The sequence below is a fragment of the Oncorhynchus clarkii genome, chromosome 17 (assembly GCF_045791955.1).
Source record: "Oncorhynchus clarkii lewisi isolate Uvic-CL-2024 chromosome 17, UVic_Ocla_1.0, whole genome shotgun sequence".
In the NCBI taxonomy this organism is placed as follows: domain Eukaryota; kingdom Metazoa; phylum Chordata; class Actinopteri; order Salmoniformes; family Salmonidae; genus Oncorhynchus; species Oncorhynchus clarkii.
In genome coordinates, this window is record NC_092163.1 from 62892037 (window position 1) to 62964125 (window position 72089).

Genomic DNA, 72089 nt, shown 5'->3' on the forward strand with positions numbered 1-72089 from the left:
TAACGATTCTCCGTCTTACATTTTATCGTTTATTTACATATTAGGGTACCTGAGGTTTGATTATAAACGTTGTTTGACTTGTTTGGAGAAGTTTATTGATAACGTTTGGGATTCATTTTGTATGCATTTTGAGGAGGGAAACCGGTGGATTATTGAATGAAGCGCGCCACCTAAACTGAGTTTTTGGGGTTATAAAGAAGGACTTTATTGAACAAAAACCTTTTGGAGTGCCATCAGAAGAAGATCTTCAAAGGTAACGCTTTTATTATATCGCTATTTCTGCTTGGTTGAAAAATGTTTTTCACGCTTTTGTATGCGGGGCGCTGTCCTCAGATAATCGCATGGTGTGCTTTCGCCGTAAAGCCTTTTTGAAATCTGACACAGCGGCTGGATTAACAAGAAGTTAAGCTTTATTTTGATGTATGACACTTCTATTTCTGTAATTTGAATTTCGCGCTCTGCAATTTCACCGGATGTTGTAGAGGTGGGTTGCTAGCGGAACGACTGCGCCAGAAAGGTTAAAGACATGATAGATCAGACGCATAGTATATAAAGGAGAGATCTGTAGAAAGACAGATTGGCTATGGAATGTGCTGGGTGGATGGGAGAGAGTCACGGGAGTGCGATAGGTGATACGAGAGGACATCTGTGGATTAGGCAAAGGAGGGGTTGAGGTCAGGAGGTCAGGTCAGATCCCATGAAGGGAGAAATAATGGTTATACAGTATTATCCTGTTACCCTCTTCCTGTGGAAACATAAGATGTAAGGATTGGAGAGAAGGAGGAGTGTCCAAAGTGGGGCATACAGTTGATGTTGGAAGTTTATATACACCTTAGACAAATACATTTAAACTCCTTTATTCACAATTCCTGACATTTAATCCTAGTAAAAAGTCTCTCTTTTTAGGTCAGTTAGGATCACCATCTTGTTTTAAGAATGTGAAATGTCAGAATAATAGTAGAGAGAATGATTTATTTCAGCTTTTATTTCTTTCATCACATTCCCAGTGGATCAGAAGTTTACATACACTCAATTATTATTTGGTGACATTGCCTTTAAATTGTTTAACTTGAGTCAAACATTTCAGGTAGCCTTCCACAAGCTTCCCACAATAAGTTGGGTGCATTTTGGCCCATTCCTCCTGACAGAGCTGGTGTAACTGAGTCAGGATTGTAGGCCTCCTTGCTCGCACACACTTTTTCAGTTCTGCCCACAAATTTTCTATAGGATTGAGGTCAGATCTTTGTCTTGGCCACTCCAATACCTTGACTTTGTTGTCCTTATTAAGCCATTTTGCCACAACTTTGGAAGTATGCTTGGGGTCATTGTCCATTTGGAAGACCCATTTGCGACCAAGCTTTAACTTCCTGACTGATGTCTCATCAGACCAGAGGACATTTCTCCAAAAAGTATGATCTTTGTCCCCATGTGCAGTTGCTTGCAAATCATAGTCTGACTTTTTTTGGTCGGTTTTGGAGCAGTGGCTTATTCCTTGATGAGTGGCCTTTCAGGTTATGTCGATATAGGACTCGTTTTTTTCTGTGGATATAGATACTTTTGTACCTCTTTCCTCCAGCATCTTCACAAGGTCCTTTGTTGTTGTTCTAGGATTGTTTTGTACTTTTTGCACCAAAGTACGTTGATCTCTAAGAGACAGAACGCGCCTCCTTCCTGAACGGTATGACGGCTGCATGGTCCCATGGTGTTTATACTTGCATACTATTGTTTGTACAGATGAACGTGGTCCCTTCAGGCGTTTGGAAATTGCTCCCAAGGATGAACCAGACTTATGGAGGTCTACAAAAATCTCTATATATATATGTGTATATATATTTGTATACCTTTATTGAACAATTGATAACAGGCTATATTTCCTCCATAAACATATTCTTTGATGAACATGATTGTTTTTGTACCATCATCTTAGGCGTTTTGTAGGCCATATTACCTCACAAACTGCACCACCTGCACACCATCCAGTACTTCCAGGAGTCCAAACAAATGTTTATTTGTAATTTGCTTATGCATCTATCTGAGTTAAGTACTGGTCTGTGCTGTGACTAAAAATTACTCTCAGAATTGCTGCTTTAATTTTCCAATTGACTTGGGATCAAGCATTAATCAACTAGATGGATGATCTCTAACAGGGACCTCTGTCTCGGGTCAATTTCCTCCCTGTGCCATAGTCCTGTTATCAGTCTTCTTGTTGGGAATGATGCAGGGTGATATTACTTATCCGTTAGTGCTTTATTGGTTACTGATGCTTGTAATTAATAAACGCCTCTGACGTCAATGCAGAAGAAATAAGCTGTACACAAAGAAATTAGGTTATATTATCTGATTTTATTTTCCAACCTTTCCTTAGTTTGTTACACATACAAATAAAAACAATAAACAGCTTCCAAATGGTTCCCTGCCTATTACTATTTTAGAAGATTATCTGCCCACAAATTATACATTTTTCCTACTGTAGCGGAGACAAAAGACCAGCTTCATCTTATATTTGATGTGACATTTAATTAGCACAATTTGTTAATTAACATTCTTTTTATATAACGTTTCTGTACAGGCAGACAGTGGATCTTTATGGCATAAAATGAGGTAAGAATTATGCAATAGAAATATAAAACAGGGCTAAACTAATTAAAGACTTCAAGATGTCTTTTCCTCTAATAACAACCCTTCCTTCCTATAACCTATCCATCCCTTAACCTGATTTTGAAGACCCACCCTGGTGAGTTGAGAATTGCCCCCCTTAGCCTTTGCCCATACGACCCCATCCCTTATTTCCTTTTCCCAATGCGTGCCATCAGCTCTGCATTGGCAGCAGCCTTGGCTCTCATGTCGTGGTTCTTGGCAAGGTCTATGAGGACACTGAGGATGCTGGTGGGGACATCCAGGGACAGGGTGAAGCGAGACCCTTGCTGGGCTCTCTTGGAGACCTGGGAGGCCGGACGTGGGGCTCTGGTCTGCCGGGGTGTTGGATGGAACTCTGGGGGGAGCAGAGGGCCCAGGATGCCACTGCGGTTTACGAGTTTGACAGCCAACAGGTCTCCCGTGTCTTCTTTTCCCAGCTTGGCACTGGCAGAGTCCGTTCTCTGGCACTGGTTGCACCATGGCAGCAGCAGAGCCAGACACAGACTTAGATGCATTCCTCGCATGGTAAGCACACTTGATCTGAGGGAGGAAAGGCAGAGAGCAAACTTTTTATAGTGAATTCTTTTTAACTTAATTTAACTAGGCAAGTCAATTAAGAACAAATTCTTATTTTCAATGACAGCCTAGGAGCAGTGGGTTAACTGCCTTGTTCAGGGGCAGAATGACAGATGTTTACCTTGTCAGCTCGGGTATTCAATCTTGGAACTTTTGGTTACTAGTCCAACGCTCTAACCACTAGGCTACCTGCCACCCCCAGATTCTTCAAATAGCCAACCTTTGCCTTGATGACAGCTTTGCACACTTTTGGCATTCTCTCAACCAGCTTCATGAGGTAGTCCCTTGGAATGCATTTCAATTAACTGAACAGGTGTGCCTTCTTAAAAGTACATTTGTGGAATTTTCTTTCCATCTTAATGCGTTTGAGCCAATCAGTTGTGTTGTGATAAGGGGGGGGGGGGGATACAGAAGATAGCCCTATTTGGTAAAAGACCAAGTCCATATTATGGCAAGAAGAGCTCAAATAAGCAAAGAGAAACAACAGTCCATCATTACTTTAAGACATGAAGGTCAGTCAATATGGAAAATTTCAAGAACTTTTAAAGTTTCTTCAAGTGCAGTCGCAAAAAAACATCAAGCGCTATGATGAAAATGGCTCTCATGAGGACCGCCGCAGGAATGGGAGACCCAGAGTTACCTCTGCTGCAGAGGAGAAGTTCATTAGAGTTATCAGCCTCAGAGATTTCAGCCCAAATAAAAGCTTCCCAGAGTTCAAGTAACAGACACATCTCAACTTCAACTGTTCAGAAGAGACTGTGAATCAGGCCTTCATGGTTGAATTGCTGCAAAGAAACCACTACTAAAGGACATCAATAAGAAGAAGAGGGCCAAGAAACAAGAGCAATGGACATTAGACCGGTGGAAATTTGAGTCCAAATTTGAGATTTTTGGTTCCAACCACCGTGTCTTTGTGAGACGCGGTGAGGGTGAACGGATGATCTCCGCATGTGTATTTCCCCCCATAGAGCATGGAGGAGGGGGTGTTATGGTGTGGGGGTGCTTTGCTGGTGACACTGTCTGTGATTTATTTCGAATTTAAGGCACACTTAACCAGCATGGCTACCACAGCATTCTGCAGCGATACGCCATCCCATCTGGTTTGCCCTTAGTCCCACTATAATTGTTTTTTCCAACAGGACAATGACCCAACACACCTCCAGGCGGTGTAAAGGCAATTTGACCAAGAGGGAGAGTGATGAAGTGCTGCATCAGATGACCTGGCCTCCACAATCCCCCGACCCCAACCAAATTGAGATGGTTTGGGATGGTTGGAACGCAGAGTGAAGGAAAAGCAGCCAACAAGTGCTCAGCATATGTGGGAACTCCTTCAAGACTGTTGGAAAGGCATTCCAGGTGAAGCTGGTTGAGAGAATGCCAAGCGTATGCAAAGCTGTCATCAAGGCAAAGGATGGGTATTTGAAGAATCTCAAATATAAAACATTTTTTTCATTACTACATGATTCCATTGTGTTATTTCATAGTTTTGACGTCTTCACTATTATTCTGCAATGTAAAAAATAGTAAAAACAAAGAAAACCCTTGAATGTGTTCTAAAACTTTTGACCGGTAGTGTATAAATGTTGCTTTGGTCTTTAAACTCTATTTCAGGCGTACATCTGACCATTCAACATTTGTCCAATTGATAATTAAAGACATTATGGTTCCTTAAAGTTTATTTCACAATCACATTTACTATGAAAGTTGTGGATCATACTTGGAAAGTATAAAACATGTAATCATCAGTAATAAGGCCTTACCCAATGTCACAACTTAGGAGTGGTAAGGTCCCCAAAAGACACTTGTCCTGTTCCTCTTAGATGCAGGGTGGTGGCAAAGTATTTTTCTTCTGGTTCTCTCTGTATCTCTCAGTCAGTCTTTGCCTAGCAAGTAGAGAAGTGACCACTGTAATGCAAGCACAGATGTTCAACTGGACTTCTCTCTCGTTCCTCAAGACTCTTATCGTCCTCCCTCTCTATCGTCCGAGTGTTACTGCACCGTCACATACAGCTCTCCCCTACTCTCTGTTTATCTTGTACATCTCTCCATCCCTTGCCCTCCCCTCTCATCTTGTCTCATTTCCCTTTCTGTCATTGTTTGCTATCACCCTCTTTGTCTAAAAATAACATGATGGTAAGTGCAATTTTGTCTCTGTCTAGATTGGATATTACCCCCATCTTCACTCACAAAGAGATACTAAATACATATTTTCCCATGCTTTAGACATGCTAGATTATTCACATGTATTTTGAGTTTTCTTGATCAGTATGAGAAAAACATAATGCAAAAAACATTAGGTCCACCTGTATCAAGTAACAACACTATGGTTGTGGTTGTAACATCTGGTTCAAATTGGTGTGCAGATCCCTATATCTGATTTTGAAGTTATCATGATTCCCTTTTTGCCTATGTGATTGTCTAATTTTCAGAGTATTTATCATTTATTATATTCAGATCAGATTGACTTCACATGAAGGGCCATTCACCTGTCACGGCACTTTGCCTGCCACTCATGATCATCATGTTGTTGAGTGCTGTGACCGCAAAGCCGTTCTATTGACAGATTCCGTCTGTCAGTCCTGCCAACAGTATACTGTAGGGTGTATGCAACTAGGGTTTCACTGTAGCTGAGTTAATCAATTTATCAATGAGATCAACTGATCAATTACCAATGTCTTCGGTGTGTGTTCAGGACGTGTTGATCCATTTATCATCCTTGTCTTGAACTGCACCAGTACCAATAACACGTGAAGAAGAAAGAGAAGAGAACCAAAAAGGCAGTGGCTGCAAATACGAAGTTTTCATATTGTATTGGAGCAAAAATAATCTGTTTTATGTGATGAGTTAGTCTCATTTTTGTAGTTGCTACCATAGTGTAGCCATTAGCCAGAGTTGCTGAAAAGAAACATTATTACTTTGACTGCCTGTCTGCCTCCTGCTTAGCCATTGTGACGACTAGAAAATAACATTACATGGCTAATTAGACTGTCTTTGTCTTGTTTGTGTGTGATATGCTGCATGTAACTCCCCACTTGAGGTTTGTAATTAGGGTACGAACAACATATAAAATAAAGGTAACTGCCAAAATAATGGAAACGCTTGAGTAAATGAGGGACAAAAACTGTATAGAAAGCAGGTGCTTCCACACTGGTGTGGTTCCTGAGTTAATGAATCAATTAGCATCTCCTCATGCTTAGGGTCATGTATAGAAATGCTGGGCAGGCCATTATTTTGGCTCCACAGCTAAGCCCCCATAGGATGACAATGCCCCCATCCACAGGGCAGGAGTGGTCACTGTATGTTTTGATGAGCATTAAAACAATGTAAAACATACACTATGGCTATCTCAGTCACCAGATCTCAACCCAATTGAAGACTTATGGGAGATTCTGGAGTGGCGCCTGAGACAGTATCTTCCAATAATTCCAGAAAGTCCAGAACCACTCCAAACAAAAAAATAGGGATAGAGAGAAGAGCCGCTGGAGAGAAAGTCCTCAGGAAGAGGGAAAAGGGAAATTAGCTGTCCACCTCGGAAGGAAGAGAGGAAGACAAGCCTCTCACGTTTCCTTTGTGACCTCTAGCCCATCAACCCATTATCCTCATCTGACTAATGATAACCATGGTCTTACTTACACAGCCTGAGCCAAGGGACTGGACCCTGAGGGCCATAGAGTCAGTGACCCCTGTATGGGGGTCATGTACGCATCATACACCGGAGTCAGATAAGTGGAGTCGATACATAAGCTAGCCCCTAGTCTCTGTACCTACAGAAAGGGACAGCCTGAAATAGAGACCACTTTAACCTAATTCTAACACCCAGAAAGAATATCTTGAGTTCCACCAGCAGACCTAGTCATAGATCAGCGGTTCCCCACCTAAATGTAGGCAATTTTATCAGTGACTATAACAGATTAAAGGTGTTCTATTATTATTATTAATATAAACTATAGTATTTGCATTGTAAAAAGGAAGGTCAAATTGCTTACACCGTTAATACTAATACTCCCAACTGTTATTGTTTGAAGAGACAAATTCTTCAAAATAAAACATTTCTAAAATAAATGATGGAGCACCTGTCGAACTGCGGTTGACCACAGATTGAAAACCATGGTCGTAGATAAGAGCATACTTTATGTCGCCCTCATAAGGATGTGAGATTATGTCACAATGTCCATATCATTCAGGAGCAGATTTGTGTGTCCTTACACAGCTCGGGGTTTGACAATGATGCTTTAAATGGGCTTTATTCATGGGTATGCCAAACAAGATAACCCCAATGAGCTGTTTGCCTGCAATTTGTCCACAACTCATCAGTAATGAATTTATTTCTCTGACTAACCATCCAGACATGTTCTGTTCCTGGAGATGACTGATTTGAAGAACATGCTCACAGATTACATGCTGATATTTTTTTGTTTTGTGCATGGAATGGTTAGGTTGCGTTAAAGGTTCATTAAGTCACATTCTTTTAAAGGTCCCCAAAGCACACACATCCCTGGGTCGCTCCTATTTTCAGTTTGCTGCAGCTAGCGACTGGAATGAGACTCAATCATGGACACTGTTACTGATAGTTGTGGCTGCTTTGTGTGATGTATTGTTGTCTCTACCTTCTTGCCCTTTGTGCTGTTGTCTGTGCCCAATAATGTTTGTACCATGTTTTGTGCTGCTACCATGCTATGCTGTCATGTGTTGCTGCCTTGCTATGTTGTTGTCTTAGGTCTCTCGTTACATAGTGTTGTGTTGTCTTTCTTGTTGTGATGTGTGTTTTGTCCTATATTTATATGGTATTTATTTTTCACCCCAATTTCGTGGTATCCAATTGGTAGTAGTTACAGTCTTGTCTCATCGCTGCAACTCCCGTAAGGACTCGGGAGAGGCGAAGGTCGAGAGCCATGTGTCCTCTGAAACACAACCCAACCAAGCCGTTCTGCTTCTTGATACAATGCCCATCCAACCCGGAAGCCAGCCGCACCAATGTGTCGGAGGAAACACCATACACCTGCTATGGTGTCAGCGTGCACTGCGCCCGACCCGCCACAGGAGTCGCTAGTACGCGATGAGACAAGGATATCCCTGCCGGCCAAACCCTCTCTAACCCGGAGGACGCTGGGCCATTTGTGGGCCATTTGTGCGCCGCCCCATGGGCCTCCCGGTCACGGCTGGCTGCGACAGAGCCTGTACTCGAACCCAGAATCTCTAGTGGCACAGCTAACACTGCGATGAAGTGCCTTAGAAAATAGGAGACCCCTATTTTTAATTTTTAATCCTAGGCCCCTGTACCTGCAGGAGGCCTTTTGCCTTTTGGTAGGCCATCATTGTAAATAAGAATTTGTTCTTAACTGACTTGCCTAGTTAAATAAAGGTTCAATTAAATTAAATAAAAATAAAAAGGGTTCAGGTTTGGTTTAGCCATACAGCCAGTCATGTCTGGACAGTGAGAACGGTAGATTTACTGTCTCAGGAGCAGGTAAATCATGGTCCAATAATGTTGACCTATACTATGTACAGTATAAGGAAAAAGGGGATAAGGGAGATACAGTTAGGGAGGGGGAGTTGAAGCACACATAAAGGGAGAGGAGATGAGGTTAAGAGAGCGTGTTTGTGCATCTGCATTTCAGTTTCCTCTTTTGTTTCGCCAGTAGCAATTGGGTAAAAAAACGATTTATACTGCATCAGGGGACATATCAAGGGATGTTGACATAGCCAACAATGGTCCTCTGTAAAGAAGTGTTGAACAACAGAAACATCTCCGGTCCTGACATGTCTCCATCCATCTGATCCTGCCCAAGCTGATGGTATTTGAGTGTTAAGTATACAGTGTATTTGGAAAATATTCAGACCCCTTAGCTTTTTCCACATTGTTACATTACAGCCTTATTCTAAAATGGATTAAATAATATTTTTTCCTCATCAATCTACACACAATACCCCATAATGACATTTATAGAAATAATTTTGTTGAATCCATTTTAGAATAAGCCTGTAACATAACAAAATGTAGAAAAAGTGAAGGGATAATTTCTGAATCATTTCCAAATGCACTGTATATCAGTGGAGGTCGGTGCTGTTTAAAACCTGTTTGGGATAGGGGGCAGTATTTTCACGTTCGGATGAAAAGCGTGCCCAGAGTAAACTGCCTGCTACTCAGGCCCAGAAGCTAATATATGCATATTATTAGTAGATTTGGATAGAAAACACTCTGAAGTTTCTAAACCTGTTTGAATGATGTCTGTGAGTATAACAGAATTCACATGGCAGGCGAAAACCTGAGAAAAATCCAACCAGGAAGTAGGAAATCTGAGGTTTGTAGTTTTTCAAGTAAGTTCCTTTTGAGTATACAGCGCAAATGGGGTCATTTTGCACTTCCTAAGGCTTCAACTAGATGTCAAGTCTTTAGAACCTTGTTTCAGGCTTCTACTGTGAAGGGGGAGTGAATAAGAGCTGTTTGACTAAGGGGTCTGGCAGAATGCCTTGAGCTAAGTCACGCGCGTGGCCGTGAGAGCGAGCTGCTTTCCTTTTAATTTCTAAAGACAAAGGAATTGTCCGGTTGGAATATTATTGAAGATTTATGATAAAAACATCCTAAAGATTGATTCTATACATCGTTTCACATGTTTCTACGAACTGTAATAGAACTGTTTTGACTTTTCGTCTGGACTTTCGTCTGGACTTACCCGTGCCTTGTGAATTTCGATTGGTGAACTAAACGCGCTAACAAAAAGGAGGTATTTGGACATAAAGATGAAATTTATCGAACAAAACAAACATTTATTGTAGAACTGGGATTCCTGGAAGATTCGCCGGATGTTTTCTAGGCACAACATTACTCAACATAACGCGCCAATGTAAACTGAGATTTTTGGATGTAAATATGAACTTTATCGAACAAAACATACATGTATTGTGTAACATGAAGTCCTATGAGTACCATCTGATGAAGATCATCAAAGGTTAGTGATTAATTTTCTCTCTATTTCTGCTTTATGTGACTCTCTTTGGCTGGAAAATGGCTGTATGTTTTTCTGTGACTAGGTGCTGACCTAACATAATCGTATTGTGTGCTTTCACAGTAAAGCCTTTTTGAAATCGGAAACGATGGCTAGATTAACAAGAAGTTAAGTTTTAATTTGGTGTATTGCACTTGTGAATGTGTGTATATTTAAAAAATATATTTTTGAATTTTGCGCTCTGCCATTTCAGCGGATGTTGTCGAGGTGTTCCGCTCGCCTTAAGAAGTTTTTAAGATGAGAGAGGAGGATATCTTTTGTTTATGAACATGGCCTTATTTCTATTATTTAACTTTAATACAGTATATTGGATGACTGTCATTCATATTCCATTCACCCAGCTCAATGTAACATCAATAGATTTAGGCTATTACATGACATTAAAAATGTTCCTATACCCATCATGAGGTTGCTACTGTACAACCTAGCCTACAAATGAAAGTTTCAATGTAGGTGCACAGGTTGAGAGAACACTCTTGCCTGCATCTTGCTGATTTAGGGTGTAATCATTCGTCCAACAGTTTGAAACAAGAGTTTCTATTGGACAAATTCAGGTATGTTTATTCCCGTTTTGTTCCGTTTGCTTCTGTTTAAGAAAAGTTTTTCAACAGAATCTGCAAAATTAATACACCCCTAATTACCACAAACACAGTTCACTTTCATAGCAGCCACATCAATGGCGACCCGTCATTCAGGGCACCTGTTTTGAGCCCCACAAAAAAATCTAAAATAATAATAATATATTATATATATATATATATTCTACAATGTAGAAAATAGTAAACATTTAGAAAAACCCTTGAATGAGTAGGTGTGTTCAAACTTTTGACTGGCACTGTATACATTTTATTATCTATCTCTCGCTTCTCCTTAATTTTTTTGCCTCTAGACCAACTGTAGGTGCTGTTATTGTGAAGTGGAAACGTCTAGGTACAACAACTGCTCAGCAGCGAAGTTGTAGGCCACACAAGTTCAATGAACTGGACCACCGAGTGCTGAATCGCATACCACGTAATAATCGTCTGTCCTATGTTGCAACACTCACTGCCGAGTTCCAAACTGCCTCTGGAAGCAATATCAGCACAATAATTGTTCGTCGGGAGCTTCATGAAATAGTTTTTCATGGCAGAGCAGCCGCACAGAAGCCTAAGATCGCCATGCAAAATGCCAAGCGTTGGCTGGAATGGTGTAAAGCTCGCCTCCATTGGATTCTGGAGCAGTAAAAACTCTGGAGTGATGAATCACGCTTCACCATCTGGCAGTCCAACGGACAAATCTGGGTTTAGCGGATGCCAGGAGAATGTTGCCTGTCCTAATTCATAGTGCTAACTGTAAAGTTTGGTGGAGGAGGAGTAATGGTCTGGGGCTTTTTTTCATGGTTCGGGCTAGGCCCCTTAGTTCCAGTGAAGGGAAATCTTAATGCTACAACATACAATGAATGACATTCTAGACGATTCTGTGCTAACACCTTTGGGATGAATTTCAACGTCAACTGCGAGCCAGGCCTAATCACCCAACATCAGTGCCTGATCTCACTAATGTTCTTGTGGCTGAATGGAAGCAAGTCCCTGCAGCAATGTTCCAACCTCTAGTGGAAAGCCTTCCCAGAAGAGTGGAGGCTGTTATAGCAGCAAAGAGAGGGACCAACTTCATATGCCCATGATTTTGGAATGAGATGTTCAACGAGCAGGTGTCCACATACAAAATGCAAAATGCATAATATAATAACTGAAATCACATTTACATAAGTATTCAGAACCTTTACTCAGTAGTTTGTTGAAGAACATTTTTGCAGCGATTACAGCCTTGAGTCTTCTTGGGTATAGCGCTACAAGCTTGGCACACCTGTATTTGGGGAGTTTCTCCCATTCTTTTCTGCAGATCCTCTCAAGCTCTGGCAGTTTGGATGGGGAGCGTCACTGCACAGCTATTTTCAGGTCTCTCCAGAGCTGTTAGATAGGGTTCAAGTCCAGGCTCTGGCTGGGGCACTCGGACATTCAGAGACTCGTCCCGAAGCTACTCCTGCGGTGTCAGGTTTCCTCCAGATGTGACGCTTGGCATTCAGGCCAAAGAAGTCAATCTTGGTTTCATAAGACCAGAGCAGCTTGTTTCTCATGGTCTGAGAGCCCTTTAGGTGCCTTTTGGCAATCTCCAAACGGGAGGAGTGGCTTCCGTCTAGCCACTCTACCATAAAGGCCTGATTGGTGGAGTGCTGCAGAGGTGGTTGTCCTTCTGGTAGATTCTCCCATCTCCGCAGAGGAACTCTGGAGCTCTGTGACCATCAGGTTCTTGGTAAATTTAATACATTCTAGAATAAGGCTGTAAAGTAACAAAATGTGAAAAAGGCAAAGGGTCTGAATACTTTCCAAAGGCACTGTATGGAGGTAGTTTTGTACCTACCCCCCAAAAAATGTGTGTAAATATATAAACTCAGCAAAATAAATGTCCCTTTTTTAGGACCCGGTCTTTCAAAGATAATTTGTAAAAATCCAAATAACTTCACAGATCTTCATTGGGTTTAAACACTGTTCCCCATGCTTGTCCAATGAACCATAAACAATTAATGAACATCCACCTGTGAAACGGTCATTAAGACACTAACAGCTTACAGACGGTAGGCATTTAAGGTCACAGTTATGAAAACTTAGGACACTAAAGAGGCCTTTCTACTGACTCTGAAAAACACCAAAAGAAAGATGCCCAGGGTCCCTGCTCATCTGCATGAACGTGCCTTAGGCATGCTGCAAGGAGGCATGAGGACTGCAGATGTGGCCAGGGCAATAAATTGCAATGTCCGTCCTGTGAGACGCCTAAGACAGCGCTACAGGGAGACAGGATGGACAGCTGATCGTCCTCGCAGTGGCAGACCACATGTAACAACACTTGCACATGATCGGTACATCCGAACATCACACCTGCGGGACAGGTACAGGATGACAACTGCCCGAGTTACACCAGGAACACACAATCCCTCCATCAGTGCTCAGACTGTCCGCAATAGGCTGAGGGAAGCTGGACTGAGGGCTTGTAAGCCTGTTGTAAGGCAGGTCCTCACCAGACATCACCGGCAACAACAATGCCAATGGGCACAAACCCACCATCGCTGGACCAGACAGGACTGGCAAAAAGTGGTCTTCACTGACGAGTCGCGGTTTGGTCTCACCAGGGATGATGGTCGGATTTGCGTTTATTGCCGAAGGAATGAGCGTTTCACCGAGATCTGTACTATGGAGTGGGATCAATTTTGAAGTGGAGGGTCCGTCATGGTCTGGGGCGGTGTGTCACAGCATCATCGGACTGAGCTTGTCATTGCAGGCAATCTCAACGCTCAACGCTGCCACCAGCCACACTGCTCATTCTGTGTGTGATTTCCTGCAAGACAGGAATGTCAGTGTTCTGCCATGGCCAGCGAAGTACTCGGATCTCACTCCCATTGAGCACGTCTGGGACCTGTTGGATCGGAGGGTGAGGGCTAGGGCCATTCCCCCCAGAAATGTCCGGGAACTTGCAGGTTCCTTGGTGGAAGAGTGGGGTAATATCTCACAGCAAGAACTGGCAAATCTGGTGCAGTCCATGAGATGTTCTGCCGTATTTAATGCAGCTGGTGGCCACACCAGATAGTTACTTTTAACCCCTCCCTCTTTGTTCAGGGACACATTATTCAATTTCTGTTAGTCACATGTCTGTGGAACTTGTTCAGTTTATGTCTGTTGTTGAATCTTATGTTCATACAAATATTTACATGTTAAGTTCGCTGAAAATAAATGCAGTTGAGGACATTTTTACTGAGTTTATATTTCCTGAGCTTTCTTATATCAGTCACTTAAACCTTAATCAAAAAATAAATGGTATTTTCTTTGCAATTCATGTTATTCAATGCGTTTGTGGAATTTGGTTCAAAAGGCCAATTTCAATATTGTATCTAATGTTTTATATATTTTTTACACCAAAAGGGGTTCTAAAATGTAAAATCAAATAGCTAAATGATGCATGGTTTGACAATCTGAAAGCAATTCTGTCAGTTTATAATCCCTTCCCCCCCTTTTAAATGTAATGTTCCAAAGTGGCGCGCATTGGTGGCTTGTAGGCCTGGAGATGCTAAACATGTTTGTCAATTACAAAACAAGGATATAACATATTAAGTCTTACTAATCTAATTCTGTGTGTGGGACAATGACTCAAAAACAAAGTGTTTTACAATGTTTTATTTCAATTTGTCGGAATGAGAGCTTCTGTTATGTACAATAGGACAGAAACAAAATACTACATCAATTCATAAATACTTCTGCTCTACATTAACTGGTTGTACAATGCCCTGATTTTACTGTATATGTATGTATCACTGAATGTCTTCAGGTGTTCCCCTCTCTTCCCCAGAACAGTACCAGGTGCATGAAAAGGCTCAGTGACATTAACAAAAATCTTCTGTATTACAATCTTTCTCGATAAGTAATTATTGATAATTACAGGGAAACAAAACACTCAGAACTTATTCACCCCCTCAACAGTGGTTCTCTCCCTCATAACCAACTAAAACTAACATAGCAGGAATAGAGCGGTGAGAGCGAGAGATGGAGGAGGGGGAACTTTGATGGAGCCGATACAGATCTGTGCTGATGAGCTGAGGCAGTCCTCAGTTCATCAATCTTGCAGTGATGGGAGAAGTAAGGGAGTGGAGGAGAGTGAAAGGAAGAGCAGACATTGGACACGCAGAGAGCAACACTATTGGGTTCTTAGAAGCGGAGCCAGTACATGGCACTGCGCATTCTGTTGTAGTCAGGCAGCTGCTCAACGGGGCCTGTGGAACAGAGAGAAAGACAGTAAGACGAGATGAGAGAAGGATTGAGGAATCAGAACATTACCAAGCTAGGTAGCCACTAGCTGGACTTTTAGACTATATGCTATCTTTATCCTGGACAAGAGGACTAAGGTGCAAAGGCTGCTTGGAAGGAATACTGATGTATGGTAACTTACCAACAGCAGACACAGCGGGACATTTGTCATAGATATATTTGGAGCAGACGTCACGCACCATCCTGGGCGTCACAGCCTGAGGGGGAGAGGTGGTGAGAAATGTGGGGTGAACGCAGTAAGGGTTGGGGGGGAGAATGCCGAGTGAGATCAGGGAGAGACAGAAAAAGCACCCTCTAGATCAGTGGTATTCAAAGTCGGGTCTGGGGGAACTGTCTGTAATAAAGCCCTTTTTGGGGGGAAAACATTCTTATTGGCTGTGCCTGGCTCCCCAGTGGTTGGGCCTATGCCCTCCCAGGCCCACTCACAGCTGCGTCCCTGTCCAGTCACAGTCATGTGAAATCCATAGATTAGGGCCAAACTGTTTTTCTTCAATTGATTGATTTCCTTCTATGAACTGTAACTCAGTAAAATCTTTGAAATTGTTGCATGTTGCGTTTATATTTTTGTTCAGAATCTATGCTTTAATATAAAAATTAACTGTACAGATTATTGTATGGGACAATATACTAACGTTGAGAAAGATGATTATAAAAATAGCATTTTACTGAATATAAGTATTTATTTGTTAAAACACTTTTTTTAAGAGATGAAAATGTAATGAATTAAAGGTTAATTGTTGTTAATTGGGGGGGTTGAATACCTCTGCTCTAGGTGGTAGAGGGGGGGGTGTAACAGCTGTGTGTGTGGTGCATGGAAGGCGGTTGTACTCACATCGATGCGGGCGTCCCACTCAGCCAGGGGGATACGGCGGCCGTAGTTCAGGACGTGCCTGCCAATGTCATCACATATTGGTGTCGTTCCTACACAAGAGCAGTACGGCAGTGTTAGTGTTGAACAGGGAGAGGTATGTGTGTGTGTGTTTAAGTGTCTGACAGGCTACATGAGGAGATAGAGCTCTTACCGTCGAGCTGTCCCACCAAGCTGGCCTTGAGGGCGTTCTTGGCTCTGGCAACATCACTCTCTGTCACTGTGGTGCACAAATTCATCCTTCAGGGAAAGAGAAAGAAAACGAGGGAGGTCAATACTATCAAATTAAATATGTAAAATGACACAGGCTGAGGATAAGTGTTGGACTAGGAGTGTATCCATATTTTGTGTTTGTGAGTGTATGTACTGGAAATCACAACTAACCATGCGTTCTGTGACCAGTGCATCATGTCATCGATGTGGTGTTTGTCGGTGACAAAGTAGATGCCAAGCAGACCAGTATCGCTGTAAGATGAGTGGAAGGCCTGAAAGCTGTGACACAGACTCTCCTCTGAGGCCAGACGAGCAAGGCGGCTGCTCAGGTGCTTTCCACCACCAAAAGTGATGTCATAGCTGCCAATGATGGAGTTGGCCACCATGAGAGGCACAATGTCTGGGCTGGTGGCACTGGCACCCTCCACTGCGATAGCAATATGTGCAAGGGGGATATCATCATCACGCATGCGGATCTACAGAGGGCGAGAGGAGACGACAACAGGGTTAACCATATTAACATTCCAAATAAAATAGAAAATGGGATACCTGTGCCCTTGTTCAAACATCTGTCAATTAGGGGACACACTGAAACAGGGGCGCTCCTCACCTCGCTGCCAGAGAAGCGGCAGGGGGACAGAACTGGCACAGCATCATCCTCGTACTCAAAGGAAACTCCGCTAAAGTGCTGTTTGGCCAACCCAACCAGTTCCTCATGAGTCACACCTACACAGGAGACAGGTAGTGAGCCATTACAAACAGACAACAATTACACTCAAAAAAAATAAAAAAAACATTCAGGGCCAGTTGGTATTGGCATGTAATACCTCTATATACCGCCTTAACATGCCAGTGCTAATGTACCTCCAGCAGCTGCCAGCACCATGCGGGGGGCCTTGTAGTGGCTCCTGATGAAATCTACCAGATCCTGTCGACTCAAAGTCCTGAAGGGAAGAGACAGACCTTTACTGCTCAACTAATTGGGAGTGCTGTGAAATGTAACAGGATTCTATAACATGTATGAGTTTCCCTGGTGTTTTGGTTTGGCCTAGCTTGCTCTGACCCAATAGGATTCCCTTGTAGGCTCTGTGTGTGTGTGTGTACCTGGCGTTTTGGGACGGTCCCAGCACACTGTGTCCCAGGGGGGTACCCTGAAAAGCTGTGGCGTGCAGCAGGTCCAAACAGACGTCCTGTAGACTGCCCTCTACCTCCTCCAGCTCTCTCAGCACCACACTCCTCTGCTGCTCAATGTCAGCCTCGCTCAGGGCATTGCTCTGCACTACCTCTGACAACAGCTCCACCGCTGGAGAGCGTGAGAGGGGCACTTCAGTATACATAGCAATTGACAAGAACTACTGGAGACCATGGGAATGGAAGTTCAACACAGGCATGAGAAACTAATTCACCAAAAGGAAACAGGAGCTTTACAACTAGATACATAAACACTCACTCAACCTCTGTGGAATTAGAAGGGCTTATAAGAACCCAACCCATTGTACACACACTTGAATTGACATATCACCTTATAAACAGTCTCCATGCCTTATTCCTGCCTCATTGAAGTGTCTGCTATGCTGGGTAGGTGGTTTGGTTGGCTCACCTTTGGGCAGATCTTTGGCCAGGGTCTTCATGTAGTAGGCAGTGTGCTCCCGGGAAGTGTATGCACTCAGGTGAGCACCCATGGACTCCACCTGCTGCTCCAGGGCCATCTGGGTGTGCTTTTTTGTCCCCTGGGGAAAAGAAACATGGGAAAAAAGGGGGGTGGAAGAGAAACCATGTTGGGCCAGTCTGGTACAGTAGTAAAGTAAGTGTGAAGTCCCTTATGAGACTGAAGGTAGGTTGCATAGATGTCAGGGCTGTTGTGTACCTTGAAAGCCATGTGCTCCAGGAAGAACCCAGCTCCATTGTTCTTCTCAGTCTCATAGCGACTTCCACAGTTGATCCACAGCCCAACCTGAGAGACAGAGGTGGAACTTAGCTAGATACCATGACGCGCCAAACAAAGTCAGGTTCATCTGAAATGTGACTAAGTGAATGTCTGCACTAGGCAATGTTTCCCAAATCCATCAAGATGACTGCTTGGATTGTATGATCAATGACACAGCAGGTCCTTACAGTGCATGTGCTGTGTCCGGTCTCCTCCGATGCGATCCTCAGGCCATTGTCCAGGGCAGTGAGACGGGTCTCAGGAGCTCCCAGAAGGCTCTGGGCATAGGTCACCGTAGCCTGACCACGCCGGAGAGACTGCAGGATGGGCTGGAGAGAGAGGGAGAGGATAGTTAGCCTACAACACTGTGACAACACTTGCACAGAATCGGTACATCCGAACATCACACCTGCGGGACAGGTACAGGATGACAACTGCCCGAGTTACACCACCTCCCTCATGTGGTACCCTTCCTGCAGGCGCATCCTGACATGACCTTCCAGCATGACAATTAGAGGTCAACCGATTATGATTTTTCACCTCCGATACCGATTAGAGGACCGAAAAAAGCCGATACCAATTAATCGGACGATTTTTAAAAATGTATTTGTAATAATGACAATTACAACAATACTGAATGAACACTTATTTTAACTTAATATAATACATCAATAAAAATCCATTTAGCCTCAAATAAATAATGAAACATGTTCAATTTGGTTTAAATAATGCAAAAACAAAGTGTTGGAGAAGTAAAAGTGCAATATGTGCCATGTAAAAAAGCTAACGTTTAAGTTCCTTGCTCAGAACATATGAAAGTTGGTGGTTCCTTTTAACATGATACTTCAATATTCCAAAGTAAGAGGTTTGAGGTTGTAGTTAATATAGTATTTATAGGACTATTTCTCTCTATACCATTTGTATTTCATATACCTTTGACTATTGGATGTTCTTGTAGGCACTTTAGTATTGCCAGTGTAACAGTATAGCTTCCATCCCTCTCCTCGCCTCTACCTGGGCTCGAACCAGAAACACATCGACAACAGCCACACTCGAAGCAGCGCTACCCATCGCTCCACAAAAGCCGCGGCCCTTGCAGAGCAAGGGGAATAACTACTCCAAGTCTCAGAGAGCGAGTGACGTTTGAAACGCTATTAGCGCGCACCCCGCGAACTAGCTAGCCATTTCACATCGGTTACACCAGCCATTAGGCTTGAAGCCATAAACAGCGCTGTGCTTGCGAAGAGCTGCTGGCAAAACGCACGAAAGTGCTGTTTGAATGAATGCTTAAGAGCCTGCTGCTGCCTACCATCGCTCAGTCAGACTGCTCTATCAAATCATAGACTTAATTATAACATAACACACAGAAATACGAGCCATTGGTCATTAATATGGTCGAATCCGGAAACTATCATTTCGAAAACAAAACTTTTATTATTTCAGTGTAATACGGAACCGTTCTGTATTTTACCTAACGGGTGGCATCCCTAAGTCTAAATATTATTGTTACATTGCACAACCTTCTACGTTAAATCATAATTACGTAAAATTCTGGCAAATTAGATCACAATGAGCCAGGCTGCCCAAACGGTTGCATATACCCTGACTCTGCGCGCAATGAACGCAAGCGAAGTGACACAATTTCACCTGGTTAATATTGCCTGCTAACCTGGATTTCTCTTAGCTAAATATGCAGGTTTAATAATATATACTTCTGTGTATTGATTTTAAGGCATTGGTGTTTATGGTTAGGTACAGTCGTCCAACGATTGTGCTTTTTTCGCAAAAGCGCTTTTGTTAAATCATCCCCCAGCGTTGCATCGATTATATGCAACGCAGGACACGCTAGATAAACTAGTAATATCATCAACCATGTGTAGTTATAACTAGTGATTGATTATTTTTTATAAGACAAGTTTAATGCTAGCTAGCAACTTACCTTGGCTTCTACTGCATTCAAGTAACAGGCAGGCTCCTCGTGGAGTGCAATGAGAGGCAGGTGGTTAGAGCTTTGGACTAGTTAACTGTAAGGTTGCAAGCTGACAAGGTGAAAATCTGTCGTTCTGCCCCTGAACAAGGCAGTTAACCCACCGTTCCTAGGCCGTCATTGAAAATAAGAATGTGTTCTTAAGTTTGCTGAAAATAACCGTAGTTGACAGTGAGAGGACGTTTCTTTTTTTCTGAGTTTGGTTGATTTTGTTGTGTTGATAGTTCTGGTGTAAGGATATGTATGAAATTGCTAAAATAATCTGTAGTAATGGAATGAAGAGACATTTAGCAAAATATTATGCATTTTAGCAATTTATGATCACCTCAATGTCATTGTTAGGAGCTAGTATTTCACTGCATCCACTATATCATCTGTTAAACTGTGTACGTGGAAGCGAAAGAAAAGCACACCTGTTTAGACGAGGTGCTGGCTAGCAGAGTAAAATACTTGGAAAAGAAAAAGGAGAGCCGCACACTAGGAGCTCAGATACAATAATTGAATAACCTCATAACCAACGTTTCGACAGACAAGCTGTCTTCATCAGGGTATAATGACAAACACTGCGGGTCACTAGTTTATATACTGTCAAAGGACACACACAGGTGTCTAATCATGGCCAGGTGTGGCCTGATATCATTGGTTAATTCTCAGATATAAACAGAACACAGAAAAAACCTGAATGGATAGCACATCATCATAGATACAATTTGGCTACATAGGTCTACAAACATCCTGAGTGGTGCAGCAGTCCAAGGCACTGCGTCGCAGAGCTAGAGGTGTCACTAATGACCGGGGTTCGGAACCCCGGCTGTATCACAACCAGCCATGATCGGGAGTCCCATAGGGCAATGCACAATTGGGCCAGCATCGTCCGGGTTAGGCCGTCATTGTAAATAAGAATTTGTTCTTAACTTCTTTGGAACTGGGGGGGCAGTATTGAGTAGCTTGGATAAAAAGGTGCCCAGGGTAAATTGCCTGCAACTCAGGCCTAAAAGCTAGAATATGCATATAATTAGTAGATTTGGATAGAAGCACTGAAGTTTCTAAAACTGTTTGAATGATGTCTGTGAGTTTAACAGAACTCATATGGCAGGCAAAGACCTGAGAAAAAATCCACCAGGAAGTGGGAAATCTGAGGTTTGTAGTTTTTCAAGTCATTGCCTATCGAATACAGAGTGTCTATGGGGTCATATCCACTAGATGTCAACAGTCTTTAGAACCTTGTTTGAGGCTTCTACTGTGAAGTGGGGGCGAATGAGAGCTGATTCAACCATAGGTCTGCCAGAGTGGCATGAGCTGATGATGCGCGCACACATGACAGCGACCTGCTTTCCATTGCATTTCTGAAGACAAATAATTCTCCGGTTGGAACATTATTGAAGATTTGTTAAAATTGGTTAAAAACATCCTATACATTGTTTGACATGTTTCTACGGACTGTAACATAACTTTTTGACTTTGTCTGGACCTAGTGCTCGCGCCTCATGAATTTGGATTAATGGGCTAAACGCGCAAACAAAAAGGAGGTATTTGGACAAAAATTGACTTTATCGAACAAAACAAACATTTATTGTGGAACTGGGATTCATGGGAGTGCATTCTGATGAAGGTCATCAAAGGTAAGTGAATATTTATAATGCTATTTCTTACTTCTGTTGACTCCACAACATGGCGGATATCTGTATGGCTTGTTTTTGTGTCTGAGCTCTGTACTCAGATTATTGCATGGTGTGCTTTTTCCATAAAGTTTTTTGAAATGTGACTCAGCGGTTGCATTAAGAAGAAGTGGATCTATGCATAACACTTGTATCTTTTAGCAATGTTCATTATGAGTATTTCTGTAAATTGATGTGGCTCTCTGCAAAATCACCGGATGTTTTGGAACTACTGAACATAACGCACCAATGTAAACTGAGATTTTTGGATATAAATATGAACTTTATCAAACAAAACATACATGTATTATGTAACATGAAGTCCTATGAGTGTCATCTGATGAAGATCAAAGGTTAGTGATTCATTTTCTCTCTTTCTGCTTTTTGTGACTCCTCTCTTTGGCTGGAAAAATGGCTGTGTTTTTCTGTGACTAGATGCTGACCTAACAATTGTTTGGTGTGCTTTCGTCGTAAGGCCTTCTTGACATCGGACACTGTGGCTGGATTTACAACAAGTTTATCTTTAAAATGGTGTAAAATACTTGTATGTTTGAGGAATTTTAATTATGGGATTTCTGTTGTTTTGAATTTGGCGCCCTGCAATTTCACTGGCTGTTGTCGAGGTGGTAAAATAACAATAGCGAGACAATATACAGAGGGTACTGGTACATAGTCAATGTGCTGGGGCACCGGTTAGTCGAGATAATATGTACATGTAGGTAGAGTTATTAAAGTGACTATACATAGATAACAGAGTAGCAGCAGCGTAGAAGAGGGGGGATAGGGGGGCAATGCAAATAGTCTGGGTAGTCATTTGATAAGATGTTCAGCAGTCTTATGGCTTGGTGGTAGAAGCTGTTTAGAAGCCTCTTGGACCTAGACTTGGCGCTCCGGTACCGCTTGCCGTGCGGTAGCAGAGAGAACAGTCTATGACTAGGGTGGCTTGAGTCTTTGACAATTTTTAGGGCCTTCCTCTGACACCGCCTGGTGTGATGTACTTGGACACTGTGCCAACAAACCTCCAAACGAGCTTCAATGCCATTCCACACTCCTTCCGAGGCCTCCAACTGGCTTTTAAATACAAGTAAAACTAATTGCTTGCTCTTTAACCGATTGCTGCCCGCACCCTCCCGTCCGACGAGCATCACTACTCTGGACGGTTCTGACTTAAAATATGCGGACAACTACAAATACCTAGGTGTCTGGTTAGACTGTACACTCTCCTTCCAGACTCACATTACGCATCTCCAATCCAAAATTTAATCTAGAATCGGCTTCCTATTTCACAACAGAGATTGTTCTCCTGGCACCACACAGCCAGGTGTCTGACCTCCTCCCTATAGGCTGGCTCGTTGTCGGTGATCAGGCCTACCACCGTTGTGTCATTGGCATTGGCCGTGCCATCATGAGTGAACAGGGAGTACAGGAGGAAACTGAGCACGCACCCCTGAAGGGCCCCTGTGTTGAGGATCAGCACGTTGAATGTGTTGTTACCTACCCTTACCACTTGGGGGCGGCCCGTTAGGAAGTCCAGGATCCAGCTGCAGAGGGAGGTGTTTAGTCCCAGGGTCCTAAGCTTATTGATGAGCTTTGAGGGCACTATGGTTTTGAACACTGAGCTGTAGTCAATGAATAGCATTCTCACATAGGTGTTCCTTTTGTCCGGACGGGAAAGAGCAGTGTGGAGTGCAATAGAGATTAGAAGTCGACCGATTAATTGGAATGGCCAATTAATTAGGGCTGATTTCAAGTTTTCACAACAATCGGATATCGGTATTTTTGGACACCCATTTGGCCTATTTTTTTTTTTTTTTACACCTTTATTTAATCTTTATTTAACTAGGCAAGTCAGTTAAGAACACATTCTTATTTTCAATGACGGCCTAGGAACGGTGGGTTAACTGCCTTGTTCAGGGGCAGAACGACAGATTTTTACCTTGTCAGCTCGGGGGATTCAATCTTGCAACCTTACAGTTAACTAGTCCAACGCTCTAACCACCTGATTACATTGCACTCCATGAGGAGCCTGCCTGTTACGCGAATGCAGTAGAAGCCAAGGTAAGTTGCTAGCTAGCATTAAACTTATCTTATAAAAATAATCAATCACTAGTTATAACTACACACGGTTGATGATATTACTAGTTTATCTAGCGTGTCCTGTGTTGCATATAATCGATGCAGTGCGTATCGTTGCTCCAGTGTGTACCTAACCATAAACATCAATGCCTTTCTTAAAATCAACACAGAAGTATACATTTTTAAACCTGCATATTTAGCTAAAAGAAATTCAGGTTAGCAGGCAATATTAACCAGGTGAAATCGTGTCACTTCTCTTGCGTTCATTGCACGCAGTCAGTGCATATGCAACAGTTTGGGCCGCCTAATTTGCCAGAATTTTACGTAATTATTGAATGTTGTGCAATGTAACAGGAATATTTAGACTTATGGATGCCACACGTTAGATAAAATACGTAACGGTTCCGTATTTCACTGAAAGAATAAACGTCTTGTTTTTGAAATTACAGTTTCCGGATTCGACCATATTACTGACCTAAGGCTCTTATTTCTGTGTGTTATTATGTTATAACTAAGTCTATGATAAGAGAGCAGTCTGAGCGATGGTAGGCAGCAGCAGGCTCATAAGCATTAATTCAAACAGCACTTTCGTGCGTTTTGCCAGCAGCTCTGCTGTTTATGACTTCAATCCTATCAACTCCCGAGATTAGGCTGGTGTAACAGATGTGAAATGGCTAGCTAGTTAGCGGGATGCGTGCTAATAGCGTTTCAAACGTCACTCACTGAGACTTGGAGTGGTTGTTACCCTTGCTCTGCATGGGACATTCTTTGACCATTTTAACTTGCCATTTACAAAAACAAAATGTGTTAGTGGGTAAGCCTCTCTTTTGAAATCATTGTGTTTGAGAAGTCCCATGCTCTGCATGGGTAACGCTGCTTCGAGGGTGGCTGTTGTCGTTGTGTTCCTGGTTCGAGCCCAGGTAGGAGCAAGGAGAGGGACAGAAGCTATACTGTTACACTGGCAATACTAAAGTGCCTATAAGAACCTCCAATAGTCAAAGGTTAATGAAATACAAATGGTAGAGAGAGAAATAGTCCTATAATAACTACAACCTAAAACTTCTTACTTGGGAATATTGAAGACTCCTGTTAAAAGGAACCACCAGCGTTCAAATGTTCTCATGTTCTGAGCAAGGAACTTAAACATTAGCTTTCTTACATGGCACATATTGCACTTTTACTTTCTTCTCCAAAACTTTATTTTTGCATTATTTAAACCAAATTGAACATGTTTCATTATTTATTTGAGGCTAAATTGATTTTATTGATGTATTATAGCATGTTAAAATAAGTGTTTGAGTTTATTTTATTTTTACAGGGACAGTGCACATTAATCAACGTTTCAGTAAAAGTGCCGGTTTTAGCCAGCCGGCTAATTTTCAAACGCAGTCCCTGGGCAGGTTATTAAAAACAATTACAATATAGACAATATCAACATAGGACAAGCAAGACATAGCATACAGACATAGAACAAAAAGCAGCAAGACAAAATTCATAAAAGCAACGAAGTGTTTCCACACCTCACCAGCTACAGACAACAGGGAAAGCGGCAAGACACAGCTAGGGGCCATGTTCACAAATCTGATTGACCTTTAGCCATGTCTTCAAGCATTTTGTGAAAGTGTGATATGTGGTGCAGTTGTGTGTCTGATGGCAGTGTATTCCAGACATGGGAAGCTCTCACAGAGAAAACGGATTTACTAAAGGTGCTTTTCCTTAAGGGAACTATACAGTCACCTCTCATGGCAGACCTTGTGGATCTGCTGCCATATGTTAGGGTTTTCTGTTTAACAAAAATATTGAGTGGAGGGGGAGCCAGGCCATTTAGGATCTTGAATACAAGACATGCGTCGATGTATTGCACAAGATTGTCCCAACTCAGGAGCTCATGCTTTCTGAGGATGTAACAGTGATGATGGCTATTGGGATTCCTATCAAGCACTTTGAGAGCCTGTTTATAGACAGACTGAATAGGTCTTAATGTTGTACAGCAAGCTTGGGCCCAACTAGTCAAGCAGTATGTTAAGTGGGGGAGTATCATAGATTTGAAGTACAGTTTTGATACCTCTGTAGTCAAACAACTTCGTATAAATCGGAAATTAGCTAGGTTGAATTTGGATATTTGAATTACCTTTTTCACGTGCTTTTTAAAAGAGAGGTTGGAATCAAGTATGATGCCAATGTACTTAAAATCAGATACCACCTGGAGCTTCTCCCCTGACACATAGACATCCAACTCAGTAGCATCTGTTGCCCTCTTTGTGAAGAACATGCAAACAGTTTTTTTCACATTGAGATGCAAACACGAGTCACTGAGCCACTTTGTAACCTGGACCATTACAGTAGTGAGTTCTTGTGCAGCTTGTTGTTTGCTCTTTGCATGCACATATATCACTGTATCATCTGCATACATTTGAACTTCAGACCCAGTTCAGACAGAAGGCAGGTCATTAATGTACAGGCTGAACAGGAGGGGCCCCAGTATTGACCCTTGGGGCACACCCACATCATAGCTAAGAGTGGGCGACAGCTCATTGCTCACTCTGACACACTGAGTTCTGCCTTCAAGGTATGATTTCATCCATCTCAAAGCATCAGGGGAAAAGTTGAACTTGGACAATTTTGTGATGAGAATCTCATGGTTAACAGTATCAAAAGCCTTCCTTAGGTCCAGAAACATAGCCCCAACAACGCCCCCTTTGTCCATCTTGGACTTCACATTTTCCAGAAGAAAGCAGTTGGCCGTTTCTGTGGAGTGTTTCGCTCTGAAGCCAAACTGCATGGAGTGTAATGTGAAGGGGCTGTTGTTGAGGTGGGCAATCAGTTGTTCTGCTACACACTTTTCAACAACCTTTGACACCACGGGTAGTATACTAATGGGCCTGTAGTTACTCACGTCAGCAGGGTCGCCTGATTTAAAGATGGCCGTTATTATGGCCGACTTCCATACCCTTGGAAACACCCCGAGACCAATAGATGTGTTGGTGACCTTAGTAATTGGGCCAATGAGTGACTCTTTGTAGTTTTTAAGAAAGGTAGAGTCCAGCCCAAATACATATTTGGCTTTAGAGTTCTTTAGTAAGCTAATCACCTTATTCACCTTTGACTCAGAAACCTCCCTTATGATGAAGACAGGTTTTGCATAATTTACTAGCACTGAGCCCAAGAAACCAGTGGAGGGGTTGTGTCAGTACCCTGACAGAGTCAATAAAGTAGGAATTGAAGGCTATTGCTATTTCGACTGCCTCCTGTGTTAGATTGTTATTCACCATGATTTCTAGTCTTTTTGCAGTGTTACTATGGTCTTTCCCTGTTAACTTTTTTAGATTCTCCCAGATCAGTTTAGAATTTCCCTTTGCTTCACCAATTATGTTAATAAAAAAAGTTTGCCTTGGCCTGTCTGATTTCTTTCATCACCTTATTTCTCAACATGGTAAACCTACGTCTGTCATGCTCTAATTTGGATCTTAGGGCTATTTTTAGATTATAATATCGTTCTTTCATCAATTTCCAGATTTCTCCATTTAGCCAAGGAAGAGTGCTCTTTTGGTCAGGTTTGGATTAGATTTTCTTAGGAAACCGTTTATTGTAGTCGGGATTGTGGATAGAAAAACTTGACTATCAGCTTCCACGTCTGTATAGGACAAGAGATCGTTCCAGTTAATTCCCTTAATTGCGTTTTCAAAATAGCTTAATTCATTCAGTATTGTTGTAATTGTCATTATTAAAAATAAATAAATTGGACGATTAATCGGTATCGTCGTTGAAAAATCATAATCGGTCGACCTCTAATAGAGATTGCATCGTCTGTGGATCTGTTAGGGCGGTAAGCAAATTGGAGTGGGTCTAGGATTTCTAGGATAATGGTGTTGTGAGCCATGACCAACCTTTCAAAGCACATCATGGCTACATATGCGAGTGCTACGGGTCGGTAGTTATTTAAGCAGGTTACCATAGTGTTCTTGGGCACAGGGACTATGAAGGTCTGCTTGAATGATGTTGGTATTACAGACTCGGACGGGGAAAGGTTGAAAATGTCAGTGAAGTCACTTGCCAGTTGGTCAGCGCATGCATATAAGTAGTTTTGCTCATCTGTTAGGCTCGTGTCACATGCAGGGATATAAACTGGTGAGGGCCCAAAAAGGTGACACTTTTTTTGTGTGCACTGAAACATGCAAATAAATCCCTGCTAGGGGGAAATGCAGGTTAACGAATTAAACAAAGAATATGATCTACATGATCAGTCTCTGTGTAAAATAAAAAGTGGTTAACTCACAGCTAAAAAAAAATGTAAAGAAAGCAAACCAATGTTATTTGTTGCCTAGACTTTACTGCAAATGACAAGTCTTGAGAAAAAAACAATACACTAATATTGCAGTTAGCCATGACAGCCTTTATAATATAACGCTTGTGACCACACACAAATATTGCACTTGTGGAAAAAAACATCTAAACTTCTTACGGATCATTGGGCGCTACCGTCCCACCTGGCCAACATCTGGTGAAATTGCAGAGCGCCAAATTCAAATTACAGAAATCGTAATATTAAACATTCATGAAAATACAAGTGTCATACATCATTTAAAAGCTTAACTTGTTGTTAATCCAGCCGTGTTGTCAGTTTTCAAAAAGGCTTTGCGGCGAAAGCACACCATGCGATTATCTAAGGACAGTGCCCCGCACACGAAAGCATTACATACATTTTCCAACCAAGCAGATGCATCACGAAAGTCAGAAATAGCGATAAAATAAATCACTTACCTTTGAAGATCTTCATCTGGTTGCAATCACAAGGGTCCCAGCTACATAACAAATGGTCCTTTTGTTCGATAAAGTCCTTCTTTACATCCCAAAAAAGTATGTTTCATTGGCGCGCTAGACTCGGTAATCCACCGGTTTCCCTCGTTCAAAATGCATACAAATTAATCCCGTAAATTACCAATAAACTTCTTCCAAACATATCAAACAACGTTCCTAATCAATCCTCAGGTACCCTATTATGTAAATAAACAATACAATTTAAGACGGAGAATACCGGAGACCATTACCGGAGATAAATAACGAAGTAAGCACACGCACTGGAAAGCGCTACAAACACTACAGCCAAAATGGGAGACACCTAGAAAAACTACAAATTCTAGCTCATTTTTCAATAAAACAAGCCTGAAATTCTTTCTAAAGACTGTTGGCATCTAGTGGAAGCCCTAGGAACTGCAATCTGGGAGGACCTTTTATATTCCCATTTCCAGCCATTGTAATAAGAGGTGAGCTGAAAAAAAAAACATTTGTATGTTTTGTCCTCAGGTTTTCGCCTGCCATATCAGTTCTGTTATACTCACAGACATTATTTTAACAGTTTTGGAAACTTTAGAGTGTTTTCTATCCAATACTACCAATTATATGCCTGAGTAACAGGCAGTTTACTTTGGGCACTTCCAAATACTGCCCCCTAACCCAAAGAAGTTAAAGTAGAAATAGAATGAAACAAACAGGCATTCTATTTTTTGCTCTATTATAGTGGCCACTATAGACAACGATCAAGTACACAAGTCTACATGTGTGCAAAATCCCCCCCTCACACACATTACTGTCAAATTCAACACAACAAAAATCATGTATTTCGACTACACATTATTACATTGTACACTTTCTGCCCGTAGACATGTACAAGCAATGTGCCAGCAAAAGTGAGAAAGATAGAAAGTGTGTGGTGTTCCTTTCACCTCTATAGGCATCCAGTTTAAGCTAGGCCCATCTCCAGCTACACTTGATCCCCGAATTGACTTGTTTAACACCTCATTTTAATCTTAATTCTCTCATTCTTAAAAATAACCACATACTATAGAAGGAAAACATGAGTTAACATAGTGGTTAGTTCGTTAGCTAGTTAACATTTAACACAGATTGCCAGGGTCCAGTAAGCAACCAACGTGTTATAATTTGCAAAACTCCCCCTGTCAGAATTCTCCCACCGTTCTTATTTCCTTAATTTTGTGGCTAGAGTCAAATACGTTCTGTGGCACACATCAGAGACAAATACTTTCTATATAACAAACTTCACGTCAGGCTAGGAAACCGAAATTAATCATTAATGTATGTGTGTAGATGTATGTATAGACTAATACAAATCAGTATCAGGTTCAGGTATGGGCAGCATCTTTCCGGGGCGGACGCGGGCGTTGCAGGGGGGTTCGCACAGGGCGCCATATTGAAATAAATAACGAAAAGTGCAGACAAAAATGTTTTCTGCTAATAAGATCAGTGAAATGTAGGCTAAACTGACAACGGAGTGAAGAGCAGAAATCTCAACCTTCAAGCAAGTCGCAGCAATGAAGGCGGCGAATGTGGGGATAATTCTGACAGGGGGAGATTTAGAGTCGTATAATAGCGAATTGGTTAGGTTACTAATGTTAGCTCATCTGGTGTTGTAACGTTTGATAGCTAATGTTTGCTGTCTGACTATTAGCAAGCTAATTTTCACACCATAAACTAAATTATTTGATCAGATAAGTTGGCTAATGTTGCTCAGCATTTCTCTGGCTGGCTACGGATAATTCGATCTAGCTAACAAGACAGTTAACAATGCTAATACTTTCTCCCTCCCCTCAAACTTTCCGAATGCCAGTAGTTTTTCGGTTACAGCTCATGAAGTACGCTTCATTACCTTCCCGTCTCCGTTGTCAGGCTTCTCACCTAACGTTACCTCTTCGTTATCGTCCAGGGGACGCGCTGCTGTAACTGGCAAGTTGCCTTTCCAGAGCGCGCGCTGAGGCTGTAACTAGTAAATCGGTTGTCTCTTCTCTCTTCAGTCGCGTGCTGCACTGCATTCTGTTTTGTAAACTATCTGTTTTGTAAACGATTGGCTGAGCCTTGGATACAGCAGCCAGCATTGCTCCAAACGCGTGTCACTTGTTTGTTTACAGCCAGTAGTGATCCAAACACCCTGCTTCTCCCAAACCTTTTTCATCGGATCTACACGAATCACGTAGGATTCAAAAACGGCGAATTTCGCCGAAATGTGACTAGTTTGCATCCCTGTACTGGGAGAGGATCAGGGAGAGGATCAACATATTCAATAATAGAGATCATACTGCTGCTGGTGTCCTTTACAAAACTGTATGTGACCAATAAACTTTGATTTGATATCATGACCAAGAAAAGGAGAGAAAGTAGTTGTGGGGTGATCTGCTGACTGTTGATCCCACACAACAGTGACAGCCACCAATTCACACATACCACCAGTCGACCTTAGCTAGCTAATAAAGTTGGAGGTAAGGAGGGGCTATTTTTATATTTAGTGAGGGTCCATCAACAACACTTCACCAGCTAGCCAGGCAGCCCAACACCACAGTTTGAAGTCAAACGACTCAAAGGAAACACACTTTCAAGTTAACTGAGGTCACACAATTAACGACTAACTATGTAGCGAGTTCAATTTAGCATAGCTACGCATCCAGTTGTACAAGACAGAGGTAGGTAGCTAACCAGTTACCTAGCTAGCTAACGTTAACGTTAGGGCAAATAGAACGCGGAAGTATGGTCAAATGACCTTGTTAGTTTTAAAAAGCGAATAAGGCAACGCAGATAGAGGTTGACTAAAGTGTTAAACATGGATGTCAAAATGCCCACTCATGTCACGGTTTTTTACAGTGAGACATTGCGCCTTTGCTGACAGTGAGTTGACCTTGCGCTAACTCCAAGCTAATGCTAACCGCCTAGCCATCACTGTGCTCTGGTTACATAACGTTACCAGTGTTAGCTACATACCAATAAGATAGCTAGCACTACTAGATAACGAACTACAGAGGCCTGCTTCTCGGTAAAAGTTGCCGACGTGAAGGAAATGCAGATCCCAACCAACAACCCAATTATTCTTACAGACCCCTGAAACACCAATATGTTGCTGAATACTTACGCTACGGGATTTGGCGAGGGCTCGACCCACAGAGCTCCCGACTCGGCACATGGACGCTGCCATCTTTTCCTGTCGAATACAGAAAACTCAGGTGCGCGCACGTTCCCCAAGACGTACATAAAAATGTGACGTCAGCGCACGCCACCCTTCACTCATGCAGCAGTACCTACAAGTTCAGCCTGGTCTCATAGACTAGACGTAATATAGTAAAACCAGGACACTCAAATTAGTATGGTGTGTTATGTTTGGTATATTACATAAGACAGGTGGTTACTTAAGGCAAGTGTGAAAGTAGGGCGTTTGGTCGCGGTACAAAAACGAACATCTAGCAAGCCAAAGGTTGCTAGTCATCATGGACAACTTTAGCATTTTAGCTACTTTGCGAACAACTTAGCATTAGCTAACCCTTTACCTAACCCTATCCTTGACCTAACTCCTAACCTGAAAAGAGGAGCGACCCAGGGATGTGTGTGCTTTGGGGACCTTTAACCTCTTGAAGCTAGGGGGCACTATTTTAATTTTTGGAAAAATAACGTTCCCAAAGTAAACTGCCTATTTCTCAGTACCAGATGCTAGAATATGCATATAATTGACAGCTTAGGATAGAAAACACTCTAAAGTTTCCAAAACTGTAAAAAATATTGTCAGAACTGATATTGCAGGCGAAATCCTGAGAAAAATCACTCAGGAAGTGACTCTTATTTTGAAACCCTTGTCTTTCTATGCATCCCTATTGCCCATTGAAAGGGATATCAACCAGATTCCTTTTTCTGTGGCTTCCCTAAGGTGTCTACAGCCTTTAGACGTAGTTTCGGGCCTTTATTTTGAAGAATGAGCGTAAACGTCCACATTGCGTAAGTGGTCAGTTGTTGGCTCTGTGTGATTTTTGGGCTAAACAGAGAGGTAGCCATTTTTCCTCCGGGTCCTAGTGAAAACCCAGCTGTCCCGGTTGATATACACTGCTCAAAAAAATAAAGGGAACACTTAAACAACACAATGTAACTCCAAGTCAATCACACTTCTGTGAAATCAAACTGTCCACTTAGGAAGCAACACTGATTGACAATACATTTCACATGCTGTTGTGCAAATGGAATAGACAACAGGTGGAAATTATAGGCAATTAGCAAGACACCCCCAATAAAGGAGTGGTTCTGCAGGTGGGGACCATAGACCACTTCTCAGTTCCTATGCTTCCTGGCTGATGTTTTGGTCACTTTTGAATGCTGGCGCTGCTTTCACTCTAGTGGTAGCATGAGACGGAGTCTACAACCCACACAAGTGGCTCAGGTAGTGCAGCTCATGCAGGATGGAACATCAATGCGAGCTGTGGCAAGAAGGTTTGCTGTGTCTGTCAGTGTAGTGTCCAGAGGATGGAGGCGCTACCAGGAGACAGGCCAGTACATCAGGAGACGTGGAGGAGGCCGTAGGAGGGCAACAATCCAGCAGCAGGACTGCTACCGCCGCCTTTGTGCAAGGAGGAGCAGGAGGAGCACTGCCAGAGCCCTGCAAAATGACCTGCAGCAGGCCACAAATGTGCATGTGTCTGCTCAAACGGTCAGAAACAGACTCCATGAGGGTGGTATGAGGGCCCGACGTCCACAGGTGGGTGTTGTGCTTACAGCCCAACACCGTGCAGGATGTTTGGCATTTGCCAGAGAACACCAAGATTGGCAAATTCGCCACTGGCCCGCCCATTCCCCAGACCTGAATCCAATTGAGCACATCTGGGACATCATGTCTCTCTCCATCCACCAACGCCATGTTGCACCACAGACTGTCCAGGAGTTGGCGGATGCTTTAGTCCAGATCTGGGAGGAGATCCCTCAGGAGACCATCCGCCACCTCATCAGGAGCATGCCCAGGCGTTGTAGGGAGGTCATACAGGCACGTGGAGGCCACACACACTACTGAGCCTCATTTTGACTTGTTTTAAGGACATTATATCAAAGTTGGATCAGCCTGTAGTGTGGGTTTCACTTTAATTTTGAGTGTGACTCCAAATCCAGACCTACATGGGTTGATACATTTGATTTCCATTGATAATTTGTGTGATTTTGTTGTCAGCACATTCAACTATGTAAAGAAAAAATAATTTAATAAGAATATTTCATTCATTCAGATCTAGGATGTGTTATTTTAGTGTCCCCTTTATTTTTTTGAGCAGTGTATTATCGAATAGATATTTGAAAAACACCTTGAGGATTGATTATAAAAAACATTTGCCATGTTTCTGTTGATATTATCGATATAATTTGGAATTTTTATCTGCGTTGTCGTGACCGCGATTTCCGGTGGATTCCTAGGCATAACGCATCAACATTTGCTGTCTAACTGGGAGTCCCGTGAGTGAAAACATCCGAAGCCCAAAGGTAAACGATTAATTTGATTGCTTTTCTGATTTTCGTGACCAAGTTACCTGCCGCTAGGTGTACATAATGTTTTGTTAGTATATCGATAAACTTACACAAACGCTTGTATTGTTTTCGCTGTAAAGCATAATTTCAAAATCTGAGACGACAGGGTGATTAACAAAAGGCTAAGCTGTGTTTCGCTATATTTCACTTGTGATTTCATGAATATAAATATTTTCTAGTAAGATTATTTGACCGTTGCGCAATGCTATTTAGCGTAGTTGATGACAATTATCCCAGATCCGGGGGGTGTGGTTCCAAGAGGTTAATAGAATGTAACTGGCAGAATGGGTGTTGTATGTGGAGGATGAGGGCTGCAGTCGGTATCTCAGGGGAGAAAGAGGGCAAAGAGAGTTTTATAAATAAGCATCAACCAGTGGGTCTCACAATGGGTATACAGAGACAACCAGTTTACAGAGGAGTATAGAGTGCAGTGATGTGTCCTATAAGGAGCATTGGTGGCAAATCTGACGGCCGAATGGTAAAGAACATCTAGCCGCTTGAGAGCACCCTTAACTGCTGATCTATAAATGATGTCTCCATAATCTAGCATGGGTAGGATGGTTACCTGAATCAGGGTTATTTTGGCAACTGGGGTGAAAGAGGAGTGATTACGATAGAGGAAACCAAGTCTAAATTTAACTCTATCCTGCAGCTTTGATATGTGCTAAGAGAAGGACAGTGCACTGTCTAGCCATACTCACAAGTACATGTATGAAATCAAGCTCTAAACCCTCAGAGTTAGTAATCACACCTGTGGGGAGAGGGGCATTCTTCTTACCAAACCACATGCCCTTTGTCTGGAGGTGTTCAGAACAAGGTTAAGGGTAGAGAAAGTTTTTTGGACACGAAGAAATCTTTGTTGTAGAGCATTAACACAACATCCAGGGAGGGGCCAGCTGAGTATAAAAGACTATCAGCTGCATATAAATGGTTGAGAGAGCTTCCTACTGCTTGAGCTATGTTGTTGATGTAAATTAAGAAGAGTGTGGGGCTTAGGATCGAGCCTTGAGGTACTCCCTTGGTGACAGGCAGTAGCTGAGACAGCAGATTTTCTGACTTTATACACTGCACTCTTTAAGGTAGTTAGCAAACCAGGCCAAATACCCCTCAGAGACACCAATACTCCTTAGCCGGCTTACAAGAATGGAATGGTCTACATATCAATAGCTTTGGCAAAGTCAATAAAAACACATCACAACATTGCTTAGAATCAAGGGCAATGGTGACATCATTTAAGACCTTTAAGGTTTCAGTCACATCCAGATTGCATAATATAGACATCAAGAAAGCCAGTCAGTTGACTATTGACAAGTTTTTCCAACACATGCCTATAACAGTCAGGCTCAGCTTGATCTCCCCCTTTAAATAAAGGATGAACCATGGCTGCCTTCCAAGCAATGGGAACCTCCCCAGAGAGAAGAGACAGGTTAAAAAGGTTGGAGATAGGCTTGGCGATGATAGGGGCAGCAACCTTAAAGAAGAAAGGGTCTAAACCATCTGTCCCAGATGGGTTTTTTTTGGTCAAGTTTAAGGAGCTCCTTTGGCACCTCGGACTCAGTGACTGCCTGCAGGGAGAAACTTTGTAGCGGGGCAAGGGAAAAAGAGGGAGAAGCATTGGGGAAAGTCGCATGAGATGGGGTGGGAGATGAGGAAATGTTGGAAGGACAAGGAGGCATGGCTGGGTCAAATAGGAATCCTGACTTAATGAAGTGGTGATTAAAGAGCTCAGCCAAGTGCTTCTTGTCAGTAACAACCACATCATCAACATTAAGGGACATGGGCAGCTGTGAGGTTTTATTCTCCAGGTCTTTAACTGTTTTCCAGAACTTCTTGGGATTAGACCCAGAGAGAGAACTGCTCCTTAAAGTAACTAACTAACTATGGCCTTCCGGATAGCCTGAGTGCACTTATTTCTCATTTGCCTGAACGAGAGCCAGTAAGCCTGAGTATGCGTGTGCTGAGCCTTTCGTCAAATGCAATTATTGAGGTGGAGTAACTCTACAAGATCACGGTCGAACCAGGGACTGAACCTGTTTTTACAGTGCCTTGCGAAAGTATTCGGCACCCTTGAACTTTGCAACCTTTTGCCACATTTCAGGCTTCAAACATAAAGATATAAAACTGTATTTTTTTGTGAAGAATCATCAACAAGTGGGACACAATCATGAAGTGGAACGACATTTATTGGATATTTCAAATTTTTTTAACAAATCAAAAACTGAAAAATTGGGCGTGCAAAATTATTCAGCCCCTTTACTTTCAGTGCAGCAAACTCTCTCCAGAAGTTCAGTGAGGATCTCTGAATGATCCAATGTTGACCTAAATGACTAATGATGAAAAATACAATCCACCTGTGTGTAATCAAGTCTCCGTATAAATGCACCTGCACTGTGATAGTCTCAGAAGTCCGTTAAAAGCGCAGAGAGCATCATGAAGAACAAGGAACACACCAGGCAGGTCCAAGATACTGTTGTGAAGAAGTTTAAAGCCGGATTTGGATACAAAAATATTTCCCAAGCTTTAAACATCCCAAGGAGCACTGTGCAAGCGATAATATTGAAATGGAAGGAGCATCAGACCACTGCAAATCTACCAAGACCTGGCCGTCCCTCTAAACTTTCAGCTCATACAAGGAGAAGACTGATCAGAGATGTAGCCAAGAGGCCCATGATCACTCTGGATGAACTGCAGAGATCTACAGCTGAGGTGGGAGACTCTGTCCATAGGACAACAATCAGTCGTATATTGCACAAATCTGGCCTTTATGGATGAGTGGCAAGAAGAAAGCCATTTCTTAAAGATATCCATAAAAAGTGTTGTTTAAAGTTTGCCACAAGCCACCTGGGAGACACACGAAACATGTGGAAGAAGGTGCTCTGGTCAGATGAAACCAAAATTGAACTTTTTGGCAACAATGCAAAACGTTATGTTTGGCGTAAAAGCAACACAGCTCATCACCCTGAACACACCATCCCCACTGTCAAACATGGTGGTGGCAGCATCATGGTTGACTGCTTTTCTTCAGTAGGGACAGGGAAGATGGTTAAAATTGATGGGAAGATGGATGGAGCCAAATACAGGACCATTCAGGAAGAAAACCTGATGGAGTCTGCAAAAGACCTGAGACTGGGACGGAGATTTGTCTTCCAACAAGACAATGATCCAAAACATAAAGCAAAATCTACAATGGAATGGTTCAAAAATAAACATATCCAGGTGTTAGAATGGCCAAGTCAAAGTCCAGACCTGAATCCAATCGAGAATCTGTGGAAAGAACTGAAAACTGCTGTTCACAAATCCTCTCCATCCAACCTCACTGAGCTCGAGCTGTTTTGCAAGGAGGAATGGGAAAAAATGTCAGTCTCTCGATGTGCAAAACTGATAGAGACATACCCCAAGCGACTTACAGCTGTAATCGCAGCAAAAGGTGGCGCTACAAAGTATTAACTTAAGGCGGCTGAATAATTTTGCACGCCCAATTTTTCAGTTTTTGATTTGTTAAAAAAGTTTGAAATATCCAATAAATGTCGTTCCACTTCATGATTGTGTCCCACTTGTTGTTGATTCTTCACAAAAAAATACAGTTTTATATCTTTATGTTTGAAGCCTGAAATGTGGCAAAAGGTCGCAAAGTTCAAAGGGGCCGAATATTTTCGCAAGGCACTGTAATTCTCATTTTCTTTATGGGTGCGTGTTTGTTAACAATACCACTGAAAATATAAAAAAGACGGTCCAAGCGTCTTCGACAGACGAATCAAGCTGATTCTATACCATTTTACAGGGGCCAGTTCATGAAGGAAGGCTTGCTCATTAAAGTTTAAAAAAAAGCCTCTATGACAAATCAGGACAGGTCGTTTAAATGAGCAGCCATTATGTACACAGGCTGTAAAACAGTGATCAATAAGGTCATTACAGAAAACACTAGACTGATACCTATCAGGATTATTTGTGAGGATAACGTCGAGGAGAGTAGCCTTTTCTGGCTGTTTGTAGTCATACCTTTTGGGATTGGTAATAATCTGAGAAATATTATGCATACAATATGATAACCACCTCAGACTTCGGTACAGAATAATACAAAATGCTCTGAGACCAGGTTGCCAAGTTGGACAAAAAGACTTCAGCACACAGTTATCTAAATAAATCAGTATAAAGGGAAAAACATAGCAAGACTGAAAATCTAAGTGGATACAATACTGACTTTATTATGATGAGGTAGGCCTACAATGGCTGAGTGCAAAAAGACAGCTTTCAAAATCAGGCAGCAGTCAGTGAATGGTTCAATAACCGATCCATGTCACGAGCTCTTGTGAGTTCCCCTCCCTACACATGTGGTCCTGATCACCCTACGATGGAGGTTCTGTTGCCTGAAAAACTTCTGGAACCTGAACTCAGCATGTTGGACCAGAGGAGTGGGCACAAGCAGGGCACTGGGCTCCCTGTCTGGGTCTTGAAGGCTGATGACCTCCAAGGGAAGGACAGGGCCTTTGTAGATATCAGGGGTAGCAAAGGGGCGTGCTCGCCCTGACCAGGGCACAATAACCTGGGGTCTCCGCCAGCAGTCCATAGAGCGGGACTGAGCCCTGGGGGGCAGCTGGAGGGAGTCAACCAGGCCCAGACGCTGCAGCCTCCAGGGCTCCCCGGCCAGGGGCCTCTCAGTAGAAAGTGGGGTCTGGACTCTGAAGCCAGAGAAGGTAAGGTGTCGTACCTCAGACTTCAGACCCTTCTTAGAGGGGGCCGGCTTGGGTTTCTCTGCCACAGCCTCGTACTCCTGGCTTTGAGGAGGGCGTCTGGGCGCTGGTTGGTTGGAACGACCCTTAGAGGGTTTGGAGGATTTTTGAGGAGGAGGGCGGGGCCGTCTGATCTGGGAGCCCTCAACAAGCAGGTTGACCCCTACATACTGAGGCACTTCCACTGCTGCCTATAGACAGAGACAGAGAGATGACATCTGTACAACCTCTTATTCAGGGGTACATTAAACTTCCCTTTCCTAACTTAAAGGCATACACAAACATACCTCACCTGTTTGTATATAAGCTGAAAGCCCCCAGTGTGTGCCCCTCGGTCCAACCGACGGTCCAGGACCACCCGTAGAGTGTCCTCCTGCACGGCTGCACACAGGCGTGTTGTCACTGCTGTAGAGGGGGCCATGGTGGGGCTGGCATTGATCTCTATCAGCCATGGCCTCAGGTCACGACCTTTGGAACAGAAGAAGTCCCACCATATTAGTATCTACCTATTTATCCTGCTACTGGTCACTATTACTCCTGTTTACATGTACAGTGCCTTGCAAAAGTATTCAGACCCCTTGGATTTCTTCACATTTTATTGTTACAAAGCAGGATTAAAATTGGATTTGTCTTTTTTTTTTGTCAACAACAAAATACTCTAATGACAAAGTGGAAGAAAAATCTGTTTTTGTAAAAAAACATTTTTTTTTATTAATAACTAAAGATTTTCAAGCAGATTAACTCAGCCACTCAGGAACATTCATTGTCTTCTTTGTAAGCAACTCCTGTGTAGATTTGTGCTTTAAGTTATTGTCCTGCTGAAAGATGAATTAATCTCCCAGTGTCTGGTGGAAAGCAGACTGAACTTGGTTTTCCACTAGGATTTTACCTGTGCTTCATCTCCATTCCGTTTATTTTTTATAATGAAAAATACCCCAACCATTAACGATTGCAAGCATAACCATAACATGATGCCGCCACCACTATGCTTGAAAATATGGAGAGTGGTACTCAGTAATATGTTGTATTGGACTTGCCCCAAAGATAACACTTTACATTGCCACATTTGTTGCAGTATTACTTTAGTGCCTTGTTGCAAGCAGGATGCATGTTTTAGAATATTTGTTATTCTGTTCAGGCTTCCTTCTTTTCACTCTGTCAATTAGTTTAGTAATGTGGAGTAACTACAATGTTGTTGATCCAACTCTGTAACTGTTTTAAAGTCACCATTGGCCTCCTGGTGAAATCCCTGAGCGGTGTCCATCCTCTCCGGCAACTGAGTTAGGAAAGACGCTTGTATCTTTGTAGTGACTGGGTGTACTGATACACCATCCAAAGTGGAATTAAAAACTTCTCTATGCTTAAAAGGGATAGTTTTTTTTTTACCCATCTACCAATAGGTGTTCTTCTTTGCGAAGCATTGGAAAACCTCTCTGGTCTTTGTGTTTGAATCGGTGTTTGAAATTCACTGCTTGACAGAGGGACCTTACAGATAATTGTATGTGTGGGCTACAGAGATGAGGTAGTCATTCAACAATCAATGTTAAACACCATTATTGCACACAGAGTGAGTACATGCAACTTATGTGACTTGTTAAGCAAATTTGTACTGAACTTATTTAGGCTTGCCATAACAAAGAGGCTGAATATTTATGACTCAATTAAAAATTAAAAGCTGAAATGTCTTAAGACATACATATCTACCTCAAATACTCAAGTATCCCTGTACATTGTAAATGTGGTATTGGCACTGACCCTGTATTTAGCTTCCTCTCTTATCTTTGTTTTCTTTACCTTTGGAAAGTATTCACACCCCTTGACATTTTCCACATTTTTATTGTGTTACAGCCTGAATTTAAAATTGATTAAATTGTGATTTTTTTGTCGTCACTGGCCTACACAATACCCCATAATGTCAAATTTGATTATTATTATTATTTTTTTTTTTACAAATTCATTAAAATTGAAAAGCTGAAATAACTTCAGCCAATAAGTATTCAACCCCTTTGTTTGTGTTTTAGTTTGTTTTTCCAATGCCTCGCAAAGAAGGGCACCTAATGTTAGATGGGTAAAAAACAAAAACAACAATCAGACATTGAATATCCCTTTGAGCATGGTGAAGTTATACATTTCACACTTTGGATGGTGTATCAACACACCCAGTCACTACAAAGATACAGGCGTCCTTCCTAACTCAGTTGCCGGAGAGGAAGGGAATCGCTCAGGGATTTTACCATGAGGCCAATGGTGACTTTAAAACAGTTACAGATTGTGGAGTAACCACAGAGTGAAGAGAAACATGAATCCTGTTTGCAACAAGACACTAAAGTAATACTGCTAAAATAATTGGCAAAGCAATTATTCAAAGTGGTACAGTGCATTCGGAAAGTATTGACTTTTTCCACAATTTGTTACATTACAGCATTATTCTAAAATTGTTCAAATATACAGTGCCTTGCGAAAGTATTCAGCCCCCTTGAACTTTGCGACCTTTTGCCACATTTCAGGCTTCAAACATAAAGATATAAAACTGTATTTTTTTGTGAAGAATCAACAACAAGTGGGACACAATCATGAAGTGGAACGACATTTATTGGATATTTCAAACTTTTTTAACAAATCAAAAACTGAAAAATTGGGCGTGCAAAATTATTCAGCCCCCTTAAGTTAATACTTTGTAGCGCCACCTTTTGCTGCGATTACAGCTGTAAGTCGCTTGGGGTATGTCTCTATCAGTTTTGCACATCGAGAGACTGACATTTTTTCCCATTCCTCCTTGCAAAACAGCTCGAGCTCAGTGAGGTTGGATGGAGAGCATTGTGAACAGCAGTTTTCAGTTCTTTCCACAGATTCTCGATTGGATTCAGGTCTGGACTTTGACTTGGCCATTCTAACACCTGGATATGTTTATTTTTGAACCATTCCATTGTAGATTTTGCTTTATGTTTTGGATCATTGTCTTGTTGGAAGACAAATCTCCGTCCCAGTCTCAGGTCTTTTGCAGACTCCATCAGGAGTTCTTCCAGAATGGTCCTGTATTTGGCTCCATCCATCTTCCCATCAATTTTAACCATCTTCCCTGTCCCTGCTGAAGAAAAGCAGGCCCAAACCATGATGCTGCCACCACCATGTTTGACAGTGGGGATGGTGTGTTCAGGGTGATGAGCTGTGTTGCTTTTACGCCAAACATAACGTTTTGCATTGTTGCCAAAAAGTTCAATTTTGGTTTCATCTGACCAGAGCACCTTCTTCCACATGTTTCGTGTGTCTCCCAGGTGGCTTGTGGCAAACTTTAAACTACACTTTTTATGGATATCTTTAAGAAATGGCTTTCTTCTTGCCACTCTTCCATAAAGGCCAGATTTGTGCAATATACGACTGATTGTTGTCCTATGGACAGAGTCTCCCACCTCAGCTGTAGATCTCTGCAGTTCATCCAGAGTGATCATGGGCCTCTTGGCTACATCTCTGATCAGTCTTCTCCTTGTATGAGCTGAAAGTTTAGAGGGACGGCCAGGTCTTGGTAGATTTGCAGTGGTCTGATACTCCTTCCATTTCAATATTATCGCTTGCACAGTGCTCCTTGGGATGTTTAAAGCTTGGGAAATCTTTTTGTATCCAAATCCGGCTTTAAACTTCTTCACAACAGTATCTCGGACCTGCCTGGTGTGTTCCTTGTTCTTCATGATGCTCTCTGCGCTTTTAACGGACCTCTGAGACTATCACAGTGCAGGTGCATTTATACTGAGACTTGATTACACACAGGTGATTGTATTTTTCATCATTAGTCATTTAGGTCAACATTGGATTATTCAGAGATCCTCACTGAACTTCTGGAGAGAGTTTGCTGCACTGAAAGTAAAGGGGCTGAATAATTTTGCACGCCCAATTTTTCAGTTTTTGATTTGTTAAAACAGTTTGAAATATCCAATAAATGTCGTTCCACTTCATGATTGTGTCCCACTTGTTGTTGATTCTTCACAAAAAAATACAGTTTTATATCTTTATGTTTGAAGCCTGAAATGTGGCAAAAGGTCGCAAAGTTCAAGGGGGCCGAATACTTTCGCAAGGCACTGTATTTTTTTACTCATCAATCTACACACAATACCCCATAATGACAAAGGGAATAGTTAAAAAAAAAAACATTTTTGCTGTTTCCATTGATCATCCTTGAGATGTTTCTACAACTTGGAGTCCATCTGTGGTAAATTCAATTGAATGGACATTATTTGGAAAGGCACACACCTGTCTATATAAGGTCCCACAGTTGACAGTGGATGTCAGAGCAAAAACCAAGCCATGAGGTTGAAGGAATTGTCCATAGAGCTTTGAGACAGGATTGTGTCGAGGCACATATCTGGGGAAGCACTCCACCAGTCAGGCCTTTATGGGGGAGTTTCCAGACGGATGCCACTCCTCAGTAAAAAGCACATGACAGCCTGCTTGGAGCTGGCCAGAAGGCACCTAAAGGACTCTGACCATGAGAAACAAGATTCTCTGGTCTGATGAAACCAAGATTGAACTCTTTGGCATGAATGTCAAGCGTCACGTCTGGAGGAAACCTGGCACCATCCCATCGGTGAAGCATGGAGGTGGCAGCATCATGCTGTGGGGATGTTTTTCAGTGGCAGGGGCTGGGAGACAAGTCAGGATTGAGAGAAAGATGAACGGAGCAAAGTACAGAGAGATCCTTGATGAAAACCTGCTCCAGAGCGCTCAGGACCTCAGACTGGGGACAGGAGTGGCTTTGGGAAAAGTCTCTGGATGTCCTTGAGTGGCCCAGACAGATATTTCAGTTTTTATTTTAAATAAATGAGCAAAAATGTTTAAAACCTGTTTTTGCTTTGTCATTATGGGGAATTGTGTGAAGTTTGATGAGGGGGAAAAAAAACTTTCATCCATTTTAGAGGCTGTAACGTAACAAAATGTGGAAAAAGTAAAGGGGTCTGAATACTTTCAGAATGCACTGTATGTTTGAGGCAAATCCAATACAACACATTACTGAGTACCACTCTCCATATTTTCAAGCATAGGGGTGGCTGCATGATGTTATGGGTATGCTTGTAATCGTTAAGGACTGGGGTATTTTTCATGATAAAAAATAAACGGAATGGAGATAAAGCACAGGTAAAATCCTAGTGGAAAACCAGGTTCAGTCTGCTTTCCACCAGACACTGGGAAATTAATTCACCTTTCAGCAGGTCAAGTTACAGTTTTGACTTAAATCTACGACAAGACCTGAAAATGGTTGTTTAATAATGATCAACAACCAATTTGCCAGAGCTCAAAGAATTCTTAAAAGAATAATGGAGAAATGTTGCACAATGTGTGGAATGCTCTTAGAGACTTACCCAGAGAGACTCACAGCTGTAAGGTTCTTCTATAAAGTATTGACTCAGGGGTGTGAATACTTATGTCAATTAGATATTTTTTTGTATTTAATTTTCAATAAATTTGCTAACATTTTGGAAAAACATGTTGTCACTGCCATTATGAGGTATTAAGAGTAGATGGGTGAGATTTAAAATTTTTTTTTAATCCATTTAGAATTCAGGCTGTAACACAACAAAATGTGGAATAAGTCAATGGATATGAATACTTTCTGAAGGCACCGTATATATATATATATATATATATTATTGTATTTTTATTTTTATATTTTTTAAATAAGTTATACTATTTTGATATTCATTGATTACTGCACTTTTGGGTAGAGCTTGCAAGTTAAGCATTTCACTGTACTTGTGGATGTGACAATAAAACTTGAACTTCACTGCCAATAACAACAAATACTGATGCCACTGACATCATTCACACCTAGCATGAAGTCGGCTCCGTAGAGCTCAAAGCTCCCTCGGCGTGACTCCACCAGGTCTTGGGCAGTCTGCAGGGCGTGGACCACAGCCTTCTTCATCCCTGGGACCACCACAGACCACCACTGTGCTGCTCGGCCCTGTCCAGACAGGAAGGCCCGGAACTGGTCACATGACCACATGTTGTCCTCAGGCACCTCTGGGTGACGCTGCTGGGAGGGCTGAAAGTGCTTCTGTATGGAGTTGTTACACAGGTGGATAGAACTGGAAGAAGGGGGATATAGAGGGGAACAAGAGAGATAAGACCATAGGAAATTAGCAACAAGGTGAAATGTGGAATCAACATGGTAAAATGCCAATAACAACAGGGTAAAAATGTCCCCCTTACCTGTCCAGTGTCTCAACTGAGTATGGCTGGGTGGAGAAGCGTAGGTAGCACTTCTTATAAAACCAGACAGTGAGAGGGTTCCAGTCAGTCACCAGGAACCACTGGCGGAGGTCGAACTTGGTGCCGTGGACCAGCAGGGGGCGCTCCAGGTACTTCTGCACCACCCACTTACTGTCCTTGATCAGGGCTGGGTCACTGTCCACCAGCCTCAGGATGTCATCCAGCCGCTTGGCACACATGATGCCTGCACAGGTGGAGGGACATGGAAGAGACACAAAAACAAAGTTAGTGTAGGCCTACACTATAAGCAGCATTAAATAAATATTATAGGTAAATACAGCATGAGGATAGAGTTAAATAAAGTACTACTACACTTGTCTCTTCTTCCCCGCTTGGAACTCACCTCTGCCCCGGGACTTGGCCCCAGGTTTGACTATCCAGATGTTGTGGATGCCGTCTGTGTCTAGCTGTGGATTGACATCACGAAGCTTCCGCAACATAGCTTGACAGCTGTTCAAATAGTGAAAAGTCTCCTCTATCTCTACACCATCACTGAAAGAGAGGGAGAGAGTGAAAAGTGCCACTGAGATACACTGACAAAGAGATGCGTGTACTGACATGACAGAGACACATAATGATCATACTATATGGAGTACTCACTGGACAACCAGGTAGTAATTGTGGATGAACTCCAGCCACTCTTGTTCTGTTAGGGATGGTGGTGTTTCCAAGGCAATGTCTATGTCATTGTGTTCCAAGCTGTCCAGGAAGTCCTGGCAAACTTTTAGTGCACTGTCAATCATTCTGGAGGCCACCAATGACATGGCTCGACGCTTGCATGCTTTTTTCTGACCTAAGGGATTGGACAAGACAATAAAGCCTGTAGCTCTGTTTGACCTAAATCAGGGGGATTGAGGGGGTAGGCCTCTTTTTGTGAGGAATACCTTACTTTGACATGATTGGTGAGTTGATCCAGCTGTGCCACCTCCCTCTCCCTCACCTCGCTCACCCCGAATCCTCTCCACAACACACTGTATAAGGCTGGTGCATGCTGTCCTCCTGTAGTCCTCTATAGAGAGAGACAGAGAGACAGAGAGGGAGAAATAAAGCAAGTCAGATAGAGGTTGCCACAGGAAGGTTGCCCCCCCACACCTAAAAGTATGGAAAATGAAAGGGAAAGAGAGGCAGTACTATAAAACCCCCTAAGACTATAGAAGTGAGGCATTCCGATAGAGAGGGGGGGAAATAGGCAGATCAGAACGCGTGGTGTGGAAAGAGACCGGTGAGGATTCTGACCGATAAAGGCATGTTTCTCATCCTCTGCCCCCAGCCTATAGCAGCGTGGGAAGAAGGAGTCAAGGTCTGCAGCATCAAACCAACGCAGGTTCCTCAGGTTCACACACAACCCAACCTGAGACAGAAATGAGAAAGATGGAGAGAAGACAGGCATAGCCTACATAGGTGTGGTGAGTATAAAAATGATCAAAGACTGTGAAAAGGTAGAGTTCGTTCATTTCAGGGTCTCCCATGTGAAAGCCATCAAACCTTGGTGGTGAAGGTGCCTGCTTTGGCATAGTGATTGGTCATCTGTTCCTTTCGCAATGAGCGGTTGTCCACTGTCTCTCTACGCGTCGTCCAATAGAAATATGACGTTTCGTTCCTCACCATGCGAGACTGTAAGATAGATGGGCAGGGGAAAGGCATAAAAACTGTGTGCCCCCCCCACCACAAACACGCACACACACACACACACACACACACACACACACACTTCCGTTCTATTACCATTAGGTCATACATGTCATCTGGGTCTTCCTCTCTGTCGTCTGGGCTGTCTAAGCAGAGCATAGAGGGAGATTACAATCTAGGATTTAGGTTAATGGTCAATGATAGTTAGAATCAATTACTACAAGATTTGCAGTGGCCTTCCTGTCTCACCATTGTCATCATCACTGTCATCAGCATCATTCCCATCATCTCCACGGCACCGGTTCCAGTGCTGGTTTGGCCGAGGCAGGCGGCGCTCTACCCAACCCCTCGCCTTCAGGGCAGCCCGAACCACAGGGTATGGACCCTGTATGGAGAACACCATACGCATCTGAGAGAAAAAGACACAGAGAGAGAGAGAGAGAGATAAAATAGTATCTACATGACCTTAAGTATAACATATATAGAGGGTTGTCCTATTTTAGATTCTTACCTTTACAGCTTTGTCGACCAGTACTTTTGCTGTCCGCAGTCTCTCTGGGTTGATGATGGGCAGGTTGAGCAAGCTGCGCCTCACTCTTCCCTCACCTGGTGGTGCTGATATACACACATACATAAACACACAGCTCAGATACAGCGGTGGTAATAACCACTTTATAAGCTACGCATTCAAGTCAAACTGTATTCTCATCTACTGTTAGTTGATGGTACTGTTATAAGTGGTACCAAAGCCAAGTCCATGTTTAGTATGACTGGTTAGTCAGTGTTAAGTGTCTGAAGGTTTTGTGTGTAGGCTTACATGGTATTTGCTGTAGGCCCTTCTCTGTGGTGAGGTTCAGGAACATTTGAGTGTGTTGTTGGCACAGGGCTTTGCTCTGCTGGTCTTTACTGGGGTCTCTCTCTCCTAGAGGTTCTGAATATGAGGAGCGAAAACACAACTACATCCATCTACATGGGGTTTGGGGAACATATAGGTGTTGATACATACAGTGTTCTAGCAAAGGTGAGCAATGTTCTGTATTCAGTCACACCAATACACGTTGCTGTGACAATGACGTTGAACAGTTAGCAGAATCTACTAACAAGTAAGTAACATGACATAAGAACATCATTACATCCCCATGTAGGCCTAATGCAGATAAATATGCCATGAAGTTCACAAACCCTTGGGAGTGTAATTGAAGCCTATACCTTGACTTCTTCAGCCCAGCATCGAAAGAGCAAACACACTGCATTTTAATGCCTGGCCTCTGTATTCAAACATTTGATAATCTAACATTTTAGAGTGGGACCTCATGACTTATTCAACACTCTTCATACATACACTACCGTTCAAAAGTTTGGGGTCACTTAAAAATGTCCTTGTTTTTGAAAGAAAAGCAATTTTTTTGTCCATTAAAATAACATCAAATTGATCAGAAATACAGTGTAGACATTGCTAATGTTGTAAATGACTATTGTAGCTGTAAACCGCTTGTTTTTTCTGGAATATCTACATAGGCGTACAGAGGCCCATTATCAGCGACCATCACTCCTGTGTTCCAATGGCACGTTGTGTTAGCTAATCCAAGTTTATCATTTTAAAAGGCTAATTGATCATTAGAAAACACTTTTGCAATTATGTTAGCACAGCTGAAAACTGTTTTTCTGGTTAAATAAGCAATTAAACTGGCCTTCTTTAGACTAGTTGAGTATCTGGAGCATCAGCATTTGTGGGTTCAATTACAGGCTCAAAATGGCCAGAAACAAATAGCCTCCTTCTGAAACTCGTCAGTCTATTCTTGTTCTGAGAAATGAAGGCTATTCCATGTGAGAAATTGCCAAGAAACTGAAGATCTCGTACAACGCTGTGTACTACTCGCTTCACAGAACAGCGCAAACTGACACTAACCAGAATAGAAAGAGGAGTGGGAGGCCCCGGTGCACAACTGAGCAAGAGGACAAGTACATCAGAGTGTCTAGTTTGAGAAACAGACGCCTCACAGATCCTCAACTGGCAGCTTCATTAAATAGTACCAGCAAAACACCAGTCTCAACATCAACAGTGAAGAGGTGATTCCGGGATGCTGGCCTTCCAGGCAGAGTTGCAAAGAAAATGCCATTTTGAGCCTGTAATTGAACCTACAAATGCTGATGCTCCAGACACACAACCATTCTAAAGAAGGCCAGTTTTATTGCCTCTTTAATCAGAAAAACAGTTTTCAGCTATGCTAACATAATTGCAAAAGGGTTTTCTAATGATCAATTAGCCTTTTAAAATTATAAACTTGGATTAGCTAACACAACATGCCATTGGAACACAGGAGTGATGGTTGCTGATAATGGGCCTCTGTACGCGTATGTAGATATTCCTTCTTTAAAAAAATTAAAACATCTGCCGTTTCCAGCTACAATGGTCATATACAACATTACAATGTCTACACTGTACTTCTGATCAATGTTGTTATTTTAAATGGACAAATTAGCTTTTCTTTAAAAAACAAGGACATTTCTAAGTGACCCCAAACTTTTGAACGGTAGTGTATATACATTCGTTCCTTGTCTTTGGCTGACAGATGATTACAGCTGGCTTCCCTCACCACTGTCAATGCACGGTGTTGGGCTTCCATCAGCTCCCCGATCTCCCTCCTCACTCTGACCCGGCTGGACACACTTTGGGGGCTTGGGGGCCTCCATAGAGACACTGGCCTTCACTGGCCAAGGGACCCCTGATCTCTACTCCCTATATCATGTCTCTAGCTGTGCTCTTCTTTTAAGTTGTTGCTGTTTGGCTTGATCAGTTCGCCATAGTAACTGTAAAAATAATTCACAAGTTATTGTGAGGTTTCAATTAAGGATAACTATAATATCCAATGCATGATTACAAGCACATGTCATATCTGTGCCAATGTTTGCATTCACCGTTTATCTAATGCTAGACCGTTTATTGTAGCATGCACTGTGTGTGTCCTGTTAGTGCTGTGGGTTGTTATTAGATGCAGTGAACTATAAAGTGGATCAAATTGCTGAGCAGAGATAGCTTGGCTACACCTGTCACGTTTCTTACACCCTGGACAGGGCAGTGTTACACCTAACTTGCTACCTTCTTCAGACAGTGGAGCACTGGCCCCGTTTTAAATAGCTTAGCTATAGGATATCTGTGACATTCACAGAACAACACAACAGGAGGATACTTTAGCTAAGGGACTGACCAAAAATCCTCAATGACAAAAAATAACATTGCCATTGACCAGGCAAACACAAAAATAGACTACCTCTTTCTCATACCAACACTTCCGTATTCGTGATTTTGCTGTTCGTTTACAAGACACCCACGCTTCTAAATACACCTGCATCGACTGCACTGACTGTGACGCCACAATGATCAAAGTGATTGCACGACTGCGCGTAACATTTTCCCAGGAATACATTTCGCAATTCCTCGCAAGTTCTTTGCTTATGCGGTGGGGGGACTATTTGTCATACAGCGATTTCTAGGGTATAGGTCTACTTCACTCACCTCATCGGATGTGGTGCGTTCTCCAGTTTGCAGGGTCGCACCTGCGCAATCTTCACATTGCCATTTCTCTCTGCTGCCTGTTTAGTGTCTCCATACCAACGGTGAATAGGACCGAAATGTGAAGAGTTTTGACTAGAAGGGATACATTTTATGTCAGAATTGACCAGAATTGACTTTTAGTTGCAGGTTATGAGAATTTACGCTGCAGGCTAGGATAATTAAGTTTAGGAAAATTATTAGGGTTAGCTAAAATGAACATAAATGCAACTGTAGACGTCAATTTGACATAAACTGTAGCCCTTCTAGCCATGGCCCACGCTAAGGCAGTGGGAGGGCTAGGTTACATAGGCAAACGTTTTGCTCAAAGCAAAATACATGCAATTTATTTTGGATATTTCATTAATTCAGATGAAATTACCTCAATACATCATTAAATTAAATTTACTGCACGACCCTGCTTGTCTCATCATGAGTGGTTAATTCATCTATGGAAATCTAGAAAGTAAGAACTGATATTTCTGATGCGTAGCATTCTGCTCTTGAAAGGTTGTTGGATTGTCTATAGTGAACAAAATATCGCTTGTTATAATGTTGCAATATTTTAAACTGTAGAAAAACGTGTCAGATTTTGATGTATGCTTATGACCACTAGGTGGCGGTCAATGCCCGTATATGAAAAAAAGCGCAACGGAATAGAATCTGGTTCAAAGAAACAAGCACTATAAACATGTTTTATTTCTGTTTTTTTGTACACCATGCATTGATATCTATCCATATCTCAACCATGTTTAACGGATATTTATTTAATCAGAAGAATCCCACTCCCACGGCCAATTGCTCCCTGTGGGATATGTCATATGACTGTGCAAGGTCATGGTTCTCATCCTATGGATCCAGGGACATGTCAGGGCCCAACTCCCATAATGCAGCTGGTGAAGTAGTATTTAGATTTTTACCATAACATGAGATACTGCATAATACTAGCTATTTAAAATACAGCATCTACTTGTATATGAGGCAACTGGTAGCCTACCTGGAGACCAGGAGGGTAGAGAAACTCAAATCTAGCCTTATGTCCTCTATTACCTAACCACCATCATGTAAAGCTTGTAAATCTGCTATCTGGGTAGTCCTGTGTTCTGTAAGAAAATGCAGAATGCCAACGACCATCATGTAAGCTTTAAAAACAGATGGAGTCATTGAATCCTATTCATTGAATTAGATGGCTTTTTCATCACAAAACCATTTGATGTTGTAGGTGAATGAGAGCCCGAATAGATATTGGAGGCTATAAGCACAGAGTTTCTAAACCTAGAGGTGCAAACCTAGAGGCACGACACTTCCGGGAATGCTTGCGAAACAGACCAAACAGACCAGGCCTGGGTTTGGGGTTTGAGAAGTCAATGAGAGAAGTTAAAAATTCTTTATTAGTTCTCTAAATCTAAAGGCATAACCTAGATTCAAGCCATTTCCTGAAGTAGTTGAACCTGTTATTACTTCAACCTCGTGAAAGTGCCAAACTGACATGTTTTGATTATCCTCAAAAACAACTTTATATAGGAGTGCCTTTGATTTGACGGCCTGCACATGCGCAGTTCAGCACGAGAGACGACCGTTAGAACCGATAATGTGTTTCTATGTATGAACTTAGCTAGCCAACGTCACCATGACAACACCTACAGGGATTTCTATTGGAGAAGCAGTTTTAGCCTATGTTCATACTCTAGTCTTTGCCCTAAGCCTGGGTGGATTGTACCATATAAATAGAATGAATAGGAAGGGGATTTCCATTCAATTCAATGATGGCATAATGGATAGACTGGCAGCCATTTTGAGTGTAAAAACTGGTTGAATTGTTTCCACGTGTAACAGTATAAATTTAAACCGTCCCCTCGCCCATACCCGGGCGCGAACCAGGGACCTTCTGCACACATCAACAACTGACACCTACGAAGCGTCGTTACCCATCGCTCCACAAAAGCCACGGCCCTTGCAGAGCAAGGGGAACTACTACTTCAAGGTCTCAGAGCAAGTGACGTCACTGATTGAAACGCTATTTAGCGCCCACGCTAACTAAGCTAGCCGTTTCACATCCGTTACACACGTCATTTCAACAACAAAAAAAATCAATGTGATGACGTTGAATCAATGTGGAAAACTGATTGGATTTGAAAAAATGTATCAACGTTAGGGCATTTTGTCTTTTTTTCACACAACTTTTAACCTAAATCCAATGACATGGTGACATTTTTTGTTGATTTCACCGTTAGTTGACAACTCAACCAAATGTAAATCAAAACTAGACGTTGTCCTGATATCTGTGCCCAGTGGGTTTCAATCTGTGCTGTGATTTGCTGAGTCAACCAAAATACACACTTAGAAAAAAGGGTTCCAAAAGGGTTCTTCGGCTGTCCCCATAGGATAACCTCCAGAACCCTTTTTGGTTCCAAGTCAAAGCCTTTTGGGTTCCATGTAGGACCTTCTGTGGAAAGGGTTTTACATGGAACCAAAAAGGGTTATTCAAAGGGTTCTCCTATGGGAAAGCCGAAGAACCCGTTTAGGTTCTAGTTAGCACCTTTGTGTGTACCATGGAAATTATTGCACCACAATACCAGGCAGCCATTGCTGTGTACCCATGAGTTTATCAGTCAGGGTTTCCAAGCCCGTTCTATTCATTCTATTTCTATGATTGTACTGTGTGCTTTTGTCCCGTTTTTTCTCATTAAACATGAACAGAAGGCAGGTGGGCTTTGTGTTGATTCAGATCTCAACTCATACACATTTAATGATGCACATCCACTGTTTGCACAATCACTTATTGAGTTGCTTTAAATGCTGGTCAAACTCATTTTTCTACACAAGTGGTTGTACCATGTCATGAATCTTCATGGCCATAAGTTCTTCTTCTTCTCAATGTGTTTGTGAAATTCAGATTAGTAGTGAGTGTATCCCCTCCTCTCTGTTATGGCCAGTAAACCTTTATGGGTGTTTGAAGAGTATAGCACTCCATTTGGAGGGTAGAGTAAACACTGATCAGCTCCAGAGGTTTATATGGTAAAAAAGGAAAGGAGGTTTATATGGCAAGGAAGGGAAGGAAGCAAACAGTGGGTACAGTGTGTGAGGGTAGTGGGGGTGTTGAAGAAAGGATGAATATATTATGTACTGTGTGTGTGTGTGTGTGTGTGTGTGTGTGTGTGTGTGTGTCAACATGTGCCTGCATGTGTCTCTATAGAGAGAGGGGCTCTCTGTCCATTGGGCCATTGTCTTTGAGTCTGTGCAAGCCATCTCTTTCTCTCGGTCTCTCTTCCTACTCCACCTCCATCCCTGCGTTCCAGAGTTTGTGGCAAACAGAGAGAGGGAGTGGGGCGAAGGCAGTGAGACACACATCGGTTCAGACAGCTGCTGTGGTCCTTCCAGTGTGAGGAGCCTCCGTCCAGCTAGGCCACGCCCCTGCTTCTCTGCCTCACAGAGCTCCATTGTCCCCACCATGACTGCCTCTACTATTGTGATGTCATAGTTTATCATTCCCATAGCTGTGCGGCTGCTGCTAGGGTAAACTGCAATTCACATTTTATTCGGGAGAGAATAATCACTATTACACATGTTGACACACACACACGCGCGCGCACACACACACACACACACACACACACACACACACACACACACACACACACACACACACACACACACACACACACACACACACACACACACACACACACACACACACACACACACACACACTTGTTTTCTTGTCTTTCTTTCTAACCAAGAGGAGATCCAGGTTCTCATATCAACTAGTACTCTCTGGTTCAGAATCTTTTCATGTGGATGAATCTCTGACTCATATGTCATGGCAGACATAAACATACTTTCTGTAACCTCACCCTTTGACCCACACTTTATCGTCCCTCATTTGAATCCATTTGCATGGCAGTTGGAGCTCCCTATGTACCCCTGCTGAGTTTGACAGCACATGCAAATCAAAGTTTTTCTTTCTCATCCAGCCCAGGTGACTCTGGCTCATCTTAAACCAGGGTTGTTAAAAAAATGTGGGGCAGTAGGGCGGGGGTCTCCCCCACTTCCCCTCATTGGGTGCCTAAAGACATTAGGGGGTCCGGGGGCATTCTCCCCTGCAAAAAAAGAAGGAATTTCAACAGCTAAATGCATGAATTTGGTACACTTTGAGTAGAACATTGAGAGATATTTGTTCAGGTAACTTCCCACCTGCCACAGCAGACACTGCCAGCACTTAATTACAGTTGCCACTGTGGGTTTCTCTACTCTGGAACACTCTCTACTCTGGAACAGAGCATTGCCAAAAAAAACACTCAACAACTTCAAACATAGACTCTGACCTGTCCAATGAGCCAAACTGATTAAAGAATGCCACAGTATCCAAACACCCTCTCTATCTCTCTCTCTCTCTCTCTCTTGCTCTCTCTCTGTCTCTGTCTGTCTCTCTCTCTCTCTCTCTCACACACACACACACACACACACACACACACACACACACACACACACACTAATTCTGTGCAACGTCTGGCACGCGTTTACCGTGAACACGGGGTCTGTACTCACTTGAAGTTACACTTTTAACAGTGGCTGTCACGCCCTGACCTTAGATATCCTTTTTTTATGTCTCTATTTGGTTTGGTCCGGGTGTGATTTGGGGTGGTTATTCTATGTTCTATTATGTATTTGTATTTCTATGTTTTGGCCGGGTAGGGTTCTCAATCAGGGACAGCTGTCTATCGTTGTCTCTGATTGAGAACCATACTTAGGTAGCCCTTTTCCCACCTGTCTTTGTGAGAAGTTGACTTTGTTTAGTGCATATACCCTTTGAGCTTCACGGTTTGTTTTTGTAGTGTTTATTGTTTTGTTCGTCACCGTTGTGATTATTTTGACCCAACGGGGTGAGATCTTGCGTGGAGCCCCAGATCGAGGGAGATTATCAGTGGTCTTGTATGTCTTCCATTTCCTAATAATTGCTCCCACAGTTGATTTCTTCAAACCAAGCTGCTTACCTATTGCAGATTCAGTCTTCCCAGCCTGGTGCAGGTCTACAATTTTGTTTCTGGTGTCCTTTGACAGCTCTTTGGTCTTGGCCATAGTGGAGTTTGGAGTGTGACTGTTTGAGGTTGTGGACAGGTGTCTTTTATACTGATAACAAGTTCAAACAGGTGCCATTAATACAGGTAACGAGTGGAGGATAGAGGAGCCTCTTAAAGAAGAAGTTACAGGTCTGTGAGAGCCAGAAATCTTGCTTGTTTGTAGGTGACCAAGTACTTATTTTCCACCATAATTTGCAAATAAATTCATTAAAAATCCTACAATGAGATTTTCTGGATTTTTTTTTCTAATTTAGCCTGTCATAGTTTAAGTGTACAGGCCTCTCTCATCTTTTTAAGAGGGAGAACTTGCACAATTGGTGGCTGACTAAATGCTTTTTTGCCCCACTGCATATGGGGCTTTGGTGACAAATGGCACTGTGATAGACTACATCCAATTTGCTAAGTAGAGAGTTGGAGGCTATTTTGTAAATTACATCAAAGTCAAGGATCGGTAGGATAGTCGGTTTTACGAGGGTATGTTTTCCAGCATGAGCGAAGGATGCTTTGTTGCAAAATAGGAAGCCGATTCTAGATTTAATTTTGGATAGGAGATGCTTAATGTGAGTCTTGTAGGAGAGTTTACTGTCTAAACAGACACCTAGGTATTTGTAGTTGTCCACATATTCTAAGTCAGAACTGTCAAGAGTAGTGATGATAGACGAGCGGACGGATGTGGGCAGTGATCGGTTGAAGAGCATGCATTTAGCTTTACTTGCATTTAAGAGCAGTTGGAGACCACGGAAGGAGTGTCGTATGGCATCGTCTGGAGGTTTGTTAACACAGCGTCCAAAGAAGGGTCAGAAGTATACAGAATGATGTTGTCTGCGTAGAGGTGGATGAGAGAATCACCAGCAGCAAGAGCGACATCATTGATGTATACAGAGAAAAGAGTCGGCCTGAGAATTGAACTGAGGTTGATGAAGACGGCGGTTATGATATCATTTAGGATCTTGAGCGTGGCTGAGGTGCACCCATGACCAGCTCGGAAACCAGATTGCATAGCGGAGAAGGTACGGTGGGATTCAAAACGGTCGGTGATCTGTTTGTTAACTTGGCTTTCGAAGACTTTAGAAAGGCAGGGTAGGATAGATATAGGTCTGTAACAGTTTGGGACTAGAGTGTCTCCCCCTTTGAAGAGGGTGATGACCACGAAAGCTTTCCAATCTTTAGGGATCTCAGACGATACGAAAGAGAGGTTGAACAGGCTAGTAATAGGGGTTGCAACAATTGCGGCGGATAATTTTAGAAAGAAAGGGTCCAGATTGTCTAGCCCAGGTGACTTGTAGTGGTCCAGATTTTGCAGCTCTTTCAGAACATCAGCTATTTGGGTGAAGGAGAAATGGGGAGAATTGGGCAAGTTTCTGTGGGGGGTGCAGAGCTGTTGACCGTAGTAGCAGCCTACAGTAGCAGCCAATGTGTGGTGTTCAATGTATGTCTACATTCCATGAGTCTTTTGAAATAAATATGCAGGATTTGACATAAACCTGTCTATACACTTGTCCTTCAGACAAGGAGGTGACTGAAAATGTTGTTGTTTGATGCAAGAAACCACTTTACAAAAGATTATGCTAACATCTATGGACGCAAGCCGACCGTCTCAAAATACAACACTGCCACTTCAAGAAATAAAATAAAGCTTTTTACCTGACTCGCTTTTTAAAGATGGCTAGAAATGCACACATTTTTTGCTCTTGTAGGAAGCAATCACTCCTCCATTGTTGATGAGAAATTAGTTATAACTGGGCTAACAACTCAGTAACTAGCAAAGAATATGAACAATTGTGGACAGGTGGCTTCATGCAGCTCTCGCTCTGATCTCAAAACAAGCCAACAACCCCTCATCCTGTAAACAAAGTCCAGTTCAAAGTGAATGTCACAGATCCAAATTTGGCAATGGCTATTTGCATATAGGTCTACTGCAACTCTGATTGGTTATAGTGCACCGGTCTGTGTAGAGCAGGTATTCCCAAACTGGGTACACACAATGCCGTTGGGGGTATGTATGCCAAATAAAAATGTGATTCACATTAAAAAAATATATGTAAAATATATATATATATATATATTAAAAACAATTATAATAATCTTCACATTTTCAAACAGTCAATCTATATTTTCCAACAGGGCTATACATTTGGGTGAGGTTTTTTTCTCGCCTGAGTAGTCTCATTTCACTGCCAAAAATAAAAAATTTACCATCTAGTGTTCAGAAAAATAAAAACACAATGTCAAATACAGGTAGCCTAGTCAAACAATTAACATCCAATCACATTAACCGTTACTCTTTAACGGACCATGTGTAGCTAAACGTAGCTGCTGCTCATTCCGTTTGCTCGAAAATTGATAAATGGTTAAAAAAAAGTAAGGCTTGCGTCCATAGAGACACATACCAGCTCTACTGATAATACAGATAATACCAGCAGTACTACACCTGCACCTGTCGACGACACAAGTTGTTCTCCTTCCACAAGCACATCCAATGCTAGCATCAGTAATTCTACATTTGTTGTTAGCCCAGCTAGTATGGACACTGACAGTTGTGAATCTGATGCAGCCAAAGAGCTACTGCCCACTTACCCGGGAAAGCACCGAACAACAGACAGGGACGTTGTACAATCGAAACTGCGCAATATGATGAGAACTACATTGATTTGGGGTTCACTTATATTGGGAGTAATGCCTTTCCTCAGCCACAGTACTATCTCACAACTCGATGAAACCTTCACTCTTGCACAGACATTTAGAAACAAATCATGCCAATTTGAAAAATAAGCCACAGGAGTTTTTTGAGTGAGAATTAAGATGACTTTCGAGGAGTAAGACATGTATAAAACCAACAGATACCATTAATAAGAAGGGTCTAGAAGCGTCTTACATGGTGAGCTACCGAGTGGCTAGGACAGGCAAGCCCCATACTATTGTGGAGGACTTAATTCTTCCTGCTGCCTCGGATATGGCTGGGACAATTCTGTGGGAAAAGGCCCAAAAAACTATACAGACAATTACTTCATCAAACAACACTGTTTCACAACGCATTGGTGACATGGCAGGAGATGTTTTGAAACAATTACTGCTTCGCATATAAGCCAGTGAATTCTATGCGTTACAGCTGGATGAGCCAACAGACGTGGAGGGCCTGGCACAGCTCCTGGTATATGTCCGTTACGTTTATGGGGGGTCAATTAAAAAAGACATCCTCTTCTGAAAACCACTGGAAACAAGGACAACAGGAGAGGATATTTTTAAAGTACTGGACAGCTTTGTGACATCAAATGGACTTTGGTGGTCAAGATGTGTTGGTATCTGTACTGATAGCGCAAAAGCCATGGCATGGATACATAGTGGAGTGGTAACGCTCGTGCAAGCAGTTGCTCCCGACGCCACTTCGCAACACTGCAGCATCCACCAAGAGGCTCTTGCTGCCAAGGGAATGCCTGACAGCTTGAAAGATGTTTTGGACACTACAGTGTACCTTAACTTTGTTAACTTCTTTGGGACTGGGGGGCAGTTTTGAGTAGCTTGGATGAATTAGGTGCCCAGAGTATCTTGCCTGCTACTCAGGCCCAGTTGCGAATATATGCATAGTATTAGTAGATTTGGATAGAAAACACTCTGACGTTTCTAAAACTGTTTGAATGATGTCTGTGAGTATAACATAACTCATATGGCAGGCAACGACCTGAGAGAAAATCCAACCAGGAAGTGAGAAATCTGAGGTTTGTAGTTTATTGCCTATCGAATACACAGTGTCTATGGGTTCATATTGCACTTCCTGAGGCTTCCACTAGATGAACCTTGTTTGAGGCTTCTACTGTGAAGGAGGGGGGAATGAGAGCTGATTGAGTCAGGGGTCTGGCAGAGTGCAGGTTTATGGTTTATGATAAAAACATCCTAAAGATTGATGTTTCTACGAACTGTAACATGACTTTTTTGGATATAAATATGAACTTTATCGAACAAAACATACATGCATTGTGTAACATGAAGTCCTATGAATGTCATCTGATGAAGATCATCAAAGGTTAGTGATTAATTTTATCTCTATTTCTGCTTTTTGTGACTCCTCTCTTTGGCTGGAAAATGGCTGTGTTTTTCTGTGACTAGGTACTGACCTAACATAATCGTTTGGTGTGCTTTCGTTGTAAAGCCTTTTTGAAATCGGACACTGTGGCTAGATTTACAGCAAGTTTATATTTTAAAATGGTGTAAAATACTTGTATGTTTGAGGAATTTTAATTATGGGATTTATTTTGTTTTGAATTTGTTACCCTGCAATTTCACTGGCTGTTGGCGAGGTGGGATGCTACCGTCCCACAAATCCCAGAGAGGTTTAGGTAAGGCCCCTTGAACTCTTGTGTATTTTCTGCACTATGCAATGATATGGGCAGCGACCATGTAATGCTTTTACAACATACAGAAGTGCGCTGGTTATCAAGGGGGAAAAAATTATTGAGAGACGAGCTTAAGGTTTTCTTAACTGACCATAATTTTTTTTTGCATGATGACGAGTTTCTCACACAACTGACCTATCTGGGTGATGTTTTTTCTCGCCTGAATGATCTGAATCTAGGATTACAGGGACTCTTCGCAACTATATTCAATGTGTGAGACAAAATTGAGGCTATGATTAAGAACTTGGAGCTCTTCTCTGCCTGCATTATTAGCAAAGACAACACACAGGTCTTTCCATCATCATAACATGATTTGAACTCAATCTTACGGACAATGTCAAATGTGATATAGCAAAGCACCTGAGTGAGTTGGGTGCGCAATTACACAGGTACTTTCCCAAAATGGATGGCATAAACAACTGGATTAGTTATCCCTTTCATGCCCTGCCTCCAATCCACTTACCGATTATCTGAACCAGAGAGCCTCATCAAAATTGCAACAAGCGTTTCTGTGAAAATTGAATTTGAATCGCGCTGTTAAGACACTGATTCCCTTTGCAACCATGCTCTTATGTGATTGTGAATTCTCGGCTCTTTCTAGCATGAAAACTAAATACAGGCACAGACTGTGTGTGGAAAATGATTTAAGACTGAGACTCTCTCCAATACAATCCAACATTGCAGAGTTATGAGCATCCTTTCAAGCGCACCCTTCTCATTAACCTGTGGTGAGTTATTCACAATTTTCTATGAACAAATAAGGTTTATATGTAAGATGGTTAAATAAAGAGCAAAATTATTGATTATTATTATATTATTATTTGTGCCCTAGTCCTATAAGAGCTCTTTGTCACTTCCCATGAGCCTTGTTGTGACAAAAACTCATTCTTATGTTTATAAATGTATCGTATAGTGTGTGTGTGTGGCATGCTTACAATAATGGCGAAAAACAACATTTGAAAGTACGCTGACCCTGGTACTAGAGGAGGTATGCAGCTGGAGGTTGAATGTTTGAAGGGGTATAGAACTATAAAAGGTTTTTGAACCACTAGTGTAGAGTGTGGGCCTGAGTTGTGCCTGTTAATGCAATAGAATCCAACTCCAATGTGCTCTGCCTACAAAAAAATCTCTTGCACAGTTAGTTTTGTTTCGGTATTTTACATTGAAAGTGACTAAGATTACGTTGATTCACTCACAATTCCCACAGAGCAAAACGTTGATAGTGTTAACTAAAGGGGAAAACTCTAGAAAGTCGATGGATCATTTTTCTTCTGTGCGGCTGTAAAAGGGGGGCTGAGCACCCGCATGCCTGCAGCTTAGAGGGAACATTGCTCACCCATCTTCTGCCTCTCTCCATCGCTTTCTCTGTGTCATCTGTTGCTGACTCTTAGTATTCTATGTTGCTGTCAATTGTTTTAATAGTAATTTTAAAGGACTTTTCACCTCACCTGCATGTTCTTTGTCAAATATGTTTTACTTTTTCACTGTCTGTATTTCACCTCTTATAATTTGTGCAAATTAAGAAAACAAATTAGAATCTATAGAGCAGCTTGAAGTGATACAGTCTACTGTGTGTTCAACCCACCTCTGTTCTCTTTCCATCTACCCTCTTCTACATCACTTTCTCTGTCTTGTCTGTTGCTGTCTGTGTCTTGTCTGTTACAGTCTCAGGTTCTTGTTTGTTACTGTCTCCTTGTCTGTTACTGTCTATCCTCTTCTGTTATGGCCTGTTCTGTTCTTCCAGTGTCTCTCTCCATCATATCCTATTCTTCTGTTGCTGTCTTTGTGTTGTGTCTGGTGTGTCTCTCTACATCATATCCTATTCTTCTGTTGCTGCCTATGTCTTGTCTGGTGTCTCTCTCTCTCCATCATATCCTAAATAATAGGTTACACTTGATTTAGGGTACATTATTACATGATAAATGTTTCTGATTAGTGAACAAATAAATGAGCTAGCACTTCCCCTTGTCCAGCCAGAGATCAATTAACCAAATATACAGACAGAGATTCAGTGAAATAAAATCAAATTGATTAATGATCAGACAAATCACAGGCTTTTGGTCAGGAGTAGGCCAGACTACTACGTGAGTGAAGAGCAAAATTCACTTGTATAACTAACATGCCTGAATCATCTAAATCATCCTCTTCCTAACATTTGCCCCTGGCTGCTGCGGTACTAAGTTCTCCACTGGCCCGCTGTTCTCATCTGTCCTCCTCCTTGGCCCATCTGAAAGGTAGCAAGGTAGAGGTGCAACATGTTATTAATTCAACGTTTCCCAAACTAAGCGTCGTGACCACATGTAGGGTCTCTTGAATTGAAAATGGGGTCGTGAGAGAAACAAAAAAAAAGTGTAATAATAATTGCGCTTGGTTCAGAGAACCGGGGTTACCGTCAGTTGTAATAAACAGAGCGGTTTCTCTTTTCTTCCTACAAATGTGTCTCTTTCTTTTGAACCGTTTAAGATAAAAAAATATTATGACACCATCACTGAAAGATAAGACTCTCAGGAACATGTACGCTAGAGGCGTTACTACAGATGGTGGGGCTTTACTTTACTTTACGTGGGGCTTTACTTGGTTCATTGCGCTCTAGCGACTCCTTGTGGTGGGCTGGGTGCCTGCAGGCTGACCCCGGTTACAATTTGAACAGTGTTACCTCCGACACATTGGTGCGGCTGGCTTCCGGGTTAAGCTGGCGCGGTTAGGCGGGTCATGTTTCGGGGGACGCATAACTCCACCTTCGCCTCTCCCGAGCCCATTAGGGAGTTGTAGAAATGAGACAAGATTGAGAAAAGGGGGTCAAATACAAAAGAAGTACATAAAAAATAAAACAGAGTGGACAAGACCAGGCACTAAATCAGACTGGGGAAAAATAACAGAAATTAGCTTCAGACGACTGGTGGGCAATCTGACTTAGACTTTGGATAGCCTATTTTTGGAGCTGGTTAGGGACCATCAATAAATTACACAATGTAAATGAGACAATATTTCATCTTGCACACCTTTTAGTTTTCTCATTGACATAAAAAAAGGAACTAAGGTCAGGACGTGACAGCAGTTATGACCACAAGTCTCACAAAACTCTGTTTTGGACGAGACTGACTTTATGACCAAAATTATTATTTTTACACTTTGTAGTCAATTTTGATTCATATGGATGCCACGTGGCTTGAGAAGTTGCTTTTATAGGGGAAGTTGCTTTTTAAAGTTACTGTATGCTGACACGAACAAGGCAACATAGCCCCTAGGCTATATAAATATAAAGAGACATGAGCCCATCAAATTTACATGTATAATGGAATAAGTTAGAAGATCTTTATGATTCATTTCATTTCGTCAGTTCTACCAGCTAATGTGAGATTTTTAGATTACATAACATTTGAGGACACATCATTTAAGGGCTTATGTATTTTCTATGTTTTGTTCACCTACAATCTAACCACAAAGCTGACCATATTTTCCCCTCTCTTTCTGGCTGCCCTCCCCCTTCCCTTCTAAATTCAAGTTTGTTTATTTGTGATATGCACATGATATACAGTGCCGTGAAAAAGTATTTGCCCCTTTCTGACTTTCTCTATTTTTAAATATTTTTGATACTCAATGTTATCAGTTATTCAACCAAAACAGAATATTAGATAAAAATAACCTGAGTTTACAAATAGCAACAACAAAAAAAATTACATTTATTTTATTTAAATAACAAAGTTATGCAGCACACCATTCCCCTGTGTGAAAAAGTAATTACCCTCTTACACTCAATAACTGAATGTGCCACCTTTAGCGGCAATGACTGCAACCAAATGATTCCTGTAGTTGTTAATCAGTCTCAGTCTGTTAATCAGTCACATCGCTGTGGAGGAATTGTGGCCCACTCTTGCATGCAGAAATGCTTTAACTCAGCAACATTTGTGGGTTTTCAAGCATGAACTACTCGTTTTAAGTCCTGCCATAACATCTCAATTGAGATTAGGTTTGGACTTTGACTAGGCCATTCCAAAACTTTAAATTTGTTGCTTTTTAACCATTTTCATGTAGACTTGAATGTGTGTTTTCGATCATTGTCTTGCTGTATGACCCAGCTGAGCTTCAGCTTCAGCTCAGACAGATGGCTTGACATTCTCCTGTAGAATTCTCTACAGAGCAGAATTCATGGTTCCTTCTATTAAAATCAAATCAAATCAAATTGTATTGGTCACATACACATATTTAGTATATGTTATTGTGGGTGTAGCGAAATGCTTGTGTTCCTAGCTCCCACAGTGCAGTAGTATCTAACAATTCACAGGAAAAGAGAATGATGGTCAAAAGATAAAGGAGAAAAAAAAAGTCTAAATAAACATAATAAAAGTACATTTGAATGACACTAAGTGGCAGTGTTTTTACAACTAATGCCGGTTTGCCTGAGGCTGTTTGTACACATGCATATACACACACTCTCATTCAAATAAACACATACAAGAACACACACATACATGTAATAGAGCCAGACATGCACGCAAACATATAAAGTAGGCATTGCTGTTATGATTTCAGTTGACCTTGATGTCATTTGTTTTAAATGTATTATTTAAAAAAAATGTTTTTGCATTGTTGTTTGCTGTTTTCTTCTGTCTTTTCCTTTTTTTCCACTTTGTTGCGGAAAGACTGATACATGTTTGATAGTGTCTTGTATTGTTTGTCCGTCATGTTCTAATACTTTAATGTTACCCCTTCCTTGTGTTTTTTGTAATAAATAATTATAAAAATAAGTAAATAATTAAATAAATAAAAAACAATTCACAACAATACACAAATCTAAAATGTAAAATAATGGAATTAGGAAATATATAAATATTAGGACAGGCAATGTCGGAGTAGCATTGACTAAAGTACAGTAGAATAGAATACAGTATATACATATGAGATGAGTAAAGCAGTATGTAAACATGATTAAAGTGACTAGAGTTCCTTTACTAAGGTGGCCGGTGATTCCATATCTATTTATATAGGGCAGTAGCCTCTAAGGTGCAGGGTTGAGTAACCGGGTGGTAGCCGGCTAGTGATGGCTATTTAACAGTCTGATGGCCTTGAGATAAAAGCTTTTTTTACAGTCTCTCGGTCCCAGCCTTGATGCATCTGTACTGACCTCGCCTTCTGGATGATAGCAGGGTGAGCAGGCCGTGGGAAGTCGTCCAGGACCTGAGGCAGCAAAGCATCCCAAAACCATTACACTACCACCACCATGTTTGACCGTTGGCATGAGGATCTTACTGTGGAATGCAGTGGTTGGTTTTTGCTAGACATAATGGGACCCATCTCGTCCAAAACGTTGAGTCAAGTTTGCTAAAAAGCACCTGGAAGCACCTGGATGATCACCAAGACTCTTGGAAAAATGTTCTACTGACAGATTAGTCAAAAGTATAACTTGTAGGATGAGAATGTACATGCACGGCAGCATCAGTTAAGCCTAGCTAGCTAATGTTAGCTAGCTTAACTATCTTCTCCCGGTATGAGGCAGTCAAGACAGGGGAAAGGGGGATACCTAGTCAGTTGTACAACTGAATGCATTCAATTGAAATGTGTTTTCCGCATTTAACACAACCCCTCTGAATCAGAGAGGTGCGTCATCGGCGCCCGGGGAACAGTGGGTTAAATGCCTTGCTCAGGGGCAGAACCACAGATTTTTACCTTGTCAGCTCAGGGATTCGATCCAGAAACCTTTTGGTTACATGTCCAATGGTCCTACCTGCCAGGCTACCTGCCGCTCCAGGTACTACATAATCATATTTGATGAAAAATAACCTACACTACATGTCCAAAAGTATGTGGACACTTACTCATTGAACATCTCATTCCAAAATCATGAGCATTAATACAGATTTGGTCCTCCCTTTGCTGCTATAACAGCCTCCACTCTTCTGGGAAGGCTTTCTACTAGATGTTGGAACATTGCTGCGGGGACTTGCTTCCATTCAGCCACAAGGCATTAGTGAGGTCAGACACTAATGTTGGGCGATTAGGCCTGGCTCATGGGGTTGTTTGATGGGGTTGGGATCAGGATTCTGCGCAGGCCAGTCAAGTTCTTCCACACCGATCTCGACAAACCATTTCTGTATGGACCTCGCTTTGTGCACGGGGTCATCGTCATGCTGAAACAGGACCTTCCCGAAAGGGCCTTCCCGAAACTGTTGCCACAAAGTTGGAAGCACAGAATCATCTAGAATGTCATTGTATGCTGTAGCATTAAGATTTCCCTTCACTGGAACTAAGGGGCCTAGCTGAAACCATGAAAAATAGCCCCAGACCATTATTCCTCCTCCACCAAACTTCACAGTTGGCACTATGCATTGGGTCAGGTAGCGTTCTCCTGGTATCCGCCAATCCAGATTAGTCCATCGGACCACCAGATGGTAAAGCGTGATTCATCACTCCAGAGTACGTGTTTATATTGCTTCATAGTCCAATGGCGGCAAACTTTACACGAGCCAACACATGGCATTGCACATGGTGATCTTATGCTTGTGTGCAGCTGCTTGACCATGTAAACCCATTTCATAAAGCTCCAGACGAACAGTTCTTGTGCTGATGTTACTTCCAGAGGCAGTTTGGAACTCAATAGTGAGTGTTGCAGATGATTTTTACACATTACACACTTCAGCACACGACAGTCCTGTTCTATGAGCTTGTGTGGCCTACCACTTCGCGGCTGAGCCGTTGTTTCTCCTAGACGTTTCCACTTCACAATAACAGCACTTACAGTTGACTGGGGCAGCTCTAGCAGCGCAGAATTTGGATAAACTGACATGTTGGAAAGGTGGCATCCTATGACGGTACCACATTGAAAGTCACTGAGCACTTCAGTATGGGCCATTCTACTGATAATGTTTGTCTATGGCGATTGCATGGCTGTGTGTGCTTGATTTTATACACCTGTCAGCAATGGGTGTGGCTGAAATAACCGAATTCACTCATTTGAAGGGGTGTCCACAAACTTTTGTAAATATAGTGTAGCTATGGCAGCTACTAGTCTACTATAGCGTGAGTCAGCTTGGTTGGTTGCTGTCTCTTGTCTCTCCCTCCCTCCTCCTTGCTTTCGTGTCACTCTCCACAATACGGCCCTTCCCCCAGCCTGCTAGGGTGACACCTCTCTCTCCCTTCCCTCACACTTTATCAGCTCCGGTTAAAACCTCTCTGGGATAGGGGGCGGTGTTTTCACTTCCGGATGAAAAGTAAACTGCCTGCTACTCAGGGCCAGGAGCTAGGATATGCATATTATTAGTCGATTTGGATAGAAAACACTCGGACGTTTCTAAAACTGTTTGAATAATGACTGTGAGTATAACAGAACTGATTTGGTAGGCAAAAACCCAGAGCACAATCCCTTCAGGGAAAGTTGTTTTTGAGGTCAATCTGTTTTCCATTGGTTTCCTATGGCAAGCCCGTTTTAATAGAAATATGCTTGCATTTTTGTCAACAGTCTTTAGAAATTGGTTGAAGTTTTTCCTTTGAGTAGTGAAGAAGTAGCCCTTTCCATTCTGGGTGTATAGCCAAGTGTACTCTTTTGTTTGGGGAGCATGACCTGAAGCTCGCTCCATTTTCATTTTTATCCTTTATTGAGCACAGTTTATCCCGTCTTAAATTTGAAATACTGAAAGTTGGATTAGGAAAGTTTTTTAAAAATGTTTGGACAAAGTTTACAGGTAACTTATTAGATATTTTTGTAGCCATGCTGAGCGAGTAGGAACCAGTGTTTTTCTGAATCAAACGCGCCAAATAAATTGACATTTTGGGGATATAATGACGGAATTAAACGAACAAAAGGACCATTTGTGATGTTTATGGGCATATTGGAGTGCCAACAGAATAAGCTCTTCAAAGGTAAGGCATGAATTATATTGTTATTTCTGAGTTTTGTGTCGAGCCTGGCGGGTTGAAATATGATTGTCTGTGTTTGTTTGATGGGGTGCTGTCCTCAGATAATCGCATGGTTTACTTTCACCGTAAAGCCTTTTTAAATCTGACACGGTGGCTAGATTAACAAGAAGTTAAGCTTTCATTTGATGTATTGCACTTGTGAATGTAGGAAAGTTAAATATTTCTTATTTTTATTTTTTTTCACGGTCTGCCTTTTCACCGGATGTTGTCAAATCGATCCAGCTAACGGGATTTGATCCATAAGAAGTTTTAATGAGGTAACTTAGCCATTTTTTTATTCATTTCCCCCACTTGGATCGGACCGGTTCTGGATCTGACCAGGTCTATACAGAACTGGTCTAGTTGTCCTCTGGTCAACTTTGATGCTGTTGCACTTTGGCTTTCTGGCTGTTCTGCCCTTTCCACCTCATTCACTGATGCCTCAAACTGCTCAACATTCTCGCTTTTTTTATACTCTTTCAGAAGTTTCAAACATTCATATTTGCTCTGTGCTATGCTGCAAACTCTGATGGAGTGACAGGCATTTGGCTGAATGATTACATTGACATCTAACAGGTGCTGTTGGGGTGGTGTCAAGGGAATGAAAGCGGTTCACTGGGTGGTGAAATATCGACCAATCACAGCAGGCACCACTTTACTCCAGGGGCTTTTTGCAGTGCCTACTACTGCCTAGCACATCATATTGTCTTTTAATTTTTTTGGTCATAAAATGTGTCAGTAAACTTATTTAAAAAAAATACTGCATAGTGCAAGTGATGTGTGGTTATTGAAACCTATATCAGACTGACCATTAAAAGGTTCGGGCTGGATCAAAAACACCCCGGCCTAATGACATGACGTCCTCCTCAGGACCAGGTAACGCCAGAGGCTATTCACTCTTACAGGATCAGGCGAGGAAACAAGAGTTGACATGCGAACAAGACAAAGCACTCCTGTTTACTTTGTAGGCTGTTGTTGGTGCTTTTATCAACAGCAACTAAGACTGTTTATTGAACTGTCTGCTGTAGATATGGATAGAATAAACAGTGTCTGGAACGTTTGCTGCACTATGCGTTACATCATTCCACACTTCATGGTGACACATTTGATGTTGGACACACCTTGAGAATACATGGATGTTGCTCTGGCAACGGATACAAGAGAGAATATTTTTTTTATTTTTTTATTTATTATTTTTATTTCACATTGATTTAACCAGGTAGGCTAGTTGAGAACAAGTTCTCATTTACAACTGCAACCTGGCCAAGATAAACAAAAGCAGTGCGACACAAACAAAACAGTTACACATGGGATAAAGAAACGTACAGTCAATAACACAATAGAAAAATCTACGTATATACAGTGTGTGCAAATGTAGTAAGATTAGGGATGTAAGGCAATAAATAGGCCATAGTGGTGAAATAATTACAATTTAGCAATTAAACACTGGAGTGATGGATGTGAATAAGATGAATGTGCAAGTAGAGATACTGGGGTGCAAAGGAGCAAAAAATAAATAACAATATGAGGTAGTTGGGTGGGCTATTTACATATGGGCTGTGTACAGGTGCAATGATTGGTAAGCTGCTCTGACAGCTGGTGCTTAAAGTTAGTGAGGGGGATATGAGTCTCCAGCTTCAGTGATTTTTGAAATTCGTTCCAGTCATTGGCAGCAGCGAACTGGAAGGAAAGGCAGCCAAAGGGGGAGTTGGCTTTGGCCATGACCAGTGAAATATACTTGTGGGGGGGGGGTGCTACGGGTGGGTGCTGCTATGGTGAAAAGTGAGCTGAGATAAGGTGGGGCTTTACCAGAGTTTACTGTCTAACCAGACACTTAGGTATTTGTAGTTGTCCACATATTCTAAGTCAGAACCGTCCAGAGTAGTGATGCTGGGCGGGTGTGGGCAGCGATCGGTTGAAGAGCATGCATTTAGTTTTACTTGCATTTATGAGCAGTTGGAGGCCACGGAAGGAGAGTTGTATGGCATTGAAGCTCGTCTGGAGGTTTGTTAACACAATGTCCAAAGAAGGGCCAGATGTATACAGAATGGTGTCGCCTGCGTAGAGGTGGATCGGAGAATCACCAGCAGCAAGAGCGACGTCATTGATGTATACAGAGAAACGAGTCCGCCCGAGAACTGAACCATGTGCCACCCCCATAGAGACTGCCAGAGGTCTTGACAACAGGCCCTCAGAGTTCACTGTGTCAAATCGATCTGAGAAGTAGTTGGTGAACCAGGCGAGTTAGTAATTTGAGAAACCAAGGCTGTTGAGTCTGCCCGAAATAATGTGGTGATTGACTGAGTCGAAAGACTTGGCCAGGTCGATGAAGCCACTAGCACAGTCAGTATAGTCAGCTCCGCTATCCCCATTGAGACCGTGTTTGTGCCTCGATCTAGGTTGGACAAAACTAAACATGGTGGTGTTCGCCTTAGCAATCTCACTGGAATAAAGACCTCCTCCATTCCTTCCATTATTGAATGAGATTGTGATATCTCACATCTCAAAATAGGGTTACTTAATGTTAGATCCCTCACTTCCAAGGCTGTTACAGTCAATGAACTAATCACTGATCATAATCTTGATGTGATTTCCCTGACTGAAACATGGCTTAAGCCTGATGAATTTACTGTGTTAAATGAGGACTCACTTCCATGTTACACTACTGACTATATCCCCCGCGCATCCTGCAAAGGTGGAGGTGTTGCCAACATTTACGATAGCAAACATCTAGTCATGAAATCTATGCAGCCTACTCAATCACTTTTTATAGCTACTGTTTACAGGCCTCCTGGGCCATATACAGCGTTCCTCACTGAGTTCCCTGAATTCCTATCGGACCTTGTAGTCATGGTAGATACAGTTGAAGTCAGAAGTTTACATTTACATTAGGTTGGAGTCATTAAAACTCGCTTTTTAACCACTCCACTTCTTGTTAACAAACTATAGTTTTGGTAAGTCAGTTAGGACATTTACTTTGTGCATGACACAATTATTTTTTCCAACAATTGTTTACAGACAGATTATTTCACATATAATTCACTGTATCACAATTCCAGTGGGTCAGAAGATTACATACACTAAGTTAACTGTGCCTTTAAACAGCTTGGAAAATTCCAGAAAATGATGTCATGGCGTTAGAAGGTTCTGATAGGCTAATTGACATAATTTGAGTCAATTGGAGGTGTCTCTGGGGATGTATTTCAAGGCCTACCTTCAAACTCAGTGCCTCTTTGCTTGACATTATGGGAAAATCAAAAGAAATCAGCCAAGACCCCAGAAAAACAATTGTTGACCTCCACAAGTCTGGTTCATCCTTGGGAGCAATTTCCAAATGCCTGAAGGTACCACGTTCATCTGTACAAACAATAGTACGCACGTATAAACACAATGGGACCACGTAGCCATCATACCGCTCAGGAAGGAGGCGCGTTCTGTCTCTTAGAGATCAACGTACTTTGGTGCAAAAAGTACAAAACAATCCTAGAACAACAACAAAGGACCTTGTGAAGATGCTGGAGGAAAGAGGTACAAAAGTATCTACATCCAAAAACGAGGCGCGTTCTGTCTCCTAGAGATGAACATCCTTTGGTGTGAAATGTGAAAATCAATCTCAGAACAACAGCAAAGGACCTGTGAAGATGCTGGAGGAAACGGGTACAAAAGTATCTATATCCACAGTTAAATGAGTCCTATATCAACATAACCTGAAAGGCCGCTTAGCAAGGAAGAAGCCACTGCTCCAAAACCGCCATAAAAAAGCCAGACTACGGTTTGCAACTGCACATGGGGACAAAGATCAAACTTTTTGGAGAAATGTCCTCTGGTCTGATGAAACACAAAATGGAACTGCTTGGCCATAATGACCATCGTTATGTTTGGAGGAAAAAGGGGGAAGCTTGCAAGCCGAAGAACACCATCCCAACCGTGAAGCACTGGAGTGGCAGCATCATGTTGTGGGGGTACTTTGCTGCAGGAGGGACTAGTGCACTTCACAAAATAGATGGCAGGAAAATTCTGTGGATATATTGACTCAATATCTCATCAGTCAGGAAGTTAAAGCTTGATCGCAAATGGGTCTCCAAAATGGACAATGACTCCAAGCATACTTCCAAAGTTGTGGAAAAATGGCTTAAGGACAACAAAGTCAAGGTAATAGAGTGACCATCACAAAGCCTTGACCTCAATCCAATAGAACATTTGTGGGCAGAACTGAAAAAGCTTGTGCGAGCAAGGAGGCCTACAAACCTGACTAAGTTAAACCAGCTCTGTCAGGAGGGATGGGCCAAAATTTACCCAAGTTATTGTGGGAAGCTTCTGGAAGGCTACCAGAAAAGTTTGACCCAAGTTAAGGCAATGCTACCAAATAGTAATTGAGTGTATGTAAACTTCTGACCCACTGGGAATGTGATGAAAG

The 72089-nt window shown here is 42.1% G+C and overlaps 3 protein-coding genes across 3 annotated transcripts; all 3 read right to left on the reverse strand.

Moving 5' to 3' along the window:
- Positions 1-2783: 2783 nt before the first annotated feature.
- LOC139369867 (urocortin-3-like) lies at positions 2784-5050 on the reverse strand. Its single transcript, XM_071109149.1, has 2 exons — positions 4974-5050; positions 2784-3177 (listed from the first exon to the last, which is right to left on the reverse strand). The coding sequence occupies exon 2, from the start codon at positions 3159-3161 to the stop codon at positions 2784-2786; it is 378 nt and encodes a 125-aa protein (XP_070965250.1). The 5' UTR covers positions 3162-3177; positions 4974-5050.
- Positions 5051-14410: 9360 nt separating this feature from the next.
- LOC139371241 (cytochrome b-c1 complex subunit 1, mitochondrial-like) lies at positions 14411-31903 on the reverse strand. The gene is made up of 12 exons (XM_071111460.1): positions 31718-31903; positions 18270-18410; positions 18022-18108; positions 17755-17884; positions 17259-17457; positions 17019-17098; positions 16765-16880; positions 16326-16630; positions 16096-16181; positions 15906-15994; positions 15195-15270; positions 14411-15018 (listed from the first exon to the last, which is right to left on the reverse strand). Exons 1-12 carry the CDS (start codon positions 31778-31780, stop codon positions 14954-14956), a joined length of 1437 nt encoding a protein of 478 aa, XP_070967561.1. The 5' UTR covers positions 31781-31903; the 3' UTR covers positions 14411-14953.
- Positions 31904-38315: 6412 nt separating this feature from the next.
- On the reverse strand, positions 38316-47679 carry LOC139371242 (tubulin monoglycylase TTLL3-like). Its single transcript, XM_071111461.1, has 13 exons — positions 47572-47679; positions 47266-47369; positions 47004-47163; positions 46851-46900; positions 46611-46739; positions 46362-46476; positions 46015-46134; positions 45726-45918; positions 45469-45617; positions 45066-45309; positions 44682-44941; positions 39157-39332; positions 38316-39055 (listed from the first exon to the last, which is right to left on the reverse strand). The coding sequence occupies exons 1-13, from the start codon at positions 47615-47617 to the stop codon at positions 38432-38434; spliced, it is 2370 nt and encodes a 789-aa protein (XP_070967562.1). The 5' UTR covers positions 47618-47679; the 3' UTR covers positions 38316-38431.
- Positions 47680-72089: the final 24410 nt, after the last annotated feature.

What these genes read in the sequence shown, in the direction of transcription:
- LOC139371242 (XM_071111461.1), bottom strand. Translation starts at nt 47,617, where the DNA reads ATGTTCCTGAACCTCACCACAGAGAAGGGCCTACAGCAAATACCAT. An exon ending in TCAGTTGAGACACTGGACAG is followed by an intron (nt 44,942 to 45,065) that starts GTAAGGGGGACA and finishes CCCTTCTTCCAG; the next exon opens with TTCTATCCACCTGTGTAACA. An exon ending in CGGAGCCGACTTCATGCTAG is followed by an intron (nt 39,333 to 44,681) that starts GTGTGAATGATG and finishes TCTGTTCCAAAG; the next exon opens with GTCGTGACCTGAGGCCATGG.
- LOC139369867 (XM_071109149.1), bottom strand. Translation starts at nt 3,161, where the DNA reads ATGCGAGGAATGCATCTAAGTCTGTGTCTGGCTCTGCTGCTGCCATGG.
- LOC139371241 (XM_071111460.1), bottom strand. Translation starts at nt 31,780, where the DNA reads ATGGCAGCGTCCATGTGCCGAGTCGGGAGCTCTGTGGGTCGAGCCCTC. An exon ending in GGACCGTCCCAAAACGCCAG is followed by an intron (nt 17,099 to 17,258) that starts GTACACACACAC and finishes TCTTCCCTTCAG; the next exon opens with GACTTTGAGTCGACAGGATC. An exon ending in CTTGGTGGGACAGCTCGACG is followed by an intron (nt 15,995 to 16,095) that starts GTAAGAGCTCTA and finishes GCTCTTGTGTAG; the next exon opens with GAACGACACCAATATGTGAT.